This window comes from Spinacia oleracea, chromosome 1 (assembly GCF_020520425.1).
Source record: "Spinacia oleracea cultivar Varoflay chromosome 1, BTI_SOV_V1, whole genome shotgun sequence".
In the NCBI taxonomy this organism is placed as follows: Eukaryota; Viridiplantae; Streptophyta; class Magnoliopsida; order Caryophyllales; family Amaranthaceae; genus Spinacia; species Spinacia oleracea.
In genome coordinates this window covers 99,661,447-99,732,937 of record NC_079487.1, presented here as the reverse complement: position 1 = coordinate 99,732,937, position 71,491 = coordinate 99,661,447, and the positions used below count along the sequence as shown (strand labels likewise).

General features: G+C 38.1%; 4 protein-coding genes, 1 long non-coding RNA gene and 1 other non-coding gene across 9 annotated transcripts; 1 reads left to right on the top strand and 5 right to left on the bottom strand.

The window, feature by feature from the left end:
• Window positions 1-5,226: 5,226 nt before the first annotated feature.
• On the bottom strand, window positions 5,227-11,712 carry LOC110796684 (potassium transporter 8). The gene is made up of 8 exons (XM_022001761.2): window positions 11,368-11,712; window positions 10,775-11,261; window positions 10,619-10,678; window positions 7,401-7,661; window positions 7,265-7,317; window positions 7,048-7,171; window positions 6,698-6,952; window positions 5,227-6,427 (listed from the first exon to the last, which is right to left on the bottom strand). The coding sequence occupies exons 1-8, from the start codon at window positions 11,404-11,406 to the stop codon at window positions 5,379-5,381; spliced, it is 2,328 nt and encodes a 775-aa protein (XP_021857453.2). The 5' UTR covers window positions 11,407-11,712; the 3' UTR covers window positions 5,227-5,378.
• Window positions 11,713-20,205: 8,493 nt separating this feature from the next.
• Window positions 20,206-24,136, bottom strand: LOC130466060 (uncharacterized). Its single transcript, XR_008926079.1, has 7 exons — window positions 23,723-24,136; window positions 23,019-23,135; window positions 22,628-22,682; window positions 22,266-22,377; window positions 21,891-21,944; window positions 21,486-21,582; window positions 20,206-20,651 (listed from the first exon to the last, which is right to left on the bottom strand). It is a non-coding gene; the product is annotated as an uncharacterized lncRNA (long non-coding RNA).
• On the bottom strand, window positions 21,669-21,766 carry LOC130466682 (small nucleolar RNA snoR113). The gene has a single exon (XR_008926851.1). It is a non-coding gene; the product is annotated as a small nucleolar RNA snoR113 (small nucleolar RNA).
• A 1,154-nt stretch (window positions 24,137-25,290) lies between the features above and the next one.
• LOC110796682 (uncharacterized) lies at window positions 25,291-29,969 on the top strand. Its single transcript, XM_022001758.2, has 7 exons — window positions 25,291-25,713; window positions 25,825-25,914; window positions 26,104-26,280; window positions 28,125-28,295; window positions 28,455-28,706; window positions 28,799-28,890; window positions 29,234-29,969. The coding sequence occupies exons 1-7, from the start codon at window positions 25,629-25,631 to the stop codon at window positions 29,957-29,959; spliced, it is 1,593 nt and encodes a 530-aa protein (XP_021857450.2). The 5' UTR covers window positions 25,291-25,628; the 3' UTR covers window positions 29,960-29,969.
• Window positions 29,970-30,113: 144 nt separating this feature from the next.
• Window positions 30,114-33,093, bottom strand: LOC110796683 (WAT1-related protein At5g40240). The gene is made up of 7 exons (XM_022001760.2): window positions 32,731-33,093; window positions 32,580-32,642; window positions 32,310-32,426; window positions 31,144-31,375; window positions 30,889-31,047; window positions 30,651-30,802; window positions 30,114-30,384 (listed from the first exon to the last, which is right to left on the bottom strand). The coding sequence occupies exons 1-7, from the start codon at window positions 32,922-32,924 to the stop codon at window positions 30,249-30,251; spliced, it is 1,053 nt and encodes a 350-aa protein (XP_021857452.1). The 5' UTR covers window positions 32,925-33,093; the 3' UTR covers window positions 30,114-30,248.
• Window positions 33,094-35,168: 2,075 nt separating this feature from the next.
• LOC110796681 (DNA repair protein UVH3) lies at window positions 35,169-49,019 on the bottom strand. Of its 4 annotated transcripts, XM_022001755.2 has the most exons (15): window positions 48,860-49,019; window positions 48,531-48,781; window positions 47,998-48,155; window positions 47,744-47,900; window positions 43,394-43,471; window positions 43,243-43,296; window positions 41,832-42,016; window positions 40,085-41,738; window positions 39,176-39,370; window positions 38,893-38,978; window positions 38,441-38,738; window positions 38,207-38,343; window positions 37,827-37,911; window positions 36,623-37,147; window positions 35,169-35,987 (listed from the first exon to the last, which is right to left on the bottom strand). In XM_022001755.2, the coding sequence occupies exons 1-15, from the start codon at window positions 48,945-48,947 to the stop codon at window positions 35,319-35,321; spliced, it is 4,620 nt and encodes a 1,539-aa protein (XP_021857447.2). In that variant the 5' UTR covers window positions 48,948-49,019; the 3' UTR covers window positions 35,169-35,318. The 4 variants fall into 4 exon arrangements, with proteins under 4 accessions (XP_021857447.2, XP_021857448.2, XP_056693402.1 ...); XM_022001756.2 differs by lacking the exons at window positions 48,531-48,781; window positions 48,860-49,019 and having other exon boundaries at window positions 47,744-47,908; window positions 47,998-48,138; XM_056837424.1 differs by lacking the exons at window positions 48,531-48,781; window positions 48,860-49,019 and having other exon boundaries at window positions 43,394-43,467; window positions 47,744-47,908; window positions 47,998-48,138.
• Between the last annotated feature and the right edge of the window lie 22,472 nt (window positions 49,020-71,491).

Sequence of the window (71,491 nt, the reverse complement as noted above, 5' to 3'; positions counted from 1 at the left end):
CATCATCTTTTATAAATTGAACATGATGAATTATAAACTGAACATAACAGTATTTAGACAACACCACTTTTGATCTTTTAGTAAAGAATAATGAACATCTGCTTATTACTGTTGCTGCTTTCCTTTTAGTTGATCATGATTTTGTACATAATTCTTTATAAATTGAACATGAAACTTGAGAAACTGAACATCACACAAAAGTATTGAACATATATTAGTTTTATAAGTTAAATTTAGTTGAACATAGTTTTGTATAAATTAAACATGAGACTTGAGAAACTGAACATCACACAAAGGTATTGAACATATATTAGTTTTATAAGTTAAATTTAGTTGAACATAGTTTTGTATAAATTGAACATAAGACTTGAGAAACTGAACATCACACAAAAGTGTTGAACATATCATAGTTTTATAGGTAGATATAAACTGAACGGGAAATCACTTTTCTAGTGACATATTCATCCTACGAGGAAAACACCCAAAAACAAAGTATCCTTACAATCGTCCACTGCCTTACACAAAATTCTCAGTGTATATTATCAAAACAAATGACATCAACAATTTTATAACTCCTGAAATTTAAATTCCAATACAAATCACACTAGTTCTTTAATAAGTGAATTTAGTTGAACATGATTCTTTACAAATTGAACATGAGACTTGAGAACTGAGCATCACACAAAAGTGTTCTTATTTATGAACATATCATAGTTTAATAAGTTGAATTTAGTTGAACGTGATTTTCTTTATAAGTTGAACATGATTCTTTATAAGTTGAACATCACACAAAAATGTTCTTATTTCTGAACATCATCTTTTATAAATTGAACATTATATTTTATAAGTTGAACATGATGAATTATAAACTGAACATGACAATATTTAGACGATAACTCTTCTTTTGTGGTCCTATTTCTTAATATAATGCAAACATATCTTTATCAATTATTTAATTATTTATTTAATCAAATGGCTAAGATTTCATTTAATTTAACCACATATACATCTAATGCAAACGGCAAGAAAAATCAACACAACTAACAAACATACATGATTTAAAAGCAATTTCTCAGTAGTGTTATGAATCTTGGCATGCGCATTCTCTTTTTGTCTCCGCCTTGCAATAACAGTCCTCCGCTTCAAAGCAGGTGTTCCGCCATCGAACACGAACACCGACTTTGTACGAAGAAACAGAAGCTTGCAAATGCGGCGAGAAAATCCGAGCACATGAGAATTTCTCACCATTTCACCTCTTTCATCGCGCACCGCCTTCATAAATTGTACCATCCATATGCTAGCATCTGAGTTGAATTTCTAAAATAATTAATTATAGAGTGGGAAATATGAAAGGAGGGAGAGAGAAAGTACCGATGGCAAAGTGTTTTCAAAATCTGGTGGCGTCGTCGGTAAGTTGCTGATGATATTATGAAGGTGGTGGTGGGCCCTGGTGGCGCCGCCGGTGATTCGCCATGGCACCAAAAATGAAGAGAGAAAATGAGGTTTGATGAGAGAGAAAATGGGTATGCTATATACGATGTGGTATCGTTTTAGCTCATATGCATCTAGAGATAGATGCATACCTATACAACAATTAATTATTACGGATTTTTCATGAAATGCCCCTGAGGTTTGCGTTAATGCACCAAATACCCCTAATGTTTCCAGAATGCACCAAATACCCCTGAGGTTTAAAACAATAACACAAAATACCCTTAATGAGCATTTTCCGTCCATTCCGTTAATTCTCCGTTATCGTGAATTTATTTTTTTGTCCTTACTCAACCATTATCTCTACTAATCCTAATATTAACCCTTAATTATATTATTTAAACCCCAAAAAAATTAACTACTATTTTTTTTTTTAAAAACCCAATTCCCTTTTCCTCTTTTCTTTGGATCTTCAACGGCAGCAGCACCATGGCTGCCCTTTTCTCTCCTCCTTTCCCTTGGCCTTCACTCTTAATTTCTCTCACATCCATGGAAGTTGTTCTTCATCTTCAAAATTCTAAAGCTTTTATAATCCTCTTCAGATTATTATTGATTGATGTTGTGATTTTGCCCCAATTCTTCTGAAATCAATTGAATTCAAATAATACCCAACTCTCCAAATCCCTCATGAACGATTTAATTGATATTACCCAATCACCAAAACCTGGTTTGTAGATTTGAAGGAGATGGTGGCTCTTGGGCGTTGGGGGTGGTGTCGATTCTTGGGTCACCGAATCCTTGGGGTGGTGTCGACTCTTGGGCAGCCGAACAAGAAGAAGGAGAGGACTTGAAAGTCACAGGTCTTCCCCAAATCACACCGGGAACAGAAATAGCAATGGAGGTGGAGATCGACGAGAAAGAGATCAAATCCGCCGGCGGAGAAGCTTTGACCGATGGGCGGCGAGGATTGCGTATTCACGGCTGGGAGATCGAGACTTCAAGAAGGAGAGAGAAAATCCAGCCACCGCGACCTCCGCCAGAACAAACACCTAGAGCTTATCGGAGAAGCCAATGTCAGAGAAACCAACGTCGTGGGTTCGATGATGATAGGAGACAGAAAAGATGAGATTTCGAGGGCTGATGAGGTTGATAATTGGGCCTCTATGAAGAAGCAATTTCAATGGTGAATAGTGGAAGAGGGTAGCGGTGGTGGTGATGGTGGGGGTGATTCTCATATAATGGTAATGGTGAAGAAGAGGAGAGAGACTTCCATGGGAAGAGGAAAGAATAAAGAAAAAGAAAGAGAAAGGAAGAGAAGAAAGAAAAGGGAAATAGAAAAAAAAAATTAGAGTTAAGTTAACGGAAAAGTTAACAGAATAGACGGAAAACAGTCAATAAGGGTATTTGATGATATTGTTTTAAACCTCGGGGGTATTTGGTGCATTCTGGAAACATTAGGGGTATTTGGTGCATTAACGCAAACCTCAGGGGCATTTCATGAAAAATCCGTAATTATTACTATAACGACCAATCGTTAACTGCTGTACCCGGGTACAGCCAGCTCTGGCTGTACCCCCTAAAACGACGCGCTCATATTGTTTGTTCATTCTTGTCGACAGTTTGTTCTTTTTTATTGTACCGTTTGTTCATTCTTATTGTACTGTTTGTTCTTTCTTGTTGTACTGTTTGTTCTTTCTTGTTGTTTTTTAAATTCATCATCAAATTTTCATAATTGTTGTATTTTTTGTTCTTTCTTCTGGAATTTTATGTTCTTTTTTATATTGTTTGTTCTTTCTTTTTTATTTGTTTGTTTATAATAATCATATGGTTAATGTTCATAATTAAACTCTTCATTAATCTTTTTATTCTTTCTTTTTGTATTGCTTGTTCTTTCTTGTTGTACTGTTTGTTCTTTCTTGTTGTTTTTTAAATTCATTCATCAAAGTTATTGTTGTATTGTTTGTTCTTTCATGTTGGCTTTAAAATTCATCATAAAATTGTTCATAATTCTTGTATTGTTTGTTCTTTTTTCTGGAATTTTATGTTCTTTTTTATATTGTTTGTTCTTTTTTGTTGAATTATTTGTTCTTTTTTGTTTATTTGTTTGTTCACAATAAATATATGGTTAATGTTCATAATGAAATTGTTCACTTCATTGGTATTTTATGTTTTTACAAGCGCCTATATTGTTTATTTCTAAATAAATGTTCATTTCCAAAATAGTAAATGTTCATTTCCAAAATAGTAAATGTTCATTCCAAATAAATGTTCATTTCCGAAATAGTAAATGTTCATTTCAGAAATAGTAAATGTTCATTTTTGTAGTTTATTTCCAAATAAATAAATAAATGTTCATTTCCAAAATAGTAAATGTTCATTCCAAATAAATAAATAAATGTTCATTTCCGAAATAGTAAATGTTCATTTTTGTACCAGTATTTATTCTTTCTTGTTGTATTGTTTGTTCTTTCATGTTGGCTTTAAAATTCATCATAAAAGTGTTCATAATTGTTGTATTGGTTGTTCTTTTTTCTGAAATTTTATGTTCTTTTTTATATTGTTTGTTCTTTTTTGTTGAATTATTTGTTTTTTCTTGTTTATTTGTTTGTTCACAATAAATATATGGTTAATGTTCATAATGAAATTTTATGTTCTTTTTTATATTGTTTGTTCTTTTTTGTTGAATTATTTGTTTTTTCTTGTTTATTTGTTTGTTCACAATAAATATATGGTTAATGTTCATAATGAAATTGTTCACTTCATTGGTCTTTTTATGTTTTTACAAGCGCCTATATTGTTTATTTCCAAATAAATAAATAGATGTTCATTTCCAAAATAGTAAATGTTCATTCCAAATAAATAAATAAATGTTCATTTCCGAAATAGTAAATGTTCATTTTTGTAGTTTATTTCCAAATAAATAAATAAATGTTCATTTTCAAAATAGTAAATGTTCATTCCAAATAAATAAATAAATGTTCATTTCCGGAATAGTAAATGTTCATTTTTGTACCAGTATATTAATGTTCATTTTAAACAACACAAAACGACATCGTTTTGGATAGGGGTACAGCCAGCTTTGGCTATACCCGGGTATAGCCAAAAATTTGCGCTATAATGACAACCCATGATTGAACTTATTTGAGCTCTTTGTGACCCAAACTCTGGCCTCCTAAAGGCCCATGAATTTGCCCCGTTACAAAACTGTCTCATCTGTACCTTTCTTTTTTTTTTCTTTTTTGCAATATGTTATTATTCACATATCTTTTTCCTTCATTTTGAATTTTTATTCTTTTTTACGATCAGGAGAAAAATCTAGATTAGCACCGAACAGTAGACCAATCTAAAAAGTCCTTTCGGATTTACTGTTTTGAACTATACGACCTTTTACTTTGAACGGTATATTTTTATCGTGGTCATTGCACATCATACTTTTAAGCATTGAATCTAAAGTGTATTCTATCGTGCAAACCAAACTGAAACTGTTAGCCAGCTAGCCCAACAATGTGTACGAGCTGCTGAAGTATGGTTTTTGATACCTGAAATTGACCAAAAACTCCCCCTTCTGTTCCATTCTTGGATTAAACAAAACCTGCTAAATACCAATATGTGGAAGGAGGTCCCTTGGAAGTTGGAACATTGATTTCCCCTTCTTACTTTGGTCTATGAACTTCATTTGAGGGTTGATGTCAATTTGCAGAACTTTGATGAACATGTACCATAAAACCCTCTTGTATAACGCTGCTGCTACTCTTTTTATAATTTAATTCTGCCCCTTTTTCAACAAAAAAAAAATGACAAAATTTAGTGTGTATTATGATTTCTGAGTTTGATAGTGAACTAAAGACAACATAAAACTGGATTTTGGTTGAACATTTACATACACAACCCAGTAATGACAATACAGAAGACTGCTATACTGTTCAGATCCTGACCTACAAAATAAATCAGACGTGGTTCACCATTCCGACCTCCAATGTCGAGGCATGAGGAACACTGATTGCATAACTAGGTGTCCTAGAATTTCTCCTCAAGAAATCATAACCATAATTAATAGCCAATTTCTTAATTAAACTCGAACCACTCTTGGCCCTCACATACGAGTGTCCTAATATAAACACCATCCCAGATTCCCTCGCCTCCATTAACTCGTGCAACTCTTCCTGTGCTTCACGGTCCATTTGTGGTGTTTCAGGGACGACAAACCTTACCCTCTTCCTTGGCTTATCGAAAGAATCCAGTTTTCTGAGTTCAGATGTTCCAACTATTTCAGTGTTCTCTCCTTCATCTTCGGATAATCTAACTCCCCGATTAGTAGAAAAGGACCCTACAACAGTTAGATTCTCCTCATCTTCATCTTCATTATGAACATTTTTGCAATCAGGCTTTTCTGAACGAATGAATTCTGCAATGCTACAAACAAGATCCTTCTCAAACTGAACATCATCCTTATCATGATCACGGTAACCATATCGAGCAATGCACCTGTAAATGTGATACTCCTTCGGCCCTATTCTTCCAACAAGGAAACGTTCATCAGACCTTACGTGAGGAACAGGCACAAATTTTATGCACAGAAAGACTAGCACTTGATGAAATGCAGGGAGATTTGTCACAAAGTGAGAGAAAATGGCTGGTATTCCTGTTACAAGCTCGGTTTGTATGAGACCGATTCCACGTACTCTGACGATTCCTAAATTGGGACTCAGATCAAGTAGCCAATTGATGGGTACCTTATTCTGGACATCAAACTCGTACTTCTTTCGAGTTCCATAATGCCATATATACATGACTATTAGAAAGATGAAGGATAAGGCAATTGGGACCCACGCCCCTTCGCGGAACTTGACTAGTGATGCTGAGAAGTAGAGTGCCTCTATTGAACCAAAGAAGAATATGAAGGCAATAGCAAGTATCACATTTTTTTGCCAGCATAATACTATTACTAGAGACATTAGGCAGGTGGTTACCAGCATCACTGTTATCACTGCCAAACCTGCTCCAGAAAAAAATTGTTGTTAATTACCTAAAACAGAAATACTATTTGGATATTTTTGCAGAAATTTTGGATTTATGATTCTCACAATAATCCCAAGTTCGGTCAAAACAGGGGAACACTTCAAGTAATCAAAACATTAAGGAGGGTAAAATTTAGGATTATGAATAACAATTTTCACTCTTTTTATAATTAACCAGAACTATTTTAACCAGAAACTATAAAAGAAATATACTGACAACCATACTGGCTGAAAATATCATAGATTACCTGATGCATTCCCCAAGTGTTTTGTGTCTCTGAAACCAACAGTAACAGCAAGACACAGAATCATTAATATCCAGTTAATCTCTGGGATGTAGATTTGGCCGTGTCTTTTAGAGGATGTGTGGACTATTCGAACTCTAGGAAAACAACCCAATGCAGAACATTGTTTGATGATTGAGAAAGTTCCGGTGATAACAGCTTGGCTTCCCACTACAGCAGCAAGTATGGCTATACCCAGAACTGGCCATCTTATCTTCTCTGAAAAACCCCACCCCCAAAATTTTACAATTGTTAGTACAGTACTTTCAACATTGATTCGTTGTCAATATGATCAAATAATGATGTACACTTACCAGGTACAGATACATAGAATCCAATCCTGTAGTCACTTTGTAGAGAATGGTGCTTAGACAGGTAAGCAGCTTGTCCCATGTACGCCAAGATCAAAGATGGATACACGATAAAGCTAAACGCCATCTGTAGGCAGGACAGTGAGTCAGCAACCAAGGTAACTAAACAAAAACAACTTAATTAAGGGAAGAAAAAGGATTGCTATGCGCGAGCATATACTTGAATAGATAACTGTGAGAAGTGTCCAAGATCTGCAAACATAGCTTCCGAACCTGAAGCAGAGAAAAATCAATTATTAGACCAATGTGAGGTGATTGGTGTGGGGAAAATTGAGCAATTAGCACATGTTATTTACCTGTCATGCACAGCAGGATTCCACCCAAAGACATCCACCCACCTCTCTGAGTTTTTCTGAGAAACTTGTACATATAGTATGGAGAAAGAGCTTGATAAACATGGGGATTCCAGTGCACAATGTTGTATAAACCAATTGAACTGATGCATACAAGCCATGTTACTACAATTGGTGCAAACAGGAATCCTACACGATGAGTCCCGTAATGTTGAAGGGCGAACAACAAAACTAGTATGACACAAGCGAGTGGAACTTCTATATCTGCAAAAGTAAGTAATTCCATAAGTTGGTAACTTGACCTCATTTTGATGAACACATGTTTTGTTGATACCGAACTTTGACAACCCTAAGGATATTGGAGGAGAACTGATGAACAAAACTGAGAATGATTTAACTTCTTAAAATCTGCAAAATTAATGCAGATGGAGAGCAGCTTAATGCTTATCAAGGGACTAAAACATCCAGTTCTGTTGTTCTGAAAATTTGCTGTTTGTACTAAAAATTTCAAAAACTAACTTAAACTCCTGTGATTCCAAAAACACAGGAGTAAAGCTTTCAAGAGGTAAAATAAGATAAGGAACGTCAGCATTAACCTCAATATTGCCCCAATGCCTTTAGAGAAGCTCCCATTACGGAATCAGGGAAGGGTAGGGAGTTCACATATATGAGTCATTTCCCTAGCAATTATCTGTCAAATGTTGACTCTACATTCGATAACCATGTTTTCTAAGCCCGTAACAATAAATAAAAAATATCAAGAATAGTAAATAGTTGACTCCCGCCGGAAATCATTTATCCTCTTTTCAATGCATGAATCATAAAATTGATATCAAGGCTGCAATAGTTCTATATTATTGAAGTCACATAGAATCTTCTCAATCATGGAAAAATAAACTATTCTCCATCACATCTTTTACTCCTAAATTCAATTCAAATTGAAGAGAATGAGGTAAACTAAAAAAAGAAACCGTCCTAACATAATGAAGTTCCAGCAGTCAACTATTACAATTATGCCAAGAAACCATTTTCGGAGGACCTCGTGGTATAGCTTTTGTTTAATGCAACAACGACTACAATGGTTTCTCTTCTATAGATAACCTATAGCCTATCACACAACATGTGAAGAGGCTAGTTACATGCTTGACTCGGATGAAAATTGAAGACAATAGGCTCAAAAATATCAGATATGCATCTGCAAAGTTTATAATATGTTTTCTTAATAATGCTTAAATGAGATTCAACAAACACGATGTTATGAGAGTTGTAGATACATGAACACGTTGATATGTTTCAATGATAATCACTTTAGTTAATAACATAATACTATAATAGTGCCTAGAATCTCCTTTTGACGTAAAATGCTAAGATCTGATATAATGTTGATAGAGAAGCACTAACGATGTAAAGTTAGCACTTATAGTTAACAAAAAGTAAGCCTTCAGCAATTTAAATAAGGCAACCCACCATTACCAGAATATCACAACAATAGCATGATGGATTAACGTAATAGAATACATTAAAAACGGTTACACAAGCGATTAAAGAACTAAAAAAGGTTTAAAAAATAAAGGACAAACTTAACCAAGTTCTTTTTAAACAAACATTTCTTGATGCTACCTTTTTTAATATCTATTAGAGATATCGGGAATATATATTCTAATATTTGTTATAGTCTCCAATCACGTTGTGATAGCCACAGCAAAGGAAAGAGACAGCTTAACAAGCATTGTTAAAATAGGATGCCAATGAAAATCAAGTTGAAATCTACTCGAATCAAGTTTTAAACAATATCCAGTTAATTTAAGGCCAGATAAGAATATTTGATGTCCATTCAATTACAGAGAAGTCAGTCTACAGAACTAAGTATCAGATTTCTAGTCAAAATCAAAGAGACCATATAAACCTTCTCTACATCATCACCAATCCATTATTTATCTCTTTTTCCCGTCTCTTTGTTTCTCTCCTCTTGACCTAAAATTCAACAGCTCCTCCATAAAATAGAAAATGACCCGTCTTTCTGTCAAGGTCTATCACTCGAACTGTTGTTCTCACCTTAAAATACCAGCGTCAAATACATTGATGTATTCATAATGTATGCAAGTCTGACACTTGAACACATACTCGTGTCACATGAATATTCAAGCCCACCTAACATAGGTCTCCGTCAAGGTGGTAGGTGACTAAGAACTCCCCCTCATGGGACAATTTAGACATCAATTGAATTCATGAATACTTAAAAAGTCCAACAAAACCAATTCTGGCAAATTTAGATGGCTTTTTAAAATATTGTATTTATATGTCTATGTAAGCCAAATTCCAAATGAGCAACCAAATTTTGGACCAAACAATGACCACAGAATGATTAATTGCAACCAAAGCCACATTTATCTGCCTAAATTCAGGCCACAAGTACTATTAGTCTATTACTGATATAGACATATCATGTCAAAATGTGAGCCCAAAACATTGATTTTTGCACTAGATAGCCAATTAGGCATGCATAATAGAGCAAAAGTCTATCTTGAACATGATTTCCTTGGACCCCACCGATCCACCATAGTGTGCATCTACTAAAAAAGTATTTTACTTAGTACATGTACACATGATTATGTAATAATTTATGTTAATGGCATTACTTCACATAATAAATTTTGTTTTTATATGAAAGTAAAAGATCCGGTCAAGGTAACATACGTGAATAGTGCAAAAAACAAAGTAAACCAACAACTACAGAGTAAAAAAAAAAAAAAGAGGAAGAAGTACTCGTGTAGTCGTGTATATCTATTAATTTTACGAACGGGGGAGTTCTAGGAGTAATAATAATGAATCAAATGAACTAAAAATGTGAAAGGTAAAATTTTAAAACTTTTTGTGAACTTTTTCCAAAACACTTGAACAATGTGAAAAATGAAAGGGGGGAAAAAGTCACAGGATCAACATGGTTTGAAGAAAATGTCCAAATTCTTTAATTCAAAAAGCTCCCATGTGAATTTAAACCTCTTGTCCTCCTATTACTAAACATTAACACATATCATAACATGGAAAATTAATATTAGTAACAGAAAAAATTCCATTCTCCTCAATTATGAACAATTTATGTCAGAGATCAGAAAAGATTTACTTCTACTTACTTCAATCTAAAATAAATCAATCTCCAGGTCATCATTCAATCCAGTATCAAAAATGGAAAATTAACTTAAAATAGATCACCAACTCACATTGATGATTCTCCCTAGCGGTTGTAAGTGAGAGTTCTAACCCAGAAACAGCTGAGAAAACTGCAACAAAGAAGAAACAGTAAACACATTGTAATTTGAACTAGTAACGCGACAACAAATCCCGAATAACAAGAGGAAGAGTTCATTGTAAATTACCCGAAATTGCGGGTGTAAGAACTCCATCACCAATGACCATACAAGTACCAATAAGTGCCAAAATCAACAACACCTTATGCAAAGTCTTATGCTTCTCTAGGGTGAGTTTCAAGCTAGAATTTGCATTTTTTTCACCATCAACAAAATCATCCTTCTTATAAGCAGAAAGTTCTTCATCAAGAAGCTGACAATTAGGGAGAGAACTAACACGGGCGTGTCGGCATAACAAAGAATACAACGCAAAAGTACCACCTTCACCATTATCATCAGCTCTTAGCACAATAAACACATATTTAAGCAATGGGATTAACGTTAATGTCCAAAAAACAAAGGACAAAACCCCAAAAATCTCTTCGTTTGTATCTGAATGATGAATATCTTCAGCAAATGCGCTTTTGTAAACATATAATGGGGAAGTTGCTAAATCACCATAAACCACTCCTAAGCTTTGATATGCAAGGGTTAGTACAGTCCGCCATGATTCCTTCTGCAAATTTCCAAAATTTTAAACATAATCAAACATTAATTACACCCATTGACGCATAATAATAGGTCCTACATTAACACAAATCAAAATTGAACAGATTTCTTACCTTTAGTGGGTTATTGTTGTGGCTTGCTTCTAGATCCATATTTATTGGATCATGTAAGTCGAAAATAAAAATGACCCAGATGATGAAATTGCTTCCTAAGTTCAAACAAAGTATGCAAAGCTCAAAAGATATTGACAAAAATTTGAAGTGAAGAGATGAATAGAAGGTACAGTTAGGTAATGATACTCGGGAAGGGAGACAAGAACAAGAAAAACACAAAGCACAAGAAGAGAATTGAGAAACAAAGGAATTGGTTGTGTTTTGGCGAAATGGAAGGACAGTTGGAGTAAGTCACTCAGTGCTTCATAATAATGATAAGGAGAGAGAGAAAGAGTGTTTGCGCTTTATTTAGGCAACTCGGAATAGTGGAGTGACATATATGAACGAGTTTTTTTTTTTTTTTTTTTTGTGTTAGCACCCGGTTCATTCTTAGGGCTAATCCAGATTCGGGGTGAGTTCTGAGTGGTTAGATTCCAGTCTCCTCCCAATTGTTATTGCGCGGGATCGAACACGGGTTCTCTCTACCAAGTTTAGCCTCAATCAACCCTGAACCAATAGATAATTGGTATATGAACGAATTTGTAATTGTACGCTTCTTTTTGGAGTTTTGGAAGATAGAGAAATGTGGGGTTATGCCTATTTTCTGACACGATATATTCATTGGGCCGGTGTTTGTTGTAAATTGCTTAACTAATGGAGGGAGATATTTCTTGTGTGATCCTTTTGATTTTGGTTTTCGATTGGTAATATTTCTGTCACTAAGAGATTGATTCAAATGTTTTTAATCGCTTTATTAAAAATCGAGTATATTTTAAAGTAAATGGGTATGTATGATAGTTAAATCAAATAACTCGAAGCAGTGTGTGAGGAGAAATATATGGGAATAACAAATTAATATGGTACGAGGCCAACAAATATGGACATTTATTCATGATATGTGGGGAAATTGTTAAGGAACGAAAGGAGTCTCAACTATTGAACTATTATCAACGTCTTGGGATGGTCAATGAGACAGGTTGGATGGATCATGGGTCATTTAGTGGGTCGTGGGTTGGTGATGGTTGGCACATGACTAACACAGTGTAGGTCAAGGTGGGTCAGGTTATGTCGGAGAAAACAGACACAGTACGTGTTGGGCAGTGGGTTACATGTGTCATTGTGTGGTGGGTTGTGCGGGTCAAATGAGTTCACTGTTGGTTTAGACTGGTGTAGTTTGAGGACTAATGCAGGTTGTGTGAGTCATGCGGATTTTAATAGGTCATGTGAGTTTGGCATTAAAAATTATAAAATTAATATGAACTTTAATTAATTAATTTTATATTATTAATATACTCACATAAATGTAAAGTATATTTAAACATTGAAGTTAAATATATTAGCATTTTAAACATACAAATAGTTTAAATTAGGATGACAAGTTAGGTAGGTAGGGGTAGGGGGGGGGGGGGGATGGTTCATTTTTTGGGTGGGCTATGTTTCGTTGGTTGGGAGGGTGGGTCGGTTGTGTTTGTGGTGGATTTGGTTCATTTGTTGGGTGGGCTATGTTATGTTGGTTGGGACTTGGGAGGGTGGGTTGTGCCGGGTCGGTGGGGTGGATCAAAGTGGATTGTGTTGGAGAATGGATTGTGGTGGAAAAATTCAACCCACGCAAAAAAAAAAGGGTTAAGCAGATTGTGTCTTGGGTTATAAGTGGGTCTGATCCATGTGATCCACTATGGGTTGTAACTTGTAAGTGTTTTTTATTATGTCGGGTTTGATTGATTTTTTTTTCTGGTGTAGTTCTAAACTATCCTTACCTTGTCCGATTTTAAGAAAATTAAGGCTCTGTTCTGTTCGACTTATTTTGACTTATTTCAGACAAAATAAGTTCAGATAAGTTCAGTTAAGTTCATATAATATTAGTTCAGCAAAATTAAGTTTTTTTCAGACATTTTAACACAAAAATAAGTTTATTTCAGACAAAATAAGTTTTTTCAAATAAGTTCAGTTAAATTCAGTTCAAATAAATTCAGCCAAAATAAGTCCAATAGAACGGAGCTAATAAACAATAAGGTAATGGTACCAAATCCTTACTTGGAGAACCACTACAAGAGCTCTAATTAAGATATTTCTTAGAATAATGTCTTGAATCATTCAATCCCCTTACTACAACGACCCCATCATAGGGATCTTGCTGCCCGATCAACGAGTCGAGGGTCCAGGGACAACGACCTGGTTTAGGGGCTCAAACTCTTTACGAAAATGATAAAGGTCGCAAGTCGTGTCACAATGATGACATGGCATGCTGTGTCATGATTTAAATTGGAAACTAAAATATTTAACTTATATAACCTATTATACATGTCACAACAAAAGGTAGGAAAATCTTAATATTCTAATTTGTTCCTTTCTTTATATCGACTACCTAATTTAGGTATTTTCATAGTAAAAAATTTTAAATTGATAGTAAAATATTTTGATGACGCATAACTTACGTGGCGCCTATATGTATCAATTAAATTCCGACACGTAAAATTGCGACAACTAAAAACTGTATCAACTTGCGACCTTTATCATCACCCAACTCTTTAACATGATTAAAGTCAATAAAACACAATCCAAAACATGAATTGATAATTTACAAAATACTCAAGTTAATAATTTACTCAAGTTAGTAGCGCAGAGGCAACTTAACAATAATTTACTCAAGTTAATAATAAAAAGTTTGTGATTCAATTCGATCTGGATGTTGGGTGCTTTTCTGGAATTCAAGTACCAAATACTCAATAGCACAATAAGGAATGGGATTACACCTGCATTTTACAAAAAGATACGGAGTAATATCATTAGTTTGTGAATATAGGTCATCTTATTTGTAATCCTATGTGTATTTTCCCGAACTCCAGCCCCAAGTTAGACGAAATTGTACAGAGTGACTACTTAGGCTACACCCTTGTGCGAAGGGGTACCTAAGTTCCTTTTTCTTACCTTTTAAAAAAAAAAAAAATATCATTAGTTTGTACGGAAAAATACGTTTTTTTCTAAAAAAAGAAAAAGAAAAGAAAACCTTCATCAATATATATTTTAAATTATACAATGATAAAAATATAAATATAAATAAAACCCTTATCAACAAATGTGTTATCAGTATACTTTTGCCATTCCATGTAATCATTCTGTTTAGTACTCATATGATCAAAGTAGGAAAACTTTTTAACGTATTTACACATTTAGTGATTTAGAATTTTAGATACAGTATTACAGAATTCTCCTAAATTTTTTATGTAAGAATTTAGTTGAATTTAACCATGTTGAAAACGTGTGGGACATTTTGGTGAGAAGATTGTACAATTAAGTTTACAAAGTTGTATAATCTAACAAAGTCATACATGATCAAACAAACAAAAATACTCTTAAGAAAAATAAAAATAAAAATAAAAACCTTTAACAATAAAAGGTTGTTCATACCTTTTCAAGATGAGTTCCAATGGACTCGAGATATCTACCGTGTCGTCCGAAAAGTCCCACAATACGACGGCTAGATGGCAATGGTGGCGATAAAAAGACACCAACATTTTTGACATCGTTTGCATTTCCAAAGGGCCCGTAACCAGTAGGACACAAATTGGTGTGTATCTTCAGCAAGGCAATGATTCGTTGATCAATTAGGTGTCCATAATCTCCATATATCCCACTTCAAAAGGTCTTGCGCGCACAAGGTGTACAATAAATTTATTGTACACCAAGATAACTTTTATCCATTTTTTTGTAACTTTAATTTAGTTTTGATTAACTTTTATATTAGTAAAAAAAAATTGATAGATAAACATTCAATGATTAATTTTATACATTATTAGTGATTTTGAAAAAATAAGTTTTATTGAAATGAAAAAATTTATCACTAAAAAATAGATAACTTTTACATATATAAGCTTAACTTTTACGTATTTTGAGTTAACTTTTACTCCGGTGTACAATATTTATTGTACAACCCTTGTAAATAAAAATTTGTGATCCCACTTATATGTGTTATACGCTCTTCATATTTGAGTGTGATCTAAAAAAACAATGAACTAAAATTATTTGTTTTATAGAATTGTTATTTCTTCTAGTAAGAATGAGTGACACGACTAAATGTATCTAAAAACAAATGGAAGGATTCGAACTTAGAAGCTATTGTTCCCAAATTTCAGTTTTAACTGATCAACAACTCATCGGTTTAATTTGCCTTTTAGAATTGCGATAGACAAATAAGTGTTACGTACCTTGGATTCATCTCCGCCTTTGCCACCAAACATATTAGTGGTCACGAGCCCACACGGCTTTGCTATCACAAATCCGATAGCGTCCACAACGAATCCATGCCTTATAATTACTTCTTTGATGTTTTCAAATTCTTCAAACTTTATATCCCAATTCTCAGCTAGTTGCGAACCATGAGGACCGTCCTTCTCAATTTTCAGCTTCTGTTGCACACAAAGAGAAAAAAAGAATAGGAAAACGTGTTGAGAAACTGATACCAGTTTTTTTTATAACGGAAGCAATTCAAAGAAAGATTAAATAACGTAAATAACGAACGCAAAGATTTAACGTGAAGTATGTTACAGGGAGAATATGAAGCCCAAGAGGAAGTGTAATTAAAATATCAAATAGAAAATGTGAAGAGCAAGAAGTGCATTAAGTTACTGGTCACTTAAAAGAGAGTTGAAAAACACATGGCAAACAAAATACGAAGTAGTAGAGTGACACATGGCAACCAAAAGTAGATTGACACATGGAAAAGAATGGTAATTGGTTTCTCTTTTTAAATACTAGGTATTAATGTCTTGAATCAGTCAATCCCCTTACTGCAACGTCTCAACATGGGGATCTCGTTGTTCTGGACCACATTTATCTGTTTTGAGCCTATTTTATGGGTTTTTCCGCATCCGTGTAGAAAGTACTATATAACTCTCTAGGTCATAACCTAGTTATATTCTGTAATATGTACTCCTTAAGATCAATAAAAATTCCCTCCCCTCTGCATGTGGACGTAGCTAACACATTGATAGTGAACCACGTTAAATCTTTGCGTTCGTTATTTACGTTATTTAATCTTTCTTTGAATTGCTTCCGTTATAAAAAAAACTGGTATCAGAGCAGGATCTGTTCTAGGGTTTGAAATTTCGTTGAGAAAGATGTCTGGTATTAACGTGAAGATCGAGAAATTTACCGTCAGTAATAGTTTCAGTTTATGGCGGATCAAGATGTGAGCCTTGTTGAAACAATAAGGCGGCAGATTCAATCACCGATGAGATGGTCGTTCAGGAAGAGAAGGCACACTCGACGATTATGTTGTGTCTTACTGACGATATCATCGCCGAGGTCGCGGAGGAGGAAACCGCGCAAGGTCTGTGGGTTAAGCTCGAGGGTATGTATATGATAAAATCCTTAACCAATAAGTTTCTTTTGAAGCAACGTCTGTTCAGTCTGCGAATGCATGAAGGTATGCCTCTCCGAGATCACTTAAAACATAATTTTATTAGAATTACGTAATATTGATGTTAAATTAAAGATGAGGATGCTGCTTTAATTCTGTTAGTTTCTTTACCATTATCGTATGAAAATTTCGTGCAATCGTTTATTTTTGGTAGAGATACTATTTTTGTAGAGGAGGTTAGATCGTCCCTCCATACTAGAGAGCTGTGCCATAGGGCGACTGGTGTAGATAATCATGTTGTTGGGTTAGTAGCCAGTCAGAGTTATGGACATGGAAATTCGGTGAAGAAGAAATTCAAGAAACCATTTCTATGGGTCTAAACCTAATGATGTCTGTAATTACTGTATGGAGAAGGGACACTGGAAATCTGATTGTCTCAAGAAGAAGAGGCAACATGATAAATCGTCAAGTACTGATGTTGTAGCTGTTACCAATTCTGAAGAGGATATTACTCTAGCTGCTTATGAGAACACGCATCATAATGATGTAAGGACCCTTGATTCTGGAGCGTCTTACCATATATGTCCGCGCAGGGAGTGGTTTACAATCTACGAGCAAGTAGACGGTGGCAATATTTCTGTGGCTAATAGTTATGTTTGTAAGGTGGTTGTAGTAGGCTCGATTAAAATTCCGACACATGATGGTAAGTTATGCACATTGAATGATGTTAGGCATATTCCACTTATGACAAAGTATTTGATATCTTTGAGTATGTTAGACAACAAGGGTTTCAGTTTTCAAGGTGAAGGTGGAGTTTTACATGTTTGCAAGGGTTCGAATGTGGTTCTGAAAGGTGTAAAACGTGGTACCTTGTATTTTCTTCAAGGTTCTACGTTACCAGGTTTTGTTGTTGTTGCATCCTCGGAGATTGATAAGGAAAACATGACCAATTTATGGCATATGAGGCTTGATCACATGAGTGCAAGAGGGATGCAAATTCTGTCAAAAGCGGATTTTCTTTGTGGCCACAAGGTCACAGATCTTGAATTATGTGAACATTCTATTTTTGAGAAGTTATATCGCATCAAGTTTCCTAAAGCTATACACAGAACAAAAGACACACTTGATTACATTCATTTTGATTGTTGGGGTCCTTCCCGGGTGGAATTTTTAGGGGGTCACAGATATTTTGTTTCAATGAGTGATGACTTCTCACGGATGACTTGGGTGTTCACTATGAAGCATAAAAGTGAAGCCTTTAAAAATTTCAGGCAGTGGAAGGCATTAGTGGAGAATCAAACAGGGAAGAAGATCAAAAGGTTTTGAACTGATAATGGCTTGGAATTTTACTGGTCTGAGTTCGATGAGTTCTGCAAGAATAAAGGGATTGGAAGGCATCATACAGTCAGGGGTACACCACAACAGAATGGTGTAGCCGAACGTATGAATCAGACACTTCTGGAGAGAGCTAGGTGCATACTCTTTAATGTTGGACTAACTAGAAGATTATGGGAAGAAGTGGTTAGTAGAGCATGTTATCTGATAATCGTGGACCTCACACAGGCATACATCTCAAAACTCCTATTGAGGTGTGGTCTGGTAAGCCCGTTGATTATTTTAGTTTAAGAGCTTTTGGTTGTACTGTTTAATGTTTATTATCATGTAAATGAGGGTAAATTAGAGCCACAAGCTAAAAAGAGAGTATTTGTAGGTTATGAGGACGGGGTTAAAGAGTATAGAATCTGGTCCCTATCTGAAAATATGGTTATATTAAGTAGAAATATAGTCTTTGATAAAAATTCTATGTTTATCCCTACTGTGAAGTCTATTGTTGTGTCATAAAGTGGTAGTGTTGAGAAATAGGTGGAGCAGCGAATCACTCTAGATGAGAGTGAACCATAACATGAAGGTCAACAACCACAGTCAGAATCAGAACCCTCAGTTCCTTCATTACTAGTAGCGAATCAACACAATTTGGCTCTTGATCGATCAAAGAGAGCTAATTATATATATGATTTTGAAGATATGGTGGCCTATGCACTACATGTTGTTGAAGAGGTGGATCTTGACTCTGATGAGCCATCCACCTACAATGAAGCGCGCAGTTACATGTACTGAGTCTACCCAGTGGCTTGCTGCAATAGGAGATGAGATGGAGTCACTTCATAAGAATAAGACTTGGGAATTAACCAAACGACCTCGAGACAGAAAAATCGTCACATGTAAATGGGTCTACAAGAAGAAGGAAGGGAAAACATATGTTGAGGGAATCTGGTTGAAAGGATTGGTCAGTGATTTGGGTCTATATCATGATCAGGCTATAGTGTATTGTGACAGTCTCAGTGCAATCTGTTTAGCTAAGGATCAAGTTCATCATGAGAGGACTAAGCACATTGATATAAGGTAACATTTTCTTAGAAGTGAGAAGAGAATTAAGGTGAACAAAGTGGGTACTGCTGATAACCCACCCGATATGTTCACCAAGCCGGTTCCACATAGCAAGTTTCAATATTGTTGGGACTTGCAAAATGTTAGAAGTTGTTAATTGCCCTTTCTGAGGGCAAAATCTGAGGTAGAGGAGCTTCTGATACATCTGGCATTATTATGGTGCATCTGGTACAATTGTTATTTGTAAGAGGATTCAAATCAAGGTGGAGATTTGTTAGAATAATGCCTTGAATCGGTCAATCCCCTTACTGCAACGCCCCAACACGGGGATCTCGCTGTTATAGACTAGGGTTATCCATTTTGGGCCTATTTTCTGGGCTTTTCCGCATCCGTATAGAGAGTACTATATAAACAATGTAGGTCATAACCTAGTTGTATTCTGTAATTTGTACTCCTCAAGATCAATAAAACTTTCTTCCCCTCAGCCCGTGGACATAGCTAACACATTGTTGGTGAACCACGTTAAATCTTTACGTTCTTTATTTACGTTATTTAATCTTTCTTTACTTCAGTTATAACATATGCCCTTAAATTCGTCAAATTTCTTAATATCTTTACAAATACATAATTTGAGATAGTACAGGCACAAATGTCAGTCGAACCTAAAAGGATGGAGAGGGTACACCATTTGTGATTTTATCCAGCATTTACTTTTGAATATACATCGTTTAATTTTAAGCGTACATCATTTATCCTTGAATGTTCAACCTTTGGCGTCCTTAAGTGCATGAATTTATCAAACTGCCCTTAGTATACATGTCTCGTTTGTCCCGAATATATACTTAGGGAACCTTTAATAAAACTCGAATTGTTCATTAAATTCTCCTACAAAGAGTGCGGCTCTTAATATTTTGGGCTTAAATGCTTAATATAGTTTGTAAGAGTTACTCCGTACTCCGTAGTAAAGTTCCTTTAGTTTGTTACTAGTATTTTATGCAGGCGATATATGCGTGCGAAATTACATAAAAACTTTAAAATTGTATTACATCCACTAAATATAAACATTAGAATAAAAAATGTTCACAAAGTTCGTATTTTAAAAAATTAAGGTTATACATCTAAATAGTGAAACAGAGTAATCATACGTTTACATGACAAAGAATCTAAATCTTAGTACCAAAATATAAATTCCAAAATTTCATCATGTACCTAAGAGGTACTCCATTTTGTTTCATTAACCCTATTTATGAGCTTCAAACTCTTCGAAAAACACTCTACAGCTTTTTTCAAAGCAAAGTTTGCAATCAACCAAATGACAGCATGATTAACAAATAATTGAATATGCAATAATTTACTCTAGAACATAATGCATGCTTCCTAAGTTCTTGATGCAGGTTGAACCAGAATTGCATGCTTTCTTGCAGAGTGAGCAGATTAAGCAGCAGCAGCAGCAACAGCAGCAGAGCAGAGTGAGCAGCAGCAGTTTGTGGCTTTGTGGCTAGAAATTTGAGTAAACATGCATGAGATTAGCTAAACGAAATTCTGCATAGGTTGATTAGCTAATACATTCTCATCCAAAAAACAGAAGGAAATCTGGATTATCATATAGCAAAGAGATAGAGATGCATGCATGATTAGCTGCACCAAATTATGAAATTATACGGCTGAGAATATGCTTGTGAAGGATAGTGTTAGAGATGCGACCCGAAAATCACCCATAGCTTTATCTTATTCGTCACCTGAAATGCTATGTGATTCACCTAATAATTCAAAGAAGGTGAAGAATGTCGGTAATACAGTATCTGAAAAGGATGGTAGCATGGACTATTGGTCTGAACTGATTTCATTGTCATACCCAACATCAGATGCTGAATCGCGACCTAAAGTTAAAGCTTAACTGTAAACCTTAATTGCATCGAGTTACTCCTATTACAGTACAACACGTTGTTGGTTAAACGAAAGCTGAATACTAATCTCACTTTAATTGATGTGAATCGTGGTAGAAAATGGATGTTACCTATACATAAGAAGGGTTGCTTTATTGTTTTGTTCAAGGAAATGCATTGCATATAGTTTGTCTGTCTTCTTTTCTTCAAATAATCAAACGGTATACAACGTATTAGCATATGTCTCTCCTCACTAGTTGATAAATATCTAAAGTATCTCTTTATTTCAAATCACAAATTAATTCAAAAATTCAGAAATAACCATAAATTAACTCATAAATTCAGAAAATAATCACACAAAATCAGAAAAAAATCACAAATTAATTCAAAAATTCAAATATAAAGTGACTGAATTTTAGTAATTAAAGAGAAGTCGGCGTACATACCTGAAAACCCAAATAGACAATGAGGAAAGCAAGAGTAGCCGAAAATCCGTATTGGTGCAACCCAAGTATGTTTCCCCTCTCTCAAATTATGCTGAAGCTATTCATGAAAGGGTTTATTAAATAATCCTAATCATTAATCCAAGAATTCAAAATAAAAAATCGACATCGAAAACCAACATAAATCTGGCTCAGAAAACCCATACTCAGACTTAATCATCAATCTACTACCAAACCCAATTAAGGGGGCAGCCGTAAGTCCGGCCTTTTATTCATCATAGCCAACATTTTAGGTATAACAACAACAACAAAGCCTTAGTCCCAAAAAAAAACCAAGCAAGAAAAACAGCCAAAAAAACTCTGCTTTCTATCAAAAGAAATTCAAGGATGTGAGTAGGAGCTCCGTACTTCGTGATAATGCCGATTAGGTTAACTTTCTGATTCAAAGCCTTCATTGCGCATCTGTAGAGGTTGATAACTAATGATAAGAATCATGGTAATTGTAACTAATGATTCAAAGCCCAGTTTATAATCATGGTAACTAATGATAAGAATTGAACAAACGGAGTAGTTAATTAGGGGAAAAAGTTCTCACCTTTTGCTTAAAATCTTAAATATTTCATTTTAAATTTTCAATTGATCAATTGAATATGAAAATTGTATTGGAATTTCATCCAAAGCAGCAAATACAGAACATCGTGATCACAATCATAATAACCTCGATAAAAAAGTACTCGTGTAAAATTAGAGAACCAAGAAGTGGAAATAATAGAGCAAATTTACCTGATGAGAAGTGGAAACAATAGAGCAAGTTCAGGCCATGAATTCTTCTTTACAAATTCAGGCCATGAATTCTTCTTTACAAATTCAGCATCAACAACAAAACTATCAAAAGCTGTAAAAAAAAAAACAAAAAAAAACAAAACAAAACTATCAAAAATCAAAAGTCCATTCAGTTACAAACATACAATTACCAATCAAAAACCAAAAGGGCATTAGGAAATTCGGAAATTCGAAACAGACATCCTTCAACAAATCAAATTGAAAGCCTTGCCATATTAAAACAACTACATATATCTACTACAACAAAATAGCATAAAACAAAAATAACAAAAGCGAGAAACATCCTTACAATGAACATGTACCTTATTAGGGAGCATTTTAACAAACTGCTTTGCTCCAAACTTCCAATCAGCAGCACTGCAGGAATAAACATATCCCATCACTAAAATAAGATCAAATCCATGTATTATCACAGTATACTGAAATGCCCCTCCCCATCTTTGTCGTTTAATGTTGGATTTTAAGGTAATTGGTTAAATTTCTATCAATTTTAACTTAACATAATAAAAGCTAAAAGCTACTGTGTTAGGGAGTATTAATCCTCCTTTTCCCTGAATAGCTTCCATTTTAACATTAGCCTATAATTTTAAGATTATTTATTGTTCCAACGACATCACCAGATAAACAATACAATTAAATTTCCCAATTGAACAAACAGTGACACAAAAATAAGAATAAGTTAAAATGACATACTCTCTTCTCTCTAGCCAAGTAGACATGGCCAAACTTTCCTCGACCGAGAGGCTTTCCGATTTTGAAATCGTTTAGGACCCACCGTTGTTTCTCCACAACAGGAACCTCTGCAGGTACCTGAAAACACACACACTCAGCCAAAGAACAAATGTTGAAAACTTCGTAATTCAAGACTACTTCAACTATATTGCAGTCAATTCATCGACTAACCAAAGCTGAAAATAAACCACAGATTTTCCCACATTCATTCAATAAACATGCCTTATCTCAAAATTATCACCAATGTTTTTTTTTTTTTTTCCAATTTCCCATTCAAAGAATGAACTAATCTAAACAAAGAAACAAAATAGATGCCAAAAATTAGAAAATCAGCGCCGAATTTTTCAAAAACCCTAGCCTCATGCGATCCCAAAATAATTGATTGATGCCAAACATAAAATAATAATTTTCGAATTCAAGCTAATAAATTTGTCATCTAATAGATGCAATTTAAAAACTCTAATTTGAATATTGTTTCGCTCAAAAATCAAAACCCCAATTTGAAAATTCGTAAATGAATTTTCTCAAAATAAATAACCTAATTACAACATTGAAAGATAGAATTAAATTAATTGTTTGCTAAGGAAAAATCAATCAAGTTAATGCTGAATTTCAAGAACAAATAAACCCTACAAAGTTAGAGAGAGAAGGAGAGAGAAAAATACCACCACTGAATCGGCGGTGGATGTAGCAACATTTTGTAGACGTGATGGCAGCAGAGGTGTCGAACAACCGGAAGATTTGCCGACCACATCTCTCGAATCAGAATCGTCGAAGCATGGACGATGAAGAAGATGAAGAAGACGGCGAACGGTTTGAGAGTTGCATAGAATCGGAGGTGAATGATTAAAACTCTTGAGAAATGCAGAAAGATCGATAAAAAAAGGAGAGAGAAATACATGATTCTTTACTTTTCTTAGAGGAGAGAGGACCGAAGATAAGACCATGAAGCGGCGGAGGAAGGAGTGAGAGTGATCTGAGAAGGGTTTGACAGGAAAGAGTAAGGGGTGTTTTAGACATTTTGATGGGGGACACGAAAAGTTAATTTACGTAAATACCCTCAGGAGCTGGCTTATATAATAGAGATATGAAGTAATAAGTTTGTGAATTACTGAATTTCTTCATTTATGAACTGTAAGATTTATCTATGTCAAAAAAAAAAAAACAAAAAAAACCCTCTCGTAAAATGTGGGTTTATAATCGTGTATACATACAACCATTTAGGGTAATTGAGCAAACACGTACCATAGATGTTTTGGTAATCCGCCTCTAGGGTTGCATACAGAGCATTCAAGGAGGAACAAATGTTGGATATTTATAGGTAAATGTTGGACCTGTCTTCTTTTCTTTAAGTTCTTCACACTTTTTATTCACGTTGTCATAATAAATAAACTTCGATCGTGTATAATAATTTATACACAAGAAAAATATGATTATGTTGGATCTTAATTGTTAAAAATTGTTCGTATATTTTTCCCTCTTTTTATTTTCCGTATAACACTTTCAATTATTTACTACTTTGCCACTTTAGGTTCTTTATTGTTTGCTCCATTTGATTTTTAACAGTCTCCTATACTTTGACGTTATCAAATTCTACAAGCGTAAAAATTCTAAAAAATTGATATTCTATAAATACATTGAACTAGACCTGATCAAATGGCGGGCCGGGCCGGGCTTGAGCATAAAAAATCAGCCCACTATGTCGGGTCGGGTCAAGATTCGGGCCAAAATTTTGTGCCCAAACCCGTTATTTTCGGGCCATTTTCGGACCGGGCCAAATTTATAACTAAAAAGTGTATTTTTGTGTTTCCCAAACCTGCCCAAAAAATAAAATTTTCGGGCCGGGTCGGGCCGGGCCCGGAAACCGGGCCGGAAAATTCTGCCCAAACCCGCAAAAAAATTCGGGCGGGCCGGGCTCATCTTGATCAGGTCTACATTGAACCGATTCTAAAAAAAAAAAGTGACCGGTAATCGGTGAAAAAGTCATCGAGATGGTGATGAATTGATGATGATGACTGAATATATCGGGAGAGAGTATTGTCACGTAGGGACATATTACCACCTACAATAGGTTTATGACGTGTTGAGCCCAATAAAAGTCGTTGGGTAGTAAAGATGAGATTATTAAAAAATATGTCGTAGGTGGGCTTAATAAAAGAAAATCGGCCAAAGGTTGAATTAATATTACCAATTTTTTCAAAAAGAAAAATTACAATTGACAGACATTGAGGGATGGAGGGAGTATTGAGAATGCATTTCTCATGTTATTGTTATACTAAAAACTAGTGTAATCATGTATACACGTTCAAATGAGACACAATTAATACAAAAACATAAAGCATATGATTCCTTTTTCTTCCCCTCTATTAGTTTTTTTTATCAGAGCTCCCTCTCTTTTTCTCTCTTTTTCTCTCTTTTCATGACAGGAATGTTCTTGTTTCTCACTCAGAAATCTTCTATACATAACATTCCTTATATAGAAACAAATTATCTCTCTGTTTTCAATCATAGGAACAATTTCTTTGATCCTGCTTTCACCTACAAACTTCTTGTTCAAAACACTGAAAAAACATGTCGAATAAGTGGGTTATTTCCCTTATAATATTTCTATTAATTTTCAATGATATTTCATTTGTTTCAGCCTCTCCTCCTGCAAGTAAGTAAAACCCTTTTAAAATCTTCACTAAATTAAATTCATGTTCATAATTTCTACAATTCTACCCTTTAAAATGTTATCTTTACCTATAATTATCTTCAATGGTGTCAGGAATTGTAGCAGGTATAGTCACTAATGTGGTGTCTACAGTCTTCAAGTGGCTTTGGTCTCTAAGAACTCCGATCATTAAACCGGATAAAGGTTAGAATTGTAGCTCTCGAATGCTCGATCATCTCGTAGTTAGTTCAGGAATTCCTCTGCTTCCTGTGTTGTTCTGATGTAATGCGCGCGCATCAGTGCATGATACTATGTATTAGACATTGTTAATTGCAGAATGTTTGTTTGATCATGCTTAATGTATATGGAAATAATGGGGTTTTGATTATTCAGGTGTTTCGAGTCGTTCTTTGATGAAATTTGAGGCTGGATATACAGTAGAGACGGTTTTTGATGGAACAAAGGTTGGGATTGAGCCTTATTCTGTTCAAGCATCTCCAACAGGAGACCTTCTCATCTTGGATTCTGCTAACAGTAATCTCTACAAGGTTTCAACCCCATTATCTCGCTGTAAGTTTTACTACCTCTGTTCTACAATAGATGCACTGTTTTCACCGATCTTTTTGCACTATTTCACTTATTAACTTTGAAACGGGGGAAGTATGTTTTAATTTTCTACAAGCTTGATTCTTCCATCATCATGAATTTGATTCAAGAACATTGCAACATACTCCCTCCGTCCCGTAATAGTCGTTACACTTACCTTTGCACAAACTTTTAGGTGATAAGTGGTTGTTTGGTTATCAATTGTTATTTTATTGAAAAAGTAGATGTAATAGGATTTAGTGGGTATTTTTTTAATTGAATGAGAGAGGGTGTGGGGACAAAAAATAATTTAGTGAGAAGAAAGAGGCAATATAATAATTGTGGGGTCATTTCTAATTTAGAAGTGTAACAACTAATCTGGGACGGACGAAAAAGGAAAGTGTAACAACTAATTTGGGACGGAGGGAGTAAAAGTTTTTGTAGGTGGATTTCCTTTGATCATGCTATACCAAGGTTTTTATGTCATTCCTTACCCATGTTAACGTTTTTATGTTTATTAAGGCCGTACTTCCTCCATCCGTAGATAATATAAACTATTTTTAATTATCTGCTAAATCATTCCTAACTAATTAGATATTATGCAATTATTATAGAGGATCTTCGAGTAAAATCATACTTCGTAATTTCGTATTAATCGTATAATGTATGTGATCATGCCGCGACACAACTTTTTTAAAGCCGAGGCATAACGAGTACGGTATATTAGTAGGTTTGTTCAAGGGTTAAAGTTGAAACTTGTGTTGTGGTTTTTCCTGGATTCTTTGCTGTAAGCAATTATTAAGTAATTTGTTAAATTAGAGAACTTGCATTTTGTCTTGACCAACTTTAAGATAATTTGTCGGTTTAACTTTAGTTTTGAAGAAGACTCCTCTTTAATTTCTAAAAAAAGAATGATACCATTTTCTAGTTTTAGTTTAGTGCAATTAATAAATTCCATTTTCTTGGGAATTTTAGGAATTTCCTTTTACTTTTATCTCATAACAAGCTTTGTACATTTTTCTTTTTCCTTTTATAATTAATTTACAATTCTTTAAAAATCCAATCTATCTATCTATTACTATATACCAAAACATACACTAGTAATGACACGTATCAATTCCTGGTGCGATTTTTTCCCGCCAAAAATAACTTTCCCAAAAAAGTGTATCTGTTTTATTTTATTTTTATTCTCTATCTTTTTTTTATAAACTATTTATGTATGGAAACAAATTTTAGTTTATAAATTATGGCGATAATAGATACGACGTAATAATAATTATTCTAAATTGGTAATATTTTAGTAAAATCTTTATATTAATAATGGAAAATATATCACTCATATTTTGGTCAAATTGTCATATTAGCATTTAAAATATGTATATTAGATGAATAAATTTAAACGAGTATGTTAAAAATGTTATAAACTATGCAGTAGTTTGAGAGATATTCAGTTAAATATTTAGTGAAAAAAAAATCAAAATCCGTGCATGCACGGGATCTAATCTAGTTTAAATTATTCGTTTGCTCCACTTTTCTAACAGGAACATAGATTTTCCTCTGTTTGAAATGGCTATATTAATTTTTCTACTAGTTACAACAAACCCGATTATACCGAAAACAATGTATCCTTGTTTTTACCCGAAATGTAATTGATCTTATCTGAATCGAAGTGACATGAAACATACTTCATTATACATCTAATTGTTAGTTAATTGGGATTACTACTAGGTTAACTCATTAACGGTGTGTTCAGATAGCAAGTTAATTGATGACATAATAAAATTTTGTCCATTGCCTTTCACTGATGACTTGAACCATAATATGTTCAGATAGCAGGCCAAAGATAGTTGTTGGGTCAGCAGAAGGGTACACAGGGCATGTTGATGGAAAACTAAGAGAAGCAAGAATGTATAGCCCCAAAGCTTTAACCGTCGATGACACCGGAAACATCTATATTGCTGATACTGTCAATATGGCCATCCGGAAAATCAGTGATACAGGTACATGCAGTTTCTTGTTCCATTCCATTCATTCGCAAATCGCAACTATTGAGTCCCCTCATTATAGGCTTTACCATGTAGAATCTGACCCACTTTCATCATAGACTGAGTAAAGATAGATGATTAACATGAATCGGATAACAAAGTGTTTTTGTTCAGGGATTACTACTATAGCAGGAGGGAGATGGAGCCATGGTGGAGTTCATATGGATGGAGCTAGTGAGGATGCTAAGTTTTCTGATGATTTCGATCTGATTTATGTACGGAGCAGCTGCTCGCTTTTGGTTACTGATAGAGGAAACCAAGCTATTCGTGAAATCCAACTCCATGAAGCTGATTGTTCTTATGAGCAGCCACCAGTCCAACATGAGCAGCAGCAGCAGCAGCAGCAAGAGGATAACTTATATTTTGGTATATAGCTAAAACTCGGTCAATATAACCTTTGAGATGAAACTTATTTCTTTTCAGCTCACAACATCGAATTGTTTCTATCATCATTTCAGGTGTGGCAGTCCTTGTTGCAGCTATGTTTTCTGGGTACATGTTGGCATTGCTTAAGCTGAGAGTGCAAGCCTTATTTTCGACCAAGAAACCGGTATAAACCTCAAGACATGATTACACTAGTCACTAAAGATGGCCGTGGTCCGGCTTCAGGCCGGGCCCACTATGCATTGTGCCGGGCCGAAAAGTTCATAACAGGGTTAGGGCCCACGGGCTGTAGTGTCGGGCCACCGTGCCTAAGACTAATTTAACTAAATTTAGCGTGTTTTTCGAGTCGTGTCGTGCCTTGTCATGCTCACGACTTCGTGCTCGGGCCGCTTTTTTATACCGGATCGGGCCTCGGGCCGGTACAGCCCACAGCCGTTATCACTAGCCAGTCACCCCTATGACTAAATCTTTCTGAGCTTTGTTTTTATGGCTTTCATTTTGATATCCAGGATCCAAGAATGCAGATGAACAGTCACGCTTTAGCAGCACCATATCAGAGACCACCAAAATCAGTGAGGCCGCCATTAATACCTCCAGAAGAAGATGAATATGAGGAAGAAGACGAAGGCTTTTTCTTCTCATTCGGAAGGCTTATAATCAATGCCAGCTCCTCAGTGGCTGAAGTTTTTGCAGGTTTGTTATTTTCGGGTTTAAGAAAGAAGAAACCACGCCATCAAGATCATCTGAGACATTTCCAACAGATAAACAACAGACACCCGGATCACTCGTGGCCTATGCAAAACAGTTATGTCATCAGAGATAATGGAGATGAACCCCCAGGATTAGAATGTGTAGATAATACTAGGACTTCTATTATGAGAAAACCATACCCACAGCAGCAAATAAGACAAGGTCAGGGTTATTATGAGGGAAGAGATGTTGATTTTCATCAGCATCTGGGAAAAGTTCCTCAACAACAAGAGGTGAAACAGGAGCAGGTGCAGGAGCCGCAACAGAAGCAGCAGAAGAGAAGTGTTGCCTCGAATCCAAAGGCTGTTGGGGAGAAAGGCTCTGATAAGAGTGAAATTGTATTTGGAGCAGTCCAAGAACAGGATGGAAGACGCGAGGCAGTGGTGATAAAAGCTGTTGATTATAGTGACCCTGCTGTTTATAATCACCAAAATGTTCGGTCTAGGTTAAACTACATGGGTTACTCTTCATACAGCTATTCCTAATCTCACACATTTTACATAATGTCATAATTAGGAGAAACATTGTGGCGTTCTTCTTGGTACAGCTTTGAGAAGAGAAGATCATATATGTGGTGTAGTAATGTTATCCAAGTTTTGTATGGGATAAAAGATTACAAGTTTATTGAACAAAAGACCATTTCAGTATAAAAAATATAGTTTATTGAAATTGGCACTTTGATTAAATTGAAGTCATATCATATAGCTAATTAAGGAGTGATGTAGTCTTTAATAGAATTACTATCACTTTCAATCGCATCAAGTCATCAGCGATTTACAACAGGGGGGTACTTTGGTTACAAGAGGACTCCAACTTACCTATACTTTTTGCTGCAAGATCATCCTTTTCTCTGGCTTGCCCCCAAATGACTGAGTAAAATCCAGCAGTAATGGCAACTGATCCAACCACACTGCACATCGATTTATAACACTTCAGATATCAGCTAAATTGAAAGCCTCTATCATACAACATTTCATGTTTCTAACAAATTATTAAGCCAATAATGTAATTTTAGTGGGTTTTCACATGCACCGAGATTTTGGCATGGCAATATGGAATTAACAACTAAATCATACCTTTTTAAGCTAACATTCAATAACTTTTCAGGTCTTTTCTTTTCTGTTACGGAGTTTTTGTTTACATAAGGAAAAGGAAAGGAGTACTATTTACACATACCTCCCAAGATAGAGGTTATCCCCTAGAAACGCCAAACCCATGATCATTGCTATGACAATTGCTAAGGGCTTGTAAGTAACTACATAGACAGGCCCCTTTTCACGTAGGCACCATGTAATGACAGTATTGCGAAAAACTGTAGTTGTTACTGCCTGCACTCAACAAATAATTATTAGATTGGTGGTTGCAGAGAAACCAAATCAGTAAAAAATTATGTATATAGTGATAATGATCTTACTGCGTATACGATAGCAATGATTTCGATCTTGTGATGTAATACCCATTTATTTGAGTCACTCTCCAGAAAGATGGAAACAGCAGCAGATTGCAGAGTCCCAAATAAGCTATAGAAGAAGACTAGAGTCAATTCATCTGGGCATTCCTTTGCAGTAGCTGTCTAAAACATCAGGAAATAAGGCCAAAATAAGTTATCTGCAGTAAAATCATATAGTGCACAATGTGACGAAAGTGAAGCAAAAGAGAAATTTTTGACCTGAAGAATGTTGCCCGTTGACGACAAAAGAGAAGTAATTGCTAAGAGAAGGCCACCAAGAGTCCACTTTGAGGGCATCGAAAGAAGCTTATTAGATGATGCATCAGAAGGCGTTTGAGTTATCAAAGGGGGGCCTTTGTAAAGAGTTACCACCATTGCTCCTGAAATAGCTACAATAGTACCTATGCATTTTGCTTGGCTGCTGGGGTTCCTCAAATCAAGTATTTCCATCCTTAAAAATTGTTGCATAATCAAACTTGTAAGCTTTCTCCTCTATCCAGAGAAACATATGCATAATTTCATGCAGATAAACAGCTAAAACTATGAGAAAACAAGGCCAGAAAGGGGAGTTGGTATTAACAAAAGTGCTTAAACAGCATTAAGTTGTCCGAGTCCTTAACGTTTCACCAAGATGTTTGGATATTCAACAAATACACTTTTAGAACCACTGCCAGAAAAAGCTACTCTAAAAGCAACTTTATCAATTCGGCTTTTCAATTAGCTTTTAGCCTTCTACCAAATGATACTTTGTATATGGACATATGATCACATGAGATTACAAAAATACGAGTTAAGGTAACGTGATAAAACTCCAAACCATCCAATAACTTTTTTTTCTGACTGGTTTTTGTCTTTTTGAACATCATTTATGTACCGTGAAGCATCAAAATTCTCCTTAAGACACTAATATAAGTCAACCAATTATCTAAAATGGTTGTATTCCTGATGATGCAAGTGTTCCAAAGTCCATATACAACCCACTTTTTACATACTTCATACATATATTAAACTAAAAACTCAAAAGTAGAAAAGCTTCCTCTTGAGGCAATATATTACTTTGTATTTGGTCTAACCTTAGCTACCTTAAAATATCATTACAAAAAGGGGGAAAAAAACAGAATCATTACAGAAAAAACCTCAATAATATTCTTAATTGAGCTCCAAATGCCACCAACTTTAAATTATCCTTAAACTTGTTTTTATTTTTAATCACAAGTCAATTCTAATTAGTAAATCATTTTCAGAAAAGAAAAGTGCATCTCCTTTTTCATCTGACACCCCAAATTCAATTAAAAGAATAACCGATTCAATGACTCTGATTCTAAAAGCTGATATGAAAGACTGAGAAATAAGCATCCAAAAAAGTAATGCAATGTAATTCATACCTCAAAATGACTGCTAAGATAAATGTGAAAACTGGAATGAGATTGCCAATAGCTGCTGCTAGAGTTGGAGAGCTGTAGTTTATACCAGTATATGCACATATCTGCAACAAACAAATCCTGCCAAATATGACACCAAATCAAAAACCCCATTTTCTAACACAATTCCAAAATCAAATAAAATAAAAAATACCCAGAAATTCTGCTAATTTTCGCCAATTAAACCATTAAACCATTAAAAATCCAAAAATAGCAACAAAGTTGAAGAAGTACCCAATTAATCCAAGGAGAAAGAATTTATAGAGGAGTGAAAAGGTGAGGCGAACACCCTTCCCTCTGCATAAACAAATATATTAATAATTAAATACGCCCCAAAATCATGGAAAATTAAGAAATTAAAATAAATAAAAGGAAAATTAAGAACCTGAAAATGTTGTAGAGGAAAACGGGTAGAAGAATAAGGGTACCAAGAGCATTGTAATAGACAATGAAGACAAAGTTGCTCATTCCCTTAACCATGGCTGCTTTACTTAGTGTTGATAAACCAACTTCAACACATTCCACTATTATCATCACCATGAATGGGGCTGCCCCCATTACCTTTGACATCCAACTCATTTCCTCTTTCTCTTTTCTCTTCAGAGAGAGAGAAAATGAGATTTTATTAATATTTTTCAGATCATATCTAAGTACTACGTATATCTTATGAGATTGTTTGGAGAAATTGGAGTTGACTATAAAGAGTAAGAAATAAGAAATCTTAATTTCCTGGTAAGGTATTTGACATGATTCATTTTGTGGTAAATTTAAATATTGTACTCTGTCTGCGTCACTGATATTGTCCTTTATACTCCGGGTGCTACTAAACTGTTAATCGAATCAGCCGAGACCGACCGGGAACGTGCCACGAACTCGAACCAGCCAAACAGCGGTGCGCGAGCAGATCCTCCTTATGACCCACAAGGCCACAATACTAGGGATAACACTTCAAACAATACTACCTCCGTTTTACGATACTTGCATCATTTATTTTTTTTCACGTATTCCAACACGCTTCTTTGAACATTAATATCTCTAATTGCGTGTAAGTAAAAATTATAAAAAATTGATATTTAGAATCCTCGCATTGATACGAATTTAACAAGATCTCACTTGACTATGTTTATTCTTACAAAATGTGAAAGAATGATTGTCAAAGTTAGTTAATGAATAGTGACCAAATGAGAAACGATGCATCTATTGCGGAACGGAGGTAATATAAACCTTACTGTACTATTTAAACAACGAACAACTTCATTTCCCTTTCAACGTAGGAAAAAAAAAAAGTTACCCCTAAAAATGGCAAGTGTTTTTTACCCACATTTTGCATTATGTCCAACAGATCTCACTTGCATTCGAAATTGATCAGATTAGTCAGTCAGTTAGTTTAAGAAGACAAGAATTATTAGACTGTCAAGTGTCAAGTGTCAAGAACGCAAGTTGGCAAGACCATTTGGACATTTGGGATTATGACAACTCTGGTTGATCCAGAGAATGAACCCATGATAAACGTATATTGTCATACATTTGTTACCACATGAGATTGAGGTTAACATTGAAGCAGACAAAAAACTCACAATTGTTTGGAATCTCAATGTACAAATACTATAAAAATCTGTAATTTTTTCACTCGTGTTTTTTGTTTTTTTTTTCCATCTACAATTACTTCTTGAAAGTTTTAGTAACTCTTTTTTTTATATATAATAATTTTATACTGTAATCAGGATTTTTCATTGGGTACGTTTTTGGTTATAAAAAGTTCATGATATAGCCTCCAAGTTTTAAAAATGCAACAATTGTCTCTAAAAGTTTAGTAAAAGAGTTCCGGTAAAACTAATGCATGTTTGTAAATTATAACCTGTATTTTCACTAATAAAGTAAAATAGAGAGCGTGCACAGTTGCACACAAGCTATATGTGCAACTGACTAAGCGCATGCACGTGCCTATGAGATTTGTTGATTTTATTCTTTCGGCATATTTTTTTAACTAGTGTGGAATATACACTTGACAAGAATACGAGGTAATAGTTTTGATTGAAAAAAAACACCTTTAGGCTCCATTTGTTTTGAAAGAAAACATTTATCCAGAAAATAATTTTTCAATTTTCCCTTTCTTTGATATAAAAAAACCAACCAAAGTCAAAAATCATTTTCCTTTTCAAGAATTTTGTTTACAAATACTAAACGGCAGGGGAAATGGCTTTTTTATGTCATGATTTACTCTCAAAGTTTACTCCCCACTAAGAGTTTTCCATTTTTATTTCTTTTCAACTTTTTTCAAAGTAAACAAATAAAGGAAAATTATTTACCGCGTTTTCTTTTCCTTTGAGGCTCTGTTTGGTAAGGCGTAAAACGTTTTCATTGTAAAATAATTTTCCATGGAAAACATTTTTCAATGAAAAACACAATTCCAAACTAGTTTTTCTTTGTTTGGTACCTTAAAGGAAAATGGGAGAAGATAGTGAAGATTGAGGGAAAGAAATAATAGGGAGGTAAGGAGAAAATAAGGAAAAGTAGTGTCCCTCCCTTTCAAATGGAAAAAGATTTTCCACCTTTGATGGAGTCATGGAAAATTATTTTCCATCCCTTACTCAACCAAACAACGTAAAATGATTGAGAATGGAAAAATCATTTTCTATGAAAACATTTTACGCCCTACCAAACGGAGCTTGAAAGGAAAACTATTTGCCGGATTTTGTTTTCCTTTGAAAATCATTTTTTAGTGAAAATATCCATCGAAACCAACAGAGCCTAAGTTTGTGGGATAGAAGAGAAAAAAGGCGGCAGAAGCAATTAGTAGTGTTGTAGCTGTGAGGAAGGGCCTAACCAAATATTTCTTTGCATTAAGCTCATTCTAATTCCTTGTGGTATACGAAGTATATAACATTTTGTAACAGCAAAAACCTAAAACTAAACAACCTAGCTTTCAGCAGCTTCAAAAGCTGTTGGAAAATGTTGCAGACCTTCACTGTATCAAGGTTTCTTTTTCTTTCTTTTCAAATACGGAAGAGCACTGAATGGGTTTACAGAAGTTGGAGTAGCAATGTAAGTACTTACTCCTGCATTAGACAGGTTTCCATCAACATTTTGAAGTTTATCACCCGAACTTAGGTTGGAATCCGACGAGGGGACTTTTTGCAAGCCCTGAACCGTACCGGTAACACTTGCTGCAACTGAGATGCTTTCGTGTGGGCCAATTGTGAGGCCATGTTCTTTAGTCTCGGCTAAAGCATCGGTAATGGTGAATGCTCCACCTCCATCACATTCTTGGAAATGAAGATCATCTTCCTCATCTACACAGAACCCACCACCCATTTGCAAGTATTCACTATCTGCATCAACAGTAGAAGTGTCTTTCTGGACAGAAGATGATTGATTACACTCTATTTCTTCTTCATCTTCTTCAGCACAGAATCCACCACCCGCTACTAAATAGTCTCCAGGCAAGCCATGACCAGGAAGGTCTATCTCTCCACTAGCATTAGCCATGCCAGCTTCATGAACACTCAAAAAAGGAGACAATGTCGGTCCACTTGCTCCATCATCACTACAATTCTTGTTTGTCCTGTTTAGAGGAATTACTAGTTCATCACTTTCCTCATCTTCCTCCAAATAATTGGCTGTTTTCCGGGCACGTTTTGACTGCAAATTGATGCAAAGAAACCAGCCATAGTGAGAGAGACAAAAACAAAAGGAATGACAGATCAATCCCTGGGAACGGACAACCTGATCCACTCTTTAGGCTATTTTGATAAAATAAACAGTTCAAATAAAATATAAGATCAATTTTTCCACTCGTAGGAAGATGGTCAGTACTTAATAACAGCTTGACTTAGTTCAACATAAACTTGCTTCACTTTCCCCAATTCCAACCAAATTTGGTTATCATATTTGGGGTTTGGTACTTTATGTTTTTTAGTATTATTCAGAAGCGTGTCAATCCTTGTATCAGCAGACTTAGGTACTATTGTTACGATATAGTAGCTTGTCAAACTGGTCACTAGAGTAGAGAACACGCTAATAGAAACACGTTTTCAGGAGCTGTTATGCCGAACACGTCCTCCATCAAAATTAAGCAAATAAGAAAAACTAGGTTAGTTGGAGTTGGCGACTCACTAAGTCTTGTAGTTGCCAGACCTTCTAGACCATTTCATGTCAATTTTCAACCAACGACTAAAAAGGATTTCGTTTTTTGCAGATGAGTCAGATCAATTAGCATCTAGCCAACCATCATACCTCTACGGCAGGTAAGGATCAAGAAACAGAGAGAGACATACCCTTCGCACACTATCAGGCAACTCCATGTTTTCAGGTAGCAGTTCATGCTCATCACTGCTACTCTTGTGATCATGTATACTGGTCTCATCGCACTCAGAATCAGAATTCTCCTTTCTTCTACCTCTTCCAGCAGCTGCTCTTCTCCCTCTTCCTCTCACTCTACTGCTTCCAGCATCACTCTTACTCTGTTTTTCTGCCTCAGTACAGAGTCCTATGCTTCCTACTTCAGTTGACAGTCCCTCTTCTTTATTCTCCTTTTCCTGTTGCGATTTTAACTTTTTAGCAGAACTGTTTCTCACTCCAACTACATGATCTTTCCTTTTTGAAACAGATTTTTTCCTTGTGTTACCACTGGCACGTGCTTTTTTCTCCATTTTTCCAGGATTCTCTTGCAAATCATTAGCCTTTTCCAAGTCTGAGGACTGTTTTCCGGTTATCCCCTTTACTGCTTGTTTTATTCTCTTGCTGCGGATTTTGGCGAATCGCTCATTGAAAGTATAAAATGCTTCGAGCCGCAATTGAGTCTTCATAAACCAAAAAAAAAGCAATTAAGTCAGTGATTCAGGCCTTGGGTTCCTCTGGGACAAATTGAATGGTGGGAAAAAACACACCTAAGGGCATAAAAAGATTATCCAAAATATCTGGAATCTATATAAAAGCATATGCCTGCGCCAGGAGCACCCCACCACATATAAATTCAACCTCGTTGTGTGGAAATAAGTGCAAAAATTCCAATTCATTATTTGAGTTTGTACAGGGGTTCAACCAAATCGTCTTAATAGCCATGACCCATAACAAGAACAATACATATAAAGGATAAGGGTCAATTTGGCCTTCATTCGACATTTATAAATGTTGGTTGTCATCACCGAAGAAATAATCTCTGAATAGAAAATCTTAATGTTCTTCTATGTATTCCTCCTATGCGAAAGATGAGGAAATGTTTCATTCAGAATGGACTATCCCCGGCAGATTGTTGTTCCAAGAACAATCCCCTCACAATAAAAAGAAAGGAACAATAGATGGGGCTTTCTTTTCAACTAATAAAGACAAATAGATAGTAATTAGACAAAATGTATTCATAAGTTACAAGGAGATCAGAATGTCCAGATATACTAGTCATAAAAAATCAAGATACCAGGGAAAAGCTACGAAAAGCACAGTGCTTGAGCAGTTCAAAATCAGATTTCTAGGGATACTGACCTCATGCTTATTGTACTCCTTCAGGACTGGTGAAAGCAACTCATCAGCCTTCTGGCTAGCCCATCCAAACTTTTCCCAGCACAATCTACAACCAAACATAATGCGTTAATAATGCACCTTTGCTACTTCTAAATCAACCTGATTTATTATATGTTGCTATTTCCTTTTTTCTCGAATTATATGGGAGGCTAAGGAAGGGGAGGGATACAGATTGTCCATTGTTGACATACTATAAATGCACAAGTTGAAACGGAATCAGGTCTTAAAGTTGTAAGTTTGTAACTACCCAGGATAAGAAATTAAAATTTTAATTTAAAACAATAAGAATCTGCAACGAAAGCGCAAAATAATTCCTGTAAAACCACCTGATTAACACTCACCTACGAAGGGAAAAAATGTCAGGCTTTCCCCAAGCAAAAGGTTCAGTTGACTTATCCACTTGTGGAGCTGCATAAGCAGAGATCACTGCATCACTTGGAAAAGAAGCAGGGATATGCCAATTCTTGCTTACATTTCTCTGCATGAACAACAAAAGGGGAAAAAATGAAAGCAGGTTAACCATAGTAGAAACTAACTAAATAAGTGTCTCCTGAATAGTTGAACACGGGCATTACATGCTTATTCATGAAAGTGAGCTTCATTTTTTGGATGTCATTCCTAGCCTCATCGTCGTCATATTCCAGCAAAGTGCAAGAGTCAGCTGCAGAGTTTCCTTCCATGTCACTTTTAGAATTGCTCATCCTATTCTTAGAAGCTTTTGACCCTTTTTTCTTTGAGCTGGATCCTGACTGCACCCCCACTTTTCCAAGTATTGCTGGATCAGGCGATTCAATCCATTCACGAAATTTATGAAACCCTTCTTCCTCGGGAAATGCATTTAAAACTTCAATAGCATTGACAATTCCAATTCCACTAAAACACAGGAAAGTAAAAAGGATAATTTGAAATAGCTACACAAGACGTATGACTCATAAAGAGAAAAAATTGATATCAGATACAGAAACAAAGAGAAGAATTGGAATGTAAGGCAGGTAATTGTCATCAGGCACCAAAACCTCACTCATACCTAATACCTTCCGTATAGTCACTCCCGAGCAGCAAAGCCATGCGAATTAATTTCTCTCTGTTCAGACCTAGCTCATTTTCAATATCCTGGAAAAGCCAAATGCATCAGCATATTTTGTACTTACATTTTATTAGGAGGGGGTTGGGAAAAAGGAGGGTAGCTTGTGACTTATGAAGCAGTATGGGATATTAATCAAACAAGAGAAGGAAACATTATTCTGAATTTCATTTTAAAGTTAGGTTTTTTTTGAAGTTGAACCAAGATAATCAGAACAGATGGTAACCTTCATAAAGTAGGTCTCGACATACTTGCGGTCATCAAATATATTTTTGTATACACATTGGGCTCCGAAGAGAAAAACATCAGAATCATCAGTGACAACCCCATCTACAAGGTTTGCAAGCTCCATATAAGCACATTGAGCTTCTGCTTCCATTGGTGCAATTATATATGGTAACCCAAACATTTGAAGTAATTCCTGAGTTTAAGCCAAACAGAGAAACTTGTCAGCAAACAAATTTTAAATGTGGTGTGCATAGTAAAAAGAAGATAGGCCAAACATCAGTTAAAAATCTCCCAACCAAAGTGGAGACAGGAATTATATGCTTCACACTCCATGTCAAAAAGCTTCCTTCTTATTCGTTTAGTTCTTCCCAATAACAGCCTCTTTAGGGATTAAGTTATTATGGATAGCTTTATAAACAGTAAAATGGTGGACACAGAAACTGTGACCAAGAGACAGTATCTATGAAAAAACATATAGCAAAATTATCACTCAGGGATATTTATTCTATGTAACAGTAGCAACAAGGAGACTTAACCAAGTGAAGACGGGGGTGAATGATGATCATATACAACACTATCAATTACAGGAAGAAGCTATTGTACTAGACAGTTAAATATTACAGCTTGATTGTCACAAACAGTTCCAACTAAGGGTTCCTAATGATAGACAAATAAAAAGAGACTGGTGTATATCTGCAGACAATAGAGCACAGAAAGCGCAAATGTAACAGCCTGTTCAGATGGATCTATGAAAAAGGTTTCCAAGCTCTCATTAAAAGAAAACAGTGGTGTTGAATATAATATAAAAAACTTATTGATGCAGGGGGGGGGGGGGGGGGGGGGGGTTCCAAAACTGATTACTATCTGGAATTTCTTCAAATAAAATAACATGAGATTTAGCAAACACCTGACATTCCACAAACATTTCAGCATTAACCGAATCTGCATTGCGTTCAAGCCTTTTCTGTTCATCCCCAAGAGTTTTGTATTCTTGATCAAGCACTAATAATTCATCCTCTACATTGATTCCCAGGGGTTCAAGAGTGTTTTCCTTATCTTTGAAAGCAGAAGTCTTCACATCATCGCTTAAATGGCAGGTATCATCTTTTCCCACTGACGTTTTGAGATCGCCATATAGTGTCTTCTCCTCTAAAATGGATGATGTATGACCAACGAGATTTCCATGTGCCATATCAAAATTACTTGAGGGAAAAGCCCTCTCAGTTGTAACATCGTTAACAATATTTTCAGGCAGTGTGGCAGGTACACCAGCAGCCATGTCTGTTGGAACACCGGAACCAGCCAGATTACTAGTCTGTGCATTCTCTGAGCTAGTACTCAGTTGCTGCTCATTAAGGTCATTCTTGGTATCTATGTGAGGGGCTGGTCCAACAGGAACAAATGCGCCTGATGTTGAGTGCATACCAAGATTACTCAGAGCACAGGAATTCTTTTCAGACAAGAAATTAGATTGATTATACATATTAACAGATGATTGAGATAGCTGATGACCATCCAAAACCCTCTCCAGATGTGAGCTAGGCAGAGGAAGGCAACTTTCCAACTGCAGATCTCTATTGAATGCACAGCCATCAGCCTTCAGATTATATGACACACAACTTGACTTTCCACCAGTTGAATCCTCAAGACTCCTCCTTATAGCCTCCTGCAAAGCAGCTTCTTCTTCTGCGGATCCTTTTGAGATGTCCGTCTGAAGATTCGAATAAAGCGACCGGGCATCTTCATGAATATCAGTGATAGTAAGTTCTTCCTGCCACTTCACTCCAGTCTCTTCATCATTGATGTCTTCCACGTCGGAAAACTTTGAATTACATTTATCATTCATTAGAGTGGTCCCGTCCTCCCATTCCACATCAGAATCATTTATATTTCCATCTTGTGCAGGAAAAGAACTTGCAGCCAATTTATTCCCATTAATTAAACTTCCCCTTTCCCCACTAATCATACCATCTTCCCATTCACAATCTGAGCTAGAATTGTTAGCAGAACAAAGTGGTACCTGATCTCCAACCACAAGATGAGAAAAAAATTCATCATCACCATCAAAAGATCTTTGCTTCACATCATCATCAAAAGTTATCTTTATACAACTTTCACTCTTTAGTGCATCCTTATGGCTCTCGGGCTCTAATGATGAGTTCACTGTGCTGTTTTGCACAATGTCACAGTTAAAATCATTCACTCCCTCGACAGATTTTACATTACAGTGAGATTCCATTGATTGACCTCCCATATCAGGGTTAGTCTGAGCTTTTGCTTCAATATTAACAGTTGTCCTCTCCTGTTCAAGTTCTTTCATCAAATCTATGTTCCTCTGTAAATCTCTTGTCATACGAATGCCCATAGCTCTTCTACTACTGACACGCCTATGCCCTTTCTCATCTATGAAAGTTTGAACAGCTTCGTCAATACCTGGTTCAGATTCTGTACTAGACTTGGTAGCAGAAGCCATGGCATTGAGAATATCAAAGTGAGAATCCTTCTTTTCCTTCGTTTGTTGAATCTTAGGAATTTTCTCAGCTTCACCTGATGCAAGAAGCCTGGTACATACCATGCAAAAAGTCAGGAACAATTCTTTGATAAATATCTGATTAATAAAGCACCTTAATGGAAAGATGAATTGAGCGGTTTACTGTTTATCTCCAGAAAAGGATGACGAGAAAATGAATTCCCTATTAGATTCAGATGCTATTCGAGAAGTCTGAATACCACCTACATCCTTTCCGGCAGCAGCTTTTTGAACTTGATCAATTTCACGGCGGAAAGCAACTGTTTTAAGATATGCCTCAATTTGGAGTTCAGAGAACTTCTGAGGAACCTAGAAAGATGCAATAGGTATTAAAAATAAGTACCCAAGTAAAAGGCTTTGTTGAATTGAAGAACATGCTTATTTCATAGAAGTTTGATTATAATTGATGGACTCTTAATTCTTGACACACATGAATAACGAAAATGACTATAAGGTACTCTCCATACGTCTTAAAATATTTGGCAGTGACCAGCCTGAGTCAAACAAGACCACATTTTATAAGCAATTTTTTAAAAATGACCGTCAAAACTCAAAACCCAAGATTGTTCCAAAAAACTGTAAGTCAAACGATGATAAGCATGACCACAGAAAATTACTGGTGAGGACTGAAGAGCACTCTCTAGTTTCTACTAACACTCAATCACTCATAAATTCGTAATTTCCCGTTATATACTCTTAAACATTACGCATAATATAGCCAACAAGAGCGAACCAAAAGAACTAAGAGCATCCCAACCTTGAAGGGTCTCCATCTCTAAGAAATCAAGAGTACCTTTCATCAACACTCAAAAGGACATATTTTATATGTACACTTCGCCTAAGCTACTCTTCCTTGACATTCACTGTTAGGCTCCTCTTTCCAGCCCAATCATTATTCTTTGGCTTCTAAACTGAAGGTTCTTACTGATGACTGAATTAACCTTATTTGCTTCCTAACCATTGCCTATCCTAGGAACAACCCCCAATTGTTTTTCTTACTAAAATTCCTTCCTCTCCAAAACCTATCTAAAGAAAAGGAATGTCGCCTATCAAAGCATTCTGTAAAATGAGCAGGAATGAGAAAACAACTCCTTACATTTCATTTCCCAATCTCAAAGCCTCCTTCATGACCACATTATCATTGTTGTTGATAAAATAAACATCTGCCCTTCACAAAGGCACTATAAGAAGAGAGATATGAAATACAAAATCAAGAAAGCCTCTTGGACTCTCTCAAGATCTTTTAATCTCTAGTTTTCCTCCCACATAACTATTCTGGACAGAATCGCCCATTTACAAGAAGCGTATGGTTCTTTTCCTGCCTTCATTATAACGTGGTTGTTCATATGTTACTAGTGAGTCAATTAACCGAAAGTTAACTAGTTAAAAAAACAACAATGACAAACTTTCTGGCATAAGAAAAGTTTAAAGTTAAACAGAATATGCAAAGACTTGGCGGAACTAACGTACAGAAATGAATCAACTAATCTCCCAAATATCATTGCACGTACTTAAAGAAAACTTCTCCAAGCTACCTTTTTTACTTTTTGATACTTTTGTCTGTTTTCTGCCATCAATCTTTCCCTCATCTACAAAACAGAAGTCAATTAAGCACAAGACGTCAAGACCCAGCTGAAATGGATTGCATAAACTGTAATACACCACATAATCAGACAATAAATTTACCTGAACAAGAAGATCAAGTTGCATAGATGGAGGCAAAGCTGCTAATACAGCTGGATCCACATTTCCGTCAGTTACTGGCTGCAGTAAATGTATTCAATATCAACAGGATGAAAAAGATCACATTGTTCATTCTATTTTCCAGCACATAAAGTGAGATTTATTCAGAGATCAATTACCACACCAAAAAAATAGTACTTAAAAGACCATTCTATAGCAAATATCAACCCAGATTACCCAGTACCTCTTACGACACTCTAAAAATCCATAGAGGAACTTTGCAGCTAGTAACACGTTACAAAAAACTTTATTTAAATTCCATTATCTCAGTTGCTTTTCTCTTTATTGATATTAATAGGGAATTGGTGTGCTGCATGACAAAATTGCTGATAAGGGTCAGGGAGAAGATTGGGTTAGTCAGCAAGCCTCAGAAAAACAAACTATACAAACAACTACTAAGTCCATCTCCTATTACTTGTCCGATTGCTACTAACAACGATATATGATAAAAGCAAGTTAAGCAAAAGTAGCACCAGTTAATCATTCAATAATCATAGAATTGAGGTAACATACAACATAGAAGACCATTAGCTGACAGCATATTAGCTCCTTTTAATAAACTAAACTTAATTGAGTCTTAAAATTGTAAATAGCAGGCTGATAAACTTCAAACCGAAATCCTCAAGAAAAACAAGACAAAATACATCAACGCGAAGTGAAGCCGAATAATGACTCGGTTTCAAAGCTAAAGTTTCTTGAATTTTTTTCCCAAAGGATAAACTTGTATTGCAGCAAAACTCATTTTGCAACCTAAGGGGCATAAATCAAAAATGCGGTTCCAGTCGTGATCGCGGAAACTGTCGCAGTAACGGAAATGATGTGCTGGTCGCTGTAGGAATTTGATTTGATGATTTAGAGGTAATAATAGAAATTAATAAAGAAATAAGATATGTACTTAAAATTCTTAATTTTTGGAGTGTTAAATAGGAATTCTCTTCGGTTTGCCTAGTGAAAATATATTGTGCCCTACTTTGGTGCTGGGTAAAGGTAATGTCATGAATTTAGAAGTTTTTGAAAAATCAATTCCTTTTGCAACACCATCAGGTGATTCTGTCCCTTACCGGAAGAAAAGAGTTGCATTTTTTAATTCTACAGTGGGGTTAGAGGTAAAAAGAAAGAGAAAATGAGTCCAGCTAGGCTGACAGCTGTACTACAGCCAATCACCCCAAAGTTTACCACTTAAAAAATACAAAATCAACATGATTTTTTGAGAAAAGAAGTAGACTTTCATGGAGAACTCGGAAGCCCTCAGCTGAAAAACTTGGTCAAGTCTCACTCCATAACGTTTAACTCGGGCGATTTTAGTATGGAACGGATGAGATCTCGTTGGTTTAGAAAATACCATTCTGAATCGGCATATATCGTATCGCCAGCTTCGAAATCTGGTACGGTAAGGACAATACAAGTTGACTCCGTCGATTTTTAACTCCCTGCTAAGAGCACACACAACCTTGACATGTAGCTTGGGTCAAGTGATAATTGACAGGACAAAATGACCACAATGTTGACAGTGTACAAGGGTCAAAAAATAATTTTCTTGACCCGGGTCACATATGTGACCCAATGTCAAATGCAAAAAAAATTGGCGTGGGACCGCAATACCGCATTGCTCCACTTGCAATATACCGCATTGCTCCACTTGCAGTGTTTTTTGGGTGTTTGCATGGAAATATGAAATGCAATTGTACCTTCATTTTTATGCATGCAACAATGTATGGGTCATGTGAACCTGGCAGCAATTAATTTTTTTTTAAAATTATTTTTTAACCTGCCCCAAAATAATTAATAGCCAGTTATGTATCAATTTTACTTCATTGTGCTATATATGTATATTTAAGATTATACGTTACATTTTTTATTTATATGTAATGTTAATTTAATTTCATATTTATTCGTTCGTTAAAATTAATAATTATGTTTGAAGGTGAATTTAAAGTGGAGTATATATAAAAGTAAAAAAATAGGTAAGAGAAATTAATGACTTTGAGTCAAGATTGTAGAAGCCAAATGAGAGATTTAAGTAAGTGGTATGTCAAGTTAGTGGAATATGAGGTGGAAGAAGGAGAAGGATGAGAGAGAAATTATTTTCCATTTGACCAAAGGTCAAGGATGCACATGGTCTAAGGGGTAATGGTGAGTTGCCCCCCCCCCCCCCCCCACAAACTCACAGAACCCAAGACATTCTAAGCAGGCCTTAGCAAGGCGCAAAACAACCAGAGACATCTCCGGAAAAAACAGCATTTACATCTCTATAAACCACTCTTTTATCTATGCTGATAACTTTCTGACATCAACTTCCCTAGTCTGCTTTTTGCATTGTATTTGGTGTCAGTAACGGACAATTCTATCTGTAAAATACCAGCGTTCCACGAGACACTATTCCTGATTTCCATACTTGGTATAAAGTAACAGCCTGAGCAGAAAAATATACTTGTCTTCTGAATTTTGTCCCCCGATTCCTTTTGTTGATCCCAATTCAGTATGACATTGAACTGGTCAGAAATAAATCCCCTTACTATACACAAACACTCACTGGCCAAGTGCGAACGGGTCTCCACAGAAATACAACAGATTAAGCAAGCTCATGTATCACAGATAACCCATCCTTTGCAACATATCCCTTGTTTGAAGCCTCTCCTGCACAGTCCCTTGCACCAATGCCAAGTGATGAACCTGTGCTTTGGCATGGACATCCTATATGAAGAAAACCATGTTGTTTCCAACCATAGAAAAAATACGCGGATGCGGTCGCGTTCGCGGTAACGGTCTCGTTGTCGCGGAAATCGCTTGTAACGGAAGAATAGAACGGATCGCGGCTAACGCGGTGTGAATTTTTTGAAAAAAACCACGTTAGCATGTCTAAGCCTTATTATTACATTTTTAGTCTAAAAAGTATTATATCAAGACAATATAACCAAATCTATCCTAATGTGAGTGACTATTATATTCTGTGAACAAATAAGCACTAGAAATATCATGTTTCATAAACTACATAACTAATTACAAAAATATTTTTGGTCAATTTATGTAAAAGAACGGTGTAACGGAGAAAAAAACGTCTAACGCGGCGAATCACCGTTACATAACGGACGTCGCGGGGAGAAAGACGTGATTTTTGTCAAACCGTAACGTAACGGGTTTTCGCGTAACGGCAAATCCAAAATAGGTTACAGAACGGCCGTTACGTAACGGAACGGCCGAGTTTTAATTCCATGTTTCCAACCTCAAATCCATTAGGCATTCATAAAACCCTGTCACTTATTTTGCTAGCCTACTCTTATACGGAGTACAACACAGAAAGTAGATCTTAATTATCCTAGCTATGAAGATCCACTCTCCTGCCTGCATCTTCTAAACTTGCATCCAAATGGAAAAGCGACAAGACAATGCACATACAGACAACTGGTTTTTCCATCCTTTAACATCAGCATACTCCAAGAAAGAGGTCAAAGAGCATATTTAGCTTTTTAATTTGCAACCTAGTATATGTAACATCCAAGCTGCAGCAAAATACTTCACCATACGTGAGACTAGACATTTCCAAACAAGATTTGTTGAGGCAAAAATACTTGGTCCATAAGGTTTAGCTAAGTGATTATAGAAATGACAAGTGAACCTAAGTAATCAATCTGCTGGACGAGGCCTTCACCAAGACCATAAAAAATGTAATACTCAGCAGTCAGCACAACAAGAAATGAAAAACAATTCGTCAACTACCAAACTATTTTTGCTAAACTAGATATTCATAGAGTTTCCCTACCCTACCCCAACAAGAAAATATAGGAGAAAATGGCAACATATTCATTGTCGCAAACCTCCAATAAGATGAATTCCTGATTGAGTCACCAGCAGACCAATACCTACCAACCATGGATCTTTTAAAAGAAACAGAAACTTGAATAGTCATCCATAGTATGTCTCCCTTTGGTAAGCAACTAACACGACCTTCCACTTAATAATGAATCATGTCTTACAACTAAATGACAAACCAAACAATCAAACACATACTTTTAAACCTGTCCACAGGTAACCCTGGAATCCTGGATCAAAACATAATGTGAGTCAAAGTTGAAGTGAGGAAATTTATTAAGGTCGAAACCCAAACATGTATGCACAGCGAGATTATTGTCCTCTGATTTGCTAGGGCACATAATCCATAATAAAATTAAGTTTTGAAATTGTTTAGGGAAAGAACCAGGGAAAAGACCAAGTCAAAACAAATGAAAACACACACAAACACTAGGAAGAAATCTTTTACTTATCAGTTAAAAAGACAAGGTAAAAAGCACGCACTAGTATCATCTCTTCATCAGATTCATCATCATCGTCTTCTTTGGGAAGCACTGCAGTAGAGGCAGATGCATTGCCACTAGAGCTACCAATCTCGGCAGCACCGCTTGATCCAGTGGCAAGCTCACCAGACTCCTCTGCCTGTATTGATGCAGCCAACCTGTTTTACTAATCAAAGCACTTTACAAAATCCTTCTCATCTCTAAGTTGAACAAAGTTCATGCACAGAAACAACTAGACGGATATAAAGCACTCACATTTCATCTAACATTTCCTGATTGTGACTCTCCGATACTGCCTCATTTTTATTTGTTGTGTCGGATTCATTCAACATTGCCCCTTTTCCCTTAGAATTGTTTTTGTAATTTTGATCCTTGAGATTATCAGCCAGTTGTTTCAGTCTCATTGCTTTAACCTGCAAGCCAAAATCAATGGTAAGACAGCACTGAGAAAATCCCCATGAATTGTATAAAAACGTTTAACAATAAATTAGGATTTTATTAATTTTCACAAGATACAGTAACATAAATCAAACAGCTAGAGTCATTCAAATAATTTAACAATTAATATGTCATATTTCCTCCATTTTATAAAAGTTGATATTTTGAGATACATGGATACAAATCTAACAAAATCCCTTTACCATAATATGAATCACCAAAGACAATTGTTTCAGTTTGTGAAATGTGCAAAAATCATAATGTTGCAGTAAAAAAAAGGAAATAATTCATAAAATTTAACCCAAACTAATGCAAACGGCAAGAAAAATCAACACAACTAACAAACATACATGGTTCAAAAGCAATTTCTCAGCAGTCTTACGAATCTTCGCCTGCGCATTCTCTCTCTGTCTCCGCCTCGCAATAACAGTCCTCCGCTTCAAAGCAGGTGTTCCGCCATCGAACACGAACACCGGCTTTGTACGAAGAAACAGAAGCTTGCAAATGCGACGGAAAAATCCGAGCACATGAGCATTCCTCACCATTTCACCTCTCTCGTCGCGCATCGCCTTCATGAATTGTACCATCCATATGCTAGCATCTGAGTTGAATTTCTAAAATAATTAGGGTTTGGAAAATTAAGGAGTAGGAAATATGAAAGGAGGGATAGAGAAAGTACCGATGGCAAGGCGTTTCCCGGTGAGAGTTTCGACGGAAACACGGCGGCCCACCGGGGCGAGAAGGTCCCACAGGCCGTGCACTCCCATCTTTGCAAATACTGAAACTTGTTTGTTTTCACTTATGCGAAGTTCTTGTGGGAATTAGATTTTTAGTTAGGCTCTTTTGGTAAGGCGGAAACGTTTTCATTGTAAAATGATTTTCCATGGAAAATATTTTTCAAGGGAAAACACAATTCCAAACTAGTTTTCCTTTGTTTGGTCCTTAAAGGAAAATGAGGGAAGATGGTGAAGATTGAGGGGAAGAAAGGAGAGGAGGTAAGGAGGAAAGAAGGAAAAGTGGTTTTCCACCTTTTAGGGAGTTATGGAAAATTGTTTTCCATCCCTTACCCAACCAAACAACGTAAAATGATTGAAGAGGGGAAAATCGTTTTCCATGAAAACGTTTTACGCCCTACCAAACGGAGCCTTAGTTCTCAGCTTAGGATAGCAACGAGATTTATTCTCATTGCTTTCAAAACTCCTTATCTGAACGTTGCTCCCCACTTTGTGGGAATTTATAGCATGCTTACCGAGTCATTGGTAATGACTCATGTTGTTAGTGAACACAGTGAAATGCTCACGGTCAAGATTCATCCAACCCGTGGAGGTCCTCTTGTTCCACTTCTTTTCTTGTATTCCAAGGTTCACATGTTTAACACCCCGACTTCTAAACACCATTAATTAGGTTAATTATCTTTAATTAGCAGCGGAAAACCCTAGCTTAGTCGGAGCGTCACTGCCGTATCTCCCTCGTGGGAAATACAAGGCGACATAACATTTTTATATTTACTGACTACTGTGGAGTAACAGTAATTATACTTCACTTCGATTAATTCTTTAATATTTACATCGAAATCTAAATGAACTTTAATAAATATTCCTAACATTGATTAAACATAAATATTAAAATCCAACTCAATAATTGAAATTTGACTTAGAGTTTAATTAGTTCATCCATTTCTACTCGTGACACATAATTATCTTTATTAAACATCGATCGTGAATTTGATGGTTGCATCCTCACTCTAAAGTATCCCATGATCTTCTTCGTACCTAAAACAAAAGCAACATCGTGAGCCGAGGCCCAGTAACATACTACCCTAACAACGTAAATTCATTTCAATTCATTTTATTTAATTTGCAATCAGGGAGAATAGAATATCGTAAATCACTTTCATAAAAGCATTATAATAAAACAACATTTATAACTTGAAACTTTAATAGTTCCCATTATCTTTCATAAAACATATATTTTACTTGGTAACTGACAAGTTAGCCTTGCGGGACGTCTCCCACCTTGCGATAGTCCTCAAGGAGCACTCTCCCTTGTTGGACATAGCCCGTACCTAATTCGTTTCTTTTTTAGCTTGCGGTAACCCTCAAGGAGCACTCTCCCTTGTTGGTGTCCCGCGGTACGGTGGTACGTGCACGACCTAGAAATAGTAACCCCACTAACTGCCAGAACCGATTACACTTTTATTTATCATGTTTCGTATCTTATTCGTAACTCATCATTCTTATAAAATCATTCATAAACACATTATAATATCATCATGCATAAAACACACTTTATAAACACAATTCATATCCCACAATCCATTAAAACATATCATTATAAACATATTTCATAAATTCATAAAACACAGTTCATAAGGGGATTGTGGGTGTTAGCAATAGATGTTACCTCAACCGTAATTTATACTTCCTGTTTGATGGATCCTTCATCCTGAGCTCCAAGTCCGTTTTCTTTCCAAAATATTAAATTGTTGAATTAATATTAAAACGATAAATATAGTAAAATTAATATTTTCCAAATATTTTTTGTTTATAAATTCATAAAATAATTACGTAAAGTGTTATTAATTTCCATTATCAAATCCATATATGAAATATTTATCAATTCTTAAATCAAAGTATTTTTATAAGGAGTAACATTAATATCAAAATAGGGGTATGAATAGGGATGTCACTGGGGCGGGTTTCGCGGGAGACCCGCCCCGCATCCGCCCCAAGTAGGCGGGGATGGAGGTAGGTTTGGCGGGTGATGGGGCGGGGATGGGTATAAAATTCGTACCCGCCATGGGTGATGGGGCGGGTGTGGATTTTGTGTTGAACCCGCCCCATCCCCGCCCGCCCCGCCCCATCCCCACTCGCCCCGCCCCATCCCCACTCGCCCCGCTTTATACCCGCCATGGGTGATGGGGTGAGTTTGGATTTATTCGCATCTCTAGGTGATAATATAAATTTAGGTGAGATTTTTATGTTTTTTGTTTGGCTTTTTTTTGTTATGACGTGTATTTTTTTCGATTATATAGGTTACTTTAGTCATAAGGTATTTTTTTCTATAGTTAACTTTAATTACTCCGTATATATGGCAAATGTTTGCTAAATAAGAAAAATTAGGCGGGTATTAGCGCGGGTATGAAGCGGGGATAAGACGGGGATGGATACCCAGTTGGGTGGCGGGGCGGGGATGGATTTTAGCTTACACCCGTTGGGGCGGGGATGGGGATGAATTTTGTACCCGCCATGGGTGATGGGGCGGGGATGGGGATGAAAATTTTAGGTGGGGATGGGGATGGATGGACCTACATCCGCATCCGCCCCGCCCCATTGACATCCCTAGGTATGAATTCTGAAATAGGTAGAGCTTACCCAAGATGAATATTGGGTTGGGTTTTGGTAATGGGCTGACTTGAAATAAAAGAATTAAATTTCCCAATTAAAACGTCGTTCCTGGAACATGAAGCAAGCAAGGGAAAAGCAAAGAAAAGCAGGGCAGTAGCACGATGGGGGAGGAGAAAGGGAAGGAGGGTGGGCGGCGGGTCTGTGCGGTCTGAGGGGCGCCAACGGTAACGCCAGCACAGTGGCGCGGTGGTTGTGCGATTCAGAGAGAGAGCAGGGGAGTCGAGTGAGGAGGGCGGCAGGGCGCGGTGGACCGCGAAGGTAGGGGTGGCTTAGTGGTTGTGCGCAGCTTGTGCGGAGGAGATGGAGGGTGAAGCGCGGCAGCACGACGGTGCTAGCGGCTGGGCGCGAAGGAGAGAAAAGGCAGGGAATGGGTGTGAAACCCGGGCGCAGGGGAGTGTGGCCCGGTTCTGGTTGAGGGGGAGTGGAGGGAGTTGCGGTGGTGGTGGTTGGCTGAAATAGCCGGCAGGGAGGCGAGGTGGTGGTAGAGAATGGTGGTGTTGGTAAATGGTGGTGGTGGTTCGAACAGAGAAGAGAAAAGGGGAGTAGAATTGTCTTTGATTTTTGATTTCTGTTGTTCCATTTCAACTTCTGAAAATTGGTGAATTTATAAGGGAAAAAGGAAGAAAGCAATTTGGAATTGTAAACATGGAGAGTGAAGGAGAAGGAAAAGAACTTGGGGCTTAAGCAAATGAATATAGACAGATTCAAGGGAGGAGAGGAAGGAAGGAAATTTCTTCCTTCTTACTTTGTACGTGGAGAGCAAGGAAGAGAAGAAAATTGGATATTTGCTCTTTAGGGGTATTTTAGTAATTTCACTTAGTTAGGAAAAATTCTGGAATTTCTTTGCTATATTTAGGAAGTGATATAAATAGGAATGTTTAACTAAAATCAGATTTTCAAATAATTTTTATAAAATATCGATAACATAAAATAAATTTAGTTTTCGAATAAAAATAAGAACGTTCCGAAATTATTAAAAATTCAAAATAAATAGGATTTAAAAGGTAGTTTAAGCTCGTAAAAATTAAATTATAAAATCTGAAAAATAAATAAATCGTGTAACGATATTAAAACTCAATCGCAATAAATTTTCGTTAATTAAAATAAAGTTTGAAATTAGGATTTAAAACGGTTTTAAGCTGAATAAAAATAATTTAGCATAATTAATCAAGCTTTAAAAATTCGGGGTATTACATTCTTACCCCCTTAGAAAAAGTTTCGTCCTCGAAACTTGAAAATTAGACGTGTAAAATGATTTGTTGAAAATCGAAAAATTCGATTAAAAGTATGATCTTTATTTTAAAACCAAGATCTCACAATTTCATTCCAATTCCGACAATGTCTAGCTTTCATTCCGCCATCTTCTTTGATGACTCCGCTTCAACTCGAGACCTAGAATTGAAGAGTAAAGAATACAAAGGGGGCAAAATTATATATCGACCCTTAATCGTCATTAAGGTCAATTACATTCTGCCAGCATCTTTCGTATCTCCACTTTACTTCATAAAATAGGATCGAGGAGCAAAGAACATAAAAGGGGCAAACTTGTTAGCTTAGACTAGGCTCCCATTTTACTTTGTGATATTAAAATATTTTTCTTACCAAAAATAGTAATATTTAATGCAAAATTTATGATTTTGAAAATGAGAATAAATATTTATCTAACAATTGCAATACTCAAATAATTCGTAAAAGTCATTTATTATAACAATCTCGTACTCTGAGCTCAGGAGAACTTCCATCGAAGACGGCTTCCTTGTATAACGATTAGATTACCAATACAATCATATTAGCATAAACATATTCCACAAAGCATATCATAAAGACATAATTGAAAATTTCACATTCAACATAACCATAACATTCATATCATAATCATTCGATCTAACACACGAGCATGGCTGATTCATAACACGTTTACATAAAACATCGCGATTCGTACATTATATCATTCTTAGGCGACTAATTGGACGTTTTCGTTTGTTCTTGAGCTTCTTTGCTGTAGTAATCTTGTCGTTGACTTTCTTTATTCGATTCGTTTCAATTTCGATCTTCGATCTTTTCTTCTACGTTGGATAACTTCGTTGACTACGTTCGTTGCAGGGGTTCGAGTCCAATCACGTGACTAGAAAAATATTGTTAGACATACGACTTCGTTACTTATCTTTAATATTTTAAGTCAGTAAATCTCGTATTTTGCAGATAATGCTAAGCCATCAAGCGTGCCTAGCTCCTAGAGAACTTAGTTCAGACTACCTGGTTCCATAGACATGACATTTTGTCGATTTTCTATTCTCAATTCCATTGCATTCCTCAATCATTCATAATTCTTTTCAATTCCATAACATTCATTTATATCATCAACCTAATAGACAGACTAATTCTCAATAACTTATTTTGGTAAGGTCCTCAAAACTTTATATGCAAACCCACTTTCATATTTTCACCATAAATCGTGCTCAATTTCGCGTAATATTCTTGCATAACTTTTAAAATTTCTAGCTTAGTTTCCTTAACAGAGGCATATCAATCATCATTTAGATAGCAGACTTTTGTACTTATAAACACCAAAATATTCATCATGAATAACACAGGAAGATAACCCAAAAATAAATTTCATTCTTAACTTGAACACTTTAAACCTCAAATAACCTTTACTTAATTAATGATCCACTACTCACGAAATACAACCTTATGCTCGTTTGGTACTCTAACATTAATATCACCCTTAAAGATTTCATAACCATAAAACTTCCTCAAAACAATTCATATCCACAAATTCTTTGAGTTCGCATCGTGCTTAACTTAACTTCTTCCAAGAAACAGTAATGCTTAAACTTTTCCTAGACTGTCTAGGGTAGGAAACTCGATAAACATGAAATCAAGGGAAGTTTGATTCCAGAGTGAGAGAGATAAATTAAAATAATATCAGCATCGGCGTCATCTTCGTTTTCATCATGTAAGCTCTTACGTATGTTGGTGATCGTGATGGATTATGATTAACCTTAGCATCGTTGCTCCGTTCGTGATCGGTCGAGGTTGCTCCTCCTGTATTCGTGAAAGGTGGTTTAGGACAGTTTCTGACGAAATAATCTTTCCTCCACATCGATAACACGTATTCTGTTGTGGGGTTTTTCCGGTGAGATACCTTGGAGGTTTTCCGGTAACTTCTGAGGATTTAACAAGAATGTATTTTTATAGAGAGAGAAAGTAGAGAGAAGGCAGAGCAGCAATTGCTCTTGATTGTATTGATTGTGACCCCTTTTTCTAGGGAAGTGGGACTATTTATAGTACTAGGTTTTTGTGGGAATGACCTAATATTCCCTTTACATGATTGGCTGGGGTATGGGAGGAGGACATGTGTCCTTTCTCCTTACAATTCTTTGGCCCCTTTTGGCAATAGTGGGCTATTTGGGCCTATTGTGCTTAGTCATTCACTTGGGATACATACTAATTAAGCCCCTTTCCAGGTATAGGTATAATACATACATTTATACACACTTAAATACAAATACACATACATTGTAGATACCTAGATTAATACTCATGCTCCGGAGTAGACTTCGTATGGTTTCTGCTTAGGGGGGGTAATACGTGCCATGTGTCACATCCTCATTGGTACACGAAGGCATGGTAATTTTTCCCACAACATTTGCCCCTCAAGAAGGGCATTTCTGGAAACACTTTCCGGGTATCGCTTCTTGACCTTTGATTTGCATCTTCATCTTTGGGACAGGTGTTGAGGTGGTGACACGTGTCACCTTTCTCCATTTTGCCCCTCCCTATATATAGAGGGGGGGTAAATTTCATTTATTACATTTCGTTTTCACAGAGCTGTCTCATAGGCGATTTCCGGCGTATTCCCACCACCATCAGGCGATTTCCGGCCACCGCGAGACTCAACCTTTTCTTCGCGAAACTCATCCTGTTCTTCACCGAGTACTTCGCAGATCTTTCAAGGTTAGTTTTCGCCTTTCTTTCTTGTTTTTGTTATCCTCTCGTCATTTTTCTCTTTGTTAGCGGCCGGCCTCCTAGTACTAGGTAAGGGTTTGAAGGTTTTATTTGAGATTTTTCCGCCGTTCGTCTTTTGTCGGGGCGGACGTTCAATCGCGTCTTTTTCTTCATTGTTGGTCACTCCTAAGCTGTGCTTCGTTCACTATGCAGAAGGCATGGCTAGAACCAAGCAAACGACAGATCCTACGCGCCTGCGCTTGCGGGAAGAAGCATCCACACCCCCTAGGGAGAGATATTCTTCCACCGCCCCGGCAGCCGACGAGGAATATGCCGAACTCTTTCAAGAGATCGACGAATATGTCGAGGTGGAGGAACAAACGGCAAGCTCGTCAGGGGGTACAGCGAGCCAGGCAGTGGGGGAGTCGAGCGTCGCTCCATTGCCGTCGGCCGCCGAAGAGCAAGAGGTTGCTCCCCAGCCTATTAGGCCCAGAGGACGAGAGGAGGCCCAGCTGCTTCCGTCGGAGATCCACCCAGACATAGGCTGGATGCGGTGGCTAGAGAGGCATGGGGCCAAGATGAGGGACGACCTCTGCGTGGGGGAAGGGTACCAGATGCGCGTGCCGGCCGGTCTGGACTCAACCGTCAGCCTGCTTGCTGAGGGAGAATTCCCAGTGTATGCCGCATCCATTAAGCTCGGCATGAGATTCCCTCCACACCCCTTCGTTGTGGAAGTGTTAGATGGTTTTAACATTGGGGTGGCCCAGCTGACCCCCAACTCGTGGGCTGATATCTTTGGCTATATTGCCAAATGTGCGCTGAACAACGTGGAGCAGTCGTTCAACGCCTTTCTGCATCTGGTCTCCCTCTCTCGTTCCCCCAGTGCCGCCAAAAGGTGGTTTAATCTGAGCAGCCGTGGTACATACCAGACAGTGGTCGGCAAGCTCAGCAAATGGCACATGTGGAGGAAAAGGTGGGTTGTGTTTTACACGGACGACCAGGAGATGTATGACAGAATGAGCCGCTGGAATCGCAAAGCCAACTATATGGACTGTGACGAGCCTCTTCCACCCCTTACTGCCGAGGAGTGGGATCAAATAATGGTCCTGTTCAGGGCCAACACTTACCACTTAACCGTTGACAAGACTTTCCATGTGCCGGCCGAGTGGTTGCCGCACATTAGCCAGTTTCGGAATGAGGCCTTTCTAGCGGCCGTAGGCCTAGGATATTCTATGACTCGAGGTTGTATGCCAAATTGTGTGCCGTTCCGCGTTGGTCTATTCATATTTTCTAACTTTAGGTTTCTTTTTGTTCACAGAGGAAGGGATGAGCAAATTGTCGGCGGCGGATATTGGGAAGGGCGACATGACCGACTGGATGGCCGACATCTATGAGGCCAAGATGCAGAAAGCCAAGGCCGAGTTGGAGGAGAAAGTGAGTATTCTCTTAGGTCGTTGTCTTTGTAAGTTAAGCTTTTTCCCATCCAGTGTTTACAATGGACGTCTTTTTTAGTGACGAGCCATTATCTTGACATGTGACTCGTGTTTGCTAAGGTAGGCCTCGTCACTTTTTAATGACGTGCCCTTAAGTTAGTGATTTACTTGTGGTTGCCAAGGTACGCCTCGTCACTTTTTACGACGGGCGTCCCTTTGGTGACGAGCCACTTTTCCACAAGTGACTTGTGATTGATAGAGTACGCCTCGTCATTTTTGAGACGGGCGTCCTTTTTAATGATGAGCCACTATTCTGTGAGTGACTTGTGATTGATAAGGTACGCCTCGTAATTTTTTAGACGGGCGTCCTTTTTAATGACGAGCCACTATTCTGTGAATGACTTGTGCTTGATAAGGTACGCCTCGTCATTTTTGAGACGGGCGTCCTTTTTAATGACGAGCCACTATTCTGTGAGTGACTTGTGATTGATAAGGTACGCCTCATCATTTTTGAGACGAACGTCCTTTTTAATGACGAGCCACTATTCTGTGAGTGACTTGTGGTTGATAAGGTACGCCTCGTCATTTTTGAGACGGGCGTCCTTTTTAATGACGAGCCACTATTCTGTGAGTGACTTGTGATTGATAAGGTACGCCTCGTCATTTTTGAGACAGGCGTCCTTTTTAATGACGAGCCACTATTCTGTGAGTGACTTGTGGTTGATAAGGTACGCCTCGTCATTTTTGAGACGGGCGTCCTTTTTAATGACGAGCCACTATTCTGTGAGTGACTTGTGATTGATAAGGTACGCCTCGTCATTTTTGAGACGGGCGTCCTTTTTAATGATAAGCCACTATTCTGTGAGTGACTTGTGGTTGATAAGGTACGCCTCGTCATTTTTGAGACGGGCGTCCTTTTTAATGACGAGCCACTATTCTGTGAGTGACTTGTGATTCATCACGAGGCCAAATATCTGACTTTCCTTTACGTTCTTTTTAGCAAGCTAAGGACGCGGCTAAGGCGTCAGGGAAGAAAAAGGGGACGACTCTGTCCCAACTGAAGAAGAGAGCCGTGCCAGCTGGCTCGGAGACTCCGAGTACCTTCAAGAAGCCCAAGCCTATACCCCGACGTCTTGTGAAGAAGGACGAGTCACAGGCTGCTGAGGGGGGTCGCCCTGATGACGATGAGCTTGGCGTGGACAAGCCGTCTCTGGTTGTGGACTTGGTGTCGAAATCAAAGTCTGGTGGGCACCCTGACGAGTTGGAGGACCCTCTTTCTGGAATTCCGGCCGACGTCCATTCCCAGATACCTGCGGAGGTGGCCCGCCGAGCTAGGTCATCGGGTGGTAAGTTTTATACGAACGTCGTTCAGACGTATCGAGCCTCCTCTGGCAATTCTTCTTACTCTCCGCGTCATCCTAAGGCCGTTGTTTTTCCTATAGCTAAAGACAAAGGGAAGGAGGCAGCTGCTGCAGAGGACGAGAATGTACCCGCTACTCCTCACTACTCGTCAAAGGATAGGGTGGCTATATGCCGTAAGGTGTTTAAGGCCGTCCCCGCGGAGTATGTTGCTTCTCTTCCTGGCCATAAGACTGACGCCCAATTTGGTGCAATCCAGGCCACTCTACTCGACGTGAGTCTATTTCCCATTTTTGCTTGTGCTTGTTTTCCTTTTCAGGTTATTTACTAACATGTATCCCCTTTTGCAGTTGTTCTGCCGCATGGAATTCTGCAAGGGTTGGAAGACCCGCACTGCTGAGGAGCTCAAAGCTCAGGTGGCTGAGTCCACCCACCATGGTGACTATGCGTTCAAGTCCATTGAAGAGGTCCGCCTGCAGATGCAGACGACCATAGACCTTCAAGCAAAGGAGGTAGCTTCATTGAGGTCTGACAAGGCCGAGCTGCTAAAGAAGATCTTGGCGCAGGACAAGGACATGGTGGCGATGGTCGAGGAGGCCAAGACAGCGGCGGCGGAAATACGGACGCTTCAGGACCAGTTGCGGGAGTACCCTCAAGTCAAAGAGGCGGCTGAGGAAGCCGAGCATCTTCGGGGGGAACTGGAGACGACCAGGTCGCAAGTTCGCGCCTTGCGCGAGCGTCTTCTGGAGTCTTATGATCAGGGGGAGCAGGCGGCCAAGGACGCTGTTAAGCATGCCTGGGAAAACCACATGCCAGAGTATGATCTTGCGTGGTTCCAACGGCGATTGGAACACAGTGCCGCTGTGTTGGCTGCTGAGCATCTCGGCCAGCCGCCCCCTGAGTTTGTACCTTCTGATGATGAAGACGATGCGGCTGCTCCCTGACTTGCTTCCCTCCAAGTTTTTCAGAATTTTATATAAGTGTTCCCATGCCTAAGGGCAAAAACAATTATTGTGTCAAGTTTTGGCGCCGCTGGCGTCTGTATTACTGTGCCTGCTGAGCACACAACAATTTCTTTTTTTTTTTTTTGAATTCTGGGCTACTTTTGCACGCCTTTCTACGGGCGTCGTTTTATAAGTAAATAGGTTACTTTTGTTGCTTCTTTTATCTCGCATTTATTTGTTCTTCGTAATTTGATTATTCCTTAATCAATAGGTATGGTAGCCAAGGTGCAACTGAGTATACACTAGGCACGTTGGTGCCGCAGGCAACTGATCATGCGCTAGGCACTACTGTGGTCGTCGCTTTCTTTGGTGAGTGTGTCTATAACGATATTGATTGACGCAAGTCAATCAATAGGTATGATTGCCGCTAGACATGCTCGTCAAATGGAATGGACGGCCAAACATTCTGCACAACCAACCTTTTTCAAGGACGTTCGTGCCGCCGAACTTTTGAGCAAACAATCTTTGTTTCAAAGTTATTGGTGCCGCAGGCAACTGAGCATGCGCTAGGCACTACTGTGGTTGTCGCTTTCTTTGGCGAGCGTGTCTATAACAATATTGATTGACGCAAGTCAATCAATAGGTATGATTGCCGCTAGACATGCTCGTCAAATGGAATGGACGGCCAAACATTCTGCACAACCAACCTGTTTCAAGGACGTTCGTGCCGCCGAACTTTTGAGCAAACAATCTTTGTTTCAAAGTTATTGGTGCCGCAGGCAACTGATCATGCGCTAGGCACTACTGTGGTCGTCGCTTTCTTTGGCGAGCGTGTCTATAACAATATTGATTGACGCAAGTCAATCAATAAGTATGATTGCCGCTAGACATGCTCGTCAAATGGAATGGACGGCCAAACATTCTGCACAACCAACCTTTTTCAAGGACGTTCGTGCCGCCGAACTTTTGAGCAAACAATCTTTGTTTCAAAGTTATTGGTGCCGCAGGCAACTGAGCATGCGCTAGGCACTACTGTGGTCGTCGCTTTCTTTGGCGAGCGTGTCTATAACGATATTGATTGACGCAAGTCAATCAATAGGTATGATTGCCGCTAGACATGCTCGTCAAATGGAATGGACGGCCAAACATTCTGCACAACCAACCTTTTTCAAGGACGTTCGTGCCGCCGAAATTTTGAGCAAACAACCTTTGTTTCAAAGTTATTTGTGCCGCTGAACTTTTGAACAAACAACCTATGTTTTAAGGTTATTTGTGCCGCTGAGCTCTTGAACAAACAACCTATGTTTTAAGGTTATTTGTGCCGCTGAGCTTTTGAACAAACAACCTATGTTTTAAGGTTATTTGTGCCGCTGAGCTTTTGAACAAACAACCTATGTTTTAAGGTTATTTGTGCCGCTGATCTCTTGAACAAACAACCTATGTTTTAAGGTTATTTGTGCCGCTGAGCTCTTGAACATGTCGTACTGGTTGGCCAGCAGCTTGCTATACTGGGAAGGAAGTTGGATAGGTGATCAGCCTACAACTTGGTGCTAATCTGGGCTACTTCTTAGGCTACAAACAATTAGTCTTGCTGAGAGTTTTTGCTAATCTAGGCCACTTCTCAGGCCGTCATACAATTAGGCTTTGATTATGCATTTGAGTGTATATTTTTGTATTCATTGTGCGAGCAATAGATATTACGAGACAAATAGAGTAGTATTATTTATAACTTTGCTAGGCGAATTTAGCCGGTTACAAAAGTAATTACTACCCTATTATGACCATTAGAGGCCTCCCCTTGGGCAATGGATCGTGGTAAGTAAGACAAAGCTAACACATCTAGAAGAAATATTTCTTGAGATTGTCGGCATTCCAAGTGCGCAAAATTGGCCGGCCCTGCATGTCTTGAATGCGGTAGGTTCCATCTCTAACCTCATCATAGATCTCATAAGGTCCCTCCCAGGTGGGCGTCAGCTTACCCTGTTCGTTTGCTCGGCCTGTGGATTCCATTTTCGTGAGAACAAAATCTCCCACTTTGAGCACTCTATTAGAGACTTTCTTGTTGTATTCTCTTGCCATTCTTATCTTGTACAACTGTTGTCTGAGCGCCGCATTTCCTCTAACCTCGGGCAGGAAGTCCAGGGCTGCTTTCATTGTCTCCCAGTTGGCATTTTCGTCATACAGCATGACTCTCAAAGTTGGTTCACACATTTCTATGGGCAGGACAGCCTCGGCGCCATAGGCTAGCCAGAAGGGTGTTTCACCGGTTGAATTCTTAGCCGTGGTGCGGATGGACCATAAGACATTTGGCAGCTCATCAGCCCATAGACCTTTGGCTTCGTCGAGCTTCTTTTTCATCCCTTCGGAGATAATTTTGTTGAACGCTTCAACCTGGCCATTGGCTTGGGGACGTCCGACTGATGCAAAGCAAGTGTGTATGCCGTGATCTGCCAGCCACTCTTTCAGCTTAGGCGTTTCAAACTGAGGCCCATTATCGAAGACGATAGCATGTGGAATCCCAAAGCGAGTCATGATATTCTTCCAAATGAATGCTCTCACATCAGCAGTTTTTATGTTTTTGAGCGCTTCTGCCTCCACCCATTTGGTGAAGTAGTCTACAACAACGATGACATAACGCCTCCCTCCTGGTGCAGCCGTAAATGGGCCTAGAAGATCCATCCCCCACTTAGCAAATGGAATTGGGCTCGTGATGGGCGTCAGAACTCGTGCCGGTCGGTGTATTAGGTGAGAAAAACGCTGGCATTTGTCACACTTCTTGACCAGTGAAATTGCGTCCTCTTTAAGAGTCGGCCAGTAATAGCCGGTTCGAAGTGCCTTTTCAGCCAAAGCCCTTCCACCAATATGCGAGCTACACAACCCCTGATGAAGGTCTTCTAGAATTTCCCGCCCTTTCTCAGGCGTCACACATCTTAACAAAGGACGGGAGTAGGCCTTCTTGTAGAGGGTGTCGTTCCACATTTCAAACCAAGAGCACTTCTTCTGAAGTTTTGCCGCTCCCCTTGAGTCTTCTGGCAAGACTCCATTCATTTCGAAGTTTACTATGTCATCCATCCATGTGGATGTCCTGTCAAGGGTTTCCACCTCCATTTGCTCAACACTTTTGTGCTCCTTTACCTCCCAAAACACGTGCCGAGGGGTATCACAAGACGCGGAACTTGCCAATTTTGACAGGGCATCAGCTTGGTTATTTTCCGAGCGAGGGACTTGCCTTACTTCAAAGCTTTTTAGTGGTTCTACTTCTTGATGGACGGCCTGCATGTATTTGACCATTGTCGGATCCCTAGCTTCGTAGGTCCCATTAACTTGGCTCACAATCAGTTGGGAGTCAGATAGTGCTACAATTTCCTCGGCGCCTGCCGCCTTACACATTTTTATGCCACAAAGCAGGGCTTCATATTCGGCTTCATTATTTGACGCCTGAAAGTTAAATCGCATAGCATACTCAAAAGTATCTCCTTCTGGGGAGTGACAGATTATCCCAGCTCCACATCCATTCTGCGTGGACGAGCCATCTACATACAATGTCCACACCGTTTTTATATTCTTGGCAAAGTCTGGCCTCGTCATTTCAACAATAAAGTCGGCACATGCCTGCCCCTTGACAGCTTTCCTCGGCTCGTAGGTGATATCAAAGGCATTCAGCTCTATTGCCCAATTTAGCATTCGTCCTGACGCCTCCAGCTTCGTGAAGGGAAGTTTGAGCGGTTGATCTGTGTAGACCACTATTTTGTGAGCTAAGAAATAAGGATGGAGCTTTTTGCTGGCCATGAACAGGGCTAAGCCAAACTTTTCCACTGTGGGGTATCTAACTTCAGCATTTTGAAGAACATGACTGACAAAGTATACCGGCATCTGTATTCCCTCCCTCTCTGTCAGTAAAACGGCACTCAACGAGTGCTCGGACACGGCGAGATACATGTACAACGTCTCTCCTAGCAAGGGGCTAACAAGACGAGGCAAGGTATGCAAGTGTTCCTTTAATCTGACCAACGCCGCCTCGGCTTTGTCCGACCATTCAAACTTGGCCTTCTTTCTGATTGCCCTAAAAAAGTAGTGGCACTTGTCTCCAGCCCTGGAACGGAATCTGCCCAAGGCGGCCAAGCAACTTGTGAGCCGCTGGACCTCATTCATTGTCTTTGGTGAGCTCATATCAATTACTGCCTGGATTTTGTCTGGGTTGGCTTCAATTCCCCTTTCATCAATCAAGAAACCTAAGAATTTGCCTGCCGTCACCCCAAACACACACTTCTTAGGATTCAACCTCATGTTGTAAGCTCGAATAGTCTCAAATGTCTCCCTAAGATCAGTTATATGTGCCGTCCGCAGCTTACTTTTCACGATCATATCATCAATATAAGCTTCAATATTTCTGCCGAGTTGCTTTATGAACACAGTGTTAATAAGACGCTGAAAGGTGGCCGGTGCATTCTTTAATCCAAACGGCATCACTTTGTAGCAGTAAAGGCCTTGCTCAGTAACAAATGACGTTTTTTCCTGGTCGTCAGGCCACAACGGGATCTAATGAAACCCTGAGTATGCATCCATGAAGCTCATCATAGCATGCCCTGCTGTAGAGTCGACAAGCCGGTCAATCTTAGGCAATGGGAAACTGTCCTTGGGACATGCCTTATTGAGGTTGGTGTAGTCAACACACATTCTCCAGGTGCCATTAGGTTTCTTGACGAGGACCAAATTAGCAACCCAGTCGGGGTACTGACTAGGCCTGACGAACCCTGCCTCCATCAACTTTTGTATTTCCGCTGCTGCCGCCTGATTTCTATCTTCCCCATGGTTCCTTTTCTTCTGACGAACCGGTTTAAAGTTTGGGTCCACATTCAGCTTATGGACAGCCACATCAGGATCAATACCCGGCATTTCGTCCACTGTGAAAGCAAAGATATCTTCAAATTCTCTCAGTAGGTGGACCAACTCTGCCGCCAGCGGGTCGTCAGGAGAAATCCCGATGGGCACTACTCTGTCGGGTTTATCTGTGTTTAATACCACATTGAAATGAGCCCCAACAGGCTCTGGGCGCCTCTCTTCCATGTGCCCTGCTGAGATAGTTAATGTTTCTTTGACGATTTTGGGTTGTGTGTCGCCACATTTTCGTTTGTTTCCCGATGTCTCTTTCTCTTCACCCGTCCCCCATGCTTCTGGGATCAAGGTGGTTAGATAGAAATCTCTAGCTTGTTGCTGATCACCATGTATAGTGCTGACACTCCCATCGTCACAGATAAACTTAAGAAGCATCAGATGAGTCACAATGACAGCCTTTGCCCTATTCAAGGTGGGACGCCCCAAGATGATGTTATACGCCGTCAGGTCTTTCACTATGAGGAAACGGACGTCCATTTGTCTAGATTCCTTTTTATTTCCCATCCTCAGAGGAAGAGCAATTATGCCGACTGGATGGATGATACTACCTCCGAAGCCTATAATGGGATAGTGGATTTTCTCAATCTTTGAGGAATCATGTTGCAGCCGGTTCAAGCACTCTAGACTAATTATGTCCGACGAACTTCCTGTATCAACCAAAATACGCCTAACCCTCAGATTAGCAACCTTTAACTCAATTACCAAAGGATCGTCATGCGGGGTGGAGATTTTCCCACGGTCGGCCTCGCCGATTTCTACTTTTGGAAACGGGTCGGCTGTGGCCTTGCCGGACAACATCACTTGCCACAACCGCTTGGCGTAATCCTTCTGGCCCCTCATGGTCGGCCCGCCGGCGGCCAATCCTCCGGAGATGACTGCTACGCACTCTGGGTCAGTACGATTCCCATCTTCCTCCGAGGGAGGGGATTTATTTTTCTTGTAAAAGGGCTTGCCAGATCCTCCCGTGTTCCTGCTGATATAACTCTTTAAGAATCCCTTAGCGGCCAGGCCGTCCAGTGCCCTTTTCAAGCTCTTACATTCTTTGGTGTCATGCCCAATGTCACTGTGAAAGTGACAGTACAGCTTGGGGTCCCTACTTTCTGGTGGCGACTTCATGGGAAATGGACGATCAATCTCATATTTGGACCCGACGTCCATCAGAATTGTGTACATGTCTGTGTTATACTCAAATCGCTCCCGATCATAAGTTCTGGACCGTTTCTGGCCTGCCGCCCCGGGAGCCCTGTCTGACTCTTTTGCAATAGCCCACGTCCCGTTAGGCCGGCTCTTCTTTTCGAATTTCTCCTTTTTTGCCGCCGGCTCGGCGGTATCACTTCCTCTGGGATCTTTCAGGACGCTGCAAATCTCTGTTGCATGGATGAAGGCCTCGGCCTCATCCGGCACTTCTGCCATTGTTCGGACGCTTTTCTTTACCAGATCAAACTTGAAAGAGCCCTTTTTAAGCCCTCGAATGAAGTTATCGAATGCAACACCATCTGGCAAATCCGGAATTTTCCCTGCCTCTAGATTGAATCTCTTCACATAGCTCCTTAGAGACTCGTCTTTCCCTTGCTGAATCCTACTCAGATGCATGCTCGTCTTCTTTTCTTCCTTGTGAGCCATGAACCGAGTAGAGAACAATAACTCGAGCTCCGAAAAAGAGCGAATAGTTTCAGCTGGAAGTCTTTCGAACCACTTAGATGCTACTCCTTTGAGTGTGCCCGGAAAATACTTACACCAGGTTGAGTCAGTTGTTCCTTGGACATACATGTGATGCCGGTAAACCAAGAGGTGCATGTCTGGATCTGTGGTCCCATCGTAAGCATCAATGTTGGGCGGCTTGACTTTGGGTTCCCTCGGGGCTCTCATGATGGAGTCTGCAAAAGGAGTGGTGTGTCCTAGGGCCATGTTGTACACCCCCTCCTGAATGTGATATACAAGATCCTGATGCCTTGAGTAGGGTACTCGATGGGTTGGACGGGTGACCCCTGGGCGTACCTGGCTCAGGTGCGTATAAGTTGGATGAGGGAGAGGTCTATCCGGCATGACGGGGGTTGACCCAGTGTCAGAAAGTTCAGACTCAGAGTCAAGCAATTGTTCTGCGTGTGGCTGCTCACGTCCTCGGGACGTCTCTCCGATCAGCCGCTGTGGCAGTCGGCGTGGTAGGTAAGACATTGCCTGATTGGGCTGATTCGCTGGCGGCTGTCTCCTCAGGTCCTCGCCTGTCTGCCTGGTCCAGACGTTTTGGGGGCGCAAAGAAAGTATTGGCCTATTGCTTGCCGGTCCCTCATGATTTGCAGCCGCAGCAGTGGTGTAAATCAGCATACTCTTCTGTACCTCAGCATTAACTGTCTTTCCCATATCAGCTTGTAATTCAGCCAAAATAGCCCGAAGAGCACCCACAGAGATAGGCATATCTGGGTTCTCCTCTATTACTGTATCCGCCCGAGGATCCAGGTGTCCTCTAGGAGGGGTGCGATTGGCCTGGTCGTCCTCCTCGCTGAGCACCTCCACCTCGGCAGCATGACGCGGGGTGTGCCCGGCCGCAAATATTCGCGCGACATCTCCAGTGATTCTCGTGCTCAGCGTCTGATGCTCAGTAGGCATTTCTATTTCGAGGGGTGGCCGCTCTACTCGCGTAGGCCGCCCAGTATCATTGTCCTGTCGTTGATCTTCCATGCTACCGTACCTCCCCACAGACGGCGCCAAATGTTGTGGGGTTTTTCCGGTGAGATACCTTGGAGGTTTTCCGGTAACTTCTGAGGATTTAACAAGAATGTATTTTTATAGAGAGAGAAAGTAGAGAGAAGACAGAGCAGCAATTGCTCTTGATTGTATTGATTGTGACCCATTTTTCTAGGGAAGTGGGACAATTTTAGTACTAGGTTTTTGTGGGAATGACCTAATATTCCCTTTACATGATTGGCTGGGGTATGGGAGGAGGACATGTGTCTTTTCTCCTTACAATTCTTTGGCCCCTTTTGGCAATAGTGGGCTATTTGGGCCTATTGTGCTTAGTCATTCACTTGGGATACATACTAATTAAGCCCCTTTCCAGGTATAGGTATAATACATACATTTATACACACTTAAATACAAATACACATACATTGTAGATACCTAGATTAATACTCATGCTCCGGAGTAGACTTCGTATGGTTTCTGCTTAGGGGGCGTAATACGTGCCATGTGTCACATCCTCATTGGTACACGAAGGCATGGTAATTTTGCCCACAACATATTCGTTTCTGCACGACACTTGCTTCCCATTCGTCGGGCATTGCAAAGTTTCGAATAGTTGATCTATTTGGTTGATCCATTCTTCAAGTTCCATCGAATCGGGATTGTCGTCATAGATTGGTGGATTCGAGGGTGAAATTTTCTTGAATAGTGACGCATTTTCGTTATCCTTAGTGTCTTTCCTTTGCCAAAAATCTTTGACTAATTCAGTTAACGTCGTCTTTTCCGTTCCTAATCGTTTCATCATCTCCTCGTGGTCTTCTATAGATCGGTCGTCATAGAAATCATCATGAAAAACATCATTGTAGGTGGCGTCATCGTGAATGGTGCGCTTGTTACGAGATTCGTTTGTGGCATCCTTAGTAACCTCGATAATCGATATTTCGCAATAACATATTCAATCAAGAAAACATAAATAGCAGAAGAAATAAATCCCTTTTATCCCGTGCGTTCCTACGCTCTCACTCATTCCATTTTAACTTGACTTGATTTTAATATGTTCCTTTTAACTTATTCCTTAAAACTCTTTGCTTAAAGCCTATTGAATTTTATTTCGTACAAAACCCGTAAGGTTTAGCACTTATGGTCGCAGAACCTTGGCTCTGAATACCAAACTGTAACACCCCGACTTCTAAACACCTTTAATTAGGTTAATTATCTTTAATTAGCAGCGGAAAACCCTAGCTTAGTCGGAGCGTCACTGCCGTATCTCCCTCATAGGAAATACAAGGCGACATAACCTTTTTATATTTACTGACTACTGTGGAGTAACAGTAATTATACTTCACTTCGATTAATTCTTTAATATTTACATCGAAATCTAAATGAACTTTAATAAATATTCCTAACATTGATTAAACATAAGTATTAAAATCCAACTCAATAATTGAAATTTGACTTAGAGTTTAATTAGTTCATCCATTTCTACTCGTGACACATAATTATCTTTATTAAACATCGATCGTGAATTTGATGGTTGCATCCTCACTCTAAGGTATCCCATGATCTTCTTCGTACCTAAAACAAAAGCAACATCGTGAGCCGAGGCCCAGTAACATACTACCCTAACAACGTAAATTCATTTCAATTCATTTTATTTAATTTGCAATCAGGGAGAATAGAATATCGTAAATCACTTTCATAAAAGCATTATAATAAAACATCATTTATAACTTGAAACTTTAATAGTTCCCATTATCTTTCATAAAACATATATTTTACTTGGTAACTGACAAGTTAGCCTTGCGGGACGTCTCCCACCTTGCGATAGTCCTCAAGGAGCACTCTCCCTTGTTGGACATACGCCCGTACCTAATTCGTTTCTTTTTTAGCTTGCGGTAACCCTCAAGGAGCACTCTCCCTTGTTGGTGTCCCGCGATACGGCGGTACGTGCACGACCTAGAAATAGTAAGCCCACTAACTGCCAGAACCGATTACACTTTTATTTATCATGTTTCGTATCTTATTCGTAACTCATCATTCTTATAAAATCATTCATAAACACATTTGAATATCATCATGCATAAAACACACTTTATAAACACAATTCATATCCCACAATCCATTAAAACATATCATTATAAACATATTTCATAAATTCATAAAACACAGTTCATAAGGGGATTGTGGGTGTTAGCAATAGATGTTACCTCAACCGTAATTTATACTTCCTGTTTGATGGATCCTTCATCCTGAGCTCCAAGTCCGTTTTCTTTCCAAAATATTAATTTGTTGAATTAATATTAAAACAATAAATATAGTAAAATTAATATTTTCCAAATATTTTTTGTTTATAAATTCATAAAATAATTACGTAAAGTGTTATTAATTTCCATTATCAAATCCATACATGAAATATTTATCAATTCTTAAATCAAAGTATTTTTATAAGGAGTAACATTAATATCAAAATAGGGGTATGAATTCTGAAATAGGTAGAGCTTACCCAAGATGAATATTGGGTTGGGTTTTAGTAATGGGCTGACTTGAAATAAAAGAATCAAATTTCCCAATTAAAACGTCGTTCCTGGAACATGAAGCAGGCAAGGGAAAAGCAAAGAAAAGCAGGGCAGTAGCACGATGGGGGAGGAGAAAGGGAAGGAGGGTGGGCGGCGGGTCTGTGCGATTCAGAGAAAGAGCAAGGGAGTCGAGTGAGGAGGGCGGCAGGGCGCGGTGGACCGCGAAGGTAGGGGTGGCTCAGTGGTTGTGCGCAACTTGCGCGGAGGAGATGGAGGGTGAAGCGCGGCAACACAACGGTGCTAGCGGCTGGGCGCGAAGGAGAGAAAAAGGCAGGGAATGGGTGTGAAACCCGGGCGCAGGGGAGTGTGGCCCGGTTCTGGTTGAGGGGGAGTGGAGGGAGTTGCGGTGGTGGTGGTTGGCTGAAATAGCCGGCAGGGAGGCGGGGTGGTGGCAGAGAATGGTGGTGTTGGTAAATGGTGGTGGTGGTTCGAACAGAGAAGAGAAAAGGGGAGTAGAATTGTCTTTGATTTTTGATTTCTGATGTTCCATTTCAACTTCTGAAAATTGGTGAATTTGTAAGGGAAAAAGGAAGAAAGCAATTTGGAATTGTAAACATGGAGAGTGAAGGAGAAGGAAAAGAACTTGGGGCTTAAGCAAATGAATATAGACAGATTCAAGGGAGGAGAGGAAGGAAGGAAATTTCTTCCTTCTTACTTTGTACGTGGAGAGCAAAGAAGAGAAGAAAATTGGATATTTGCTCTTTAGGGGTATTTTAGTAATTTCACTTAGTTAGGAAAAATTCTGGAATTTCTTTGCTATATTTAGGAAGTGATATAAATAGGAATGTTTAACTAAAATCAGATTTTCAAATAATTTTTATAAAATATCGATAACATAAAATAAATTTAGTTTTCGAATAAAAATAAGAACGTTCCGAAATTATTAAAAATTCAAAATAAATAGGATTTAAAAAGGTAGTTCAAGCTCGTAAAAATTAAATTATAAAATCTGAAAAATAAATAAATCGTGTAACGATATTAAAACTCAATCGCAATAAATCTTCGTTAATTAAAATAAAGTTTGAAATTAGGATTTAAAACGGTTTTAAGCTGAATAAAAATAATTTAGCATAATTAATCAAGCTTTAAAAATTCGGGGTATTACAACATGTCTCCAGGTAATTCTCTTAATGTCTACCGCCCCAGTTTCGGCTCCATATCCGATGAGGAAGTGATGATATCCGGTGGAAAAGTAACACTGGGTTTCAGCAACCAAGGCCTGCTAGAAGGAGAAGCAACTATTTCTTATGTTTTGAATAGCCAGTGTGTAATAGCTACTAAGGTCCAATGTGGCTTTGGTAAACTTTTAGTTATGTTGTAATTCTGTTTTTTATTAATGTAAAATCAGCCTATGTAATCCCCCGTAATTTTATACATTTTATTATTATATTTTGACGTATAGTTAATTATATTTAAATAGAATTTACGAATTTTAGAAATAAATATGTAATTAACGAATATTTATTTTTATACGTTTTAAATATTTCAACGGTTTATGAAATTAAAATAATTTTAGAATTTTACGTTGAAAATAATTTGAATTACGAAAACACGTTCGAAATTGGAAATACAATCCTAACCATTTTGGATTTAAGCAACCTCAATCACAATTCTAGCCCAATTGGGTGAAGCCCAAATAACAAAAACCCAAAATTCTTTACTCCCTCCTCTTCCTATTTCACGTGAAAGGCAAAAACCCAAAACCCTTTCATTCTCCTTCACGTGAACCAGGACCCTCAACCTTCAACCTCCTTGCTGTTGCCGCCACGCCGCCGGACCAGCCACCGACGACCTCCGTCGTCCTTCCTCCTCCACGCCGCCGTTAATCTCTCTCCCCTTCTCCTTCTTTCTTTCTCTTTCGTTCTCCTTTTCCGTGACTCTCTTTCTCACTCGTTGTTTTGTTGCCCGAGCCAACAGCCACGTCGCTGACCACCAGCTCTCACGACCACCTTGCTCGTGCAACCCCCGAGTCGCCGCCCAGCCTGCGCCGCCGCTGCCGTGCCCCTGCTCGCCGGCAGTCCCTCTCCTCCTCTCCTTATTCTTGGTTATTTCTTAAACCCTAA

Coding starts and splice junctions, on each gene's coding strand:
- LOC110796684 (XM_022001761.2), bottom strand. CDS start 11,406: ATGGATCTAGAAGCAAGCCACAACAATAACCCACTAAAG. Junction 7,662..10,618: donor CGCTAGGGAGAATCATCAAT/GTGAGTTGGTGA, acceptor TTACTTTTGCAG/ATATAGAAGTTCCACTCGCT. Junction 7,318..7,400: donor AATCCTGCTGTGCATGACAG/GTAAATAACATG, acceptor TCTCTGCTTCAG/GTTCGGAAGCTATGTTTGCA.
- LOC110796682 (XM_022001758.2), top strand. CDS start 25,629: ATGTCGAATAAGTGGGTTATTTCCCTTATAATATTTCTATTAATTTTC. Junction 25,915..26,103: donor GATCATTAAACCGGATAAAG/GTTAGAATTGTA, acceptor TTGATTATTCAG/GTGTTTCGAGTCGTTCTTTG. Junction 28,707..28,798: donor AGAGGATAACTTATATTTTG/GTATATAGCTAA, acceptor TCATCATTTCAG/GTGTGGCAGTCCTTGTTGCA.
- LOC110796683 (XM_022001760.2), bottom strand. CDS start 32,924: ATGAGTTGGATGTCAAAGGTAATGGGGGCAGCCCCATTCATGGTGATG. Junction 31,376..32,309: donor ATCTTAGCAGTCATTTTGAG/GTATGAATTACA, acceptor ACAATTTTTAAG/GATGGAAATACTTGATTTGA. Junction 31,048..31,143: donor CAACGGGCAACATTCTTCAG/GTCAAAAATTTC, acceptor CTGATGTTTTAG/ACAGCTACTGCAAAGGAATG.
- LOC110796681 (XM_022001755.2), bottom strand. CDS start 48,947: ATGGGAGTGCACGGCCTGTGGGACCTTCTCGCCCCGGTGGGCCGCCGT. Junction 48,782..48,859: donor CGGGAAACGCCTTGCCATCG/GTACTTTCTCTA, acceptor AATTCAACTCAG/ATGCTAGCATATGGATGGTA. Junction 42,017..43,242: donor AGTATCAAAAAGTAAAAAAG/GTAGCTTGGAGA, acceptor GCATCTTTCTAG/GTTCCTCAGAAGTTCTCTGA.